The sequence below is a fragment of the Cryptomeria japonica genome, chromosome 9 (genome assembly GCF_030272615.1).
Source record: "Cryptomeria japonica chromosome 9, Sugi_1.0, whole genome shotgun sequence".
NCBI lineage: Eukaryota > Viridiplantae > Streptophyta > Pinopsida > Cupressales > Cupressaceae > Cryptomeria > Cryptomeria japonica.
In genome coordinates, this window is record NC_081413.1 from 393,664,606 (window position 1) to 393,736,694 (window position 72,089).

Sequence of the window (72,089 nt, forward strand, 5' to 3'; positions counted from 1 at the left end):
ATATCAAGAGTAGATAAATCCCAATTCATGTGCAACAATTGCAAGGACATTAGTGGCCACATGAGTAATTGTTGGACATGAGTACTTTATTATACAATGGAAACAAAAGTATTGTACTCCTTAGGAGTAAATAAGGAGTAACGAAGAGAGAGTGTAGTTGAATTATGTTTCACAAATTATATTATAGAACCTTGCTAGATCATCAGACCACGAGTTTCTACAGAGCATAAATGAAAATGGGAAGTATATTCAATATGAATTCAGATCGATTTTGTTTCTATTTCTTGTTGCAACTTGTTATAGGCACCTCAGAATAGATAAAGTAGAAAAGGGATAAATACAATTTCAAATTATATTTCAACTATTTAAGATAAGATCTTACCAGATCAGTTGATCATAGATACTTAATGTTTATTGAACGGGGTTGAATATATTTGATTTGCATTTCAATGGGTCGTCAAATTTAAGTGCTTTGGTTTCCAATTTCCAAGTGCCACTTGCCAAATGAATATTCAGTTTTTTTTTTTTGTCAACTTTAGCTTGAGGATTCATCACACTAGCATTTAGTTAGAATGAGCCAAAGTAACATCAGTGGTTCAAATAACATTTCAAGTGCTTACCTCTTCTAATGTAAATTGTTTTTGTCCTACATGAAATGTAAAGATCCTAAGGCATATTCTATAGTTTCAAAAATTGTCAAATGAAATCATGACAACTGTACATGGTTTGAAGCTTGTTGCTTCCCTTATTTTATAAAAGGGAACCCAAGACTATTTAGGAGGATTCTAAAATTTTGTATTGGACGAATAAATTGAGAAGTGTCTAAGTGTTAGGGTTTCAAGCAAATCCGAAGCAAATATGAACTAACAATTATATACAGATTTAAATACAAAAGATAAAGAAATAAAACAGGACACAGATAACACAAAGATTTAACGTGGTTCACTCAGAATGGGTTACGTCCACCATACATAGTCGTTCAATCTTTCTTATTATCCAACAAAAACAGTACATCAACCTTACAATGCCTTAAGCATCCCAGCCACTTATAACATGCGTTTTTTAGGGCAACGAACAAAGTCGGCCTTTTTAGGGTTTTATTACAATGTCGGTTTTCATCAACGAAAAACGACAAAAAAAAATTTCTCGGGGGCTCCTGCCCTCGAACCCTCGCCTTTCTCGGGGGCTACCGCCCCCAAATCCCTACTCGGGGCCCAGCCCGGCCTCGGACCCCGCGCGAGGATACGTGCTGAGTGTACAGTACTTTGCTGATTAGTCACCACATTTTAACAATCTCCCACTTGGAGACTGATCAGGCTCCACACTGAACAATCTCCCACTTGGAGACTAATACTACACGACACCACTGTACATGCAGCATCCGCTGGATAAAACACTAGGACCCGACTAGTATAAATTCCATAATTATCAATCAAGAAGACCAACAGAAACTGATGAAGAAATCAGCTTCTCTTGTGGAACTGCCTTCGTGAACATATCGGTAGGATTCTCACTTGTGTGAATCTTCTCAAGCCGTAACTGACCCTCCTCCAAAACAGTCTGGATGAAGTGGTACCTGAGCTGAATGTGCTTTGTCCTTGAATGAAAAGCAAAGTTCTTCGCAAGATGAATGACACTCTGGCTATCAGTATACAATGGGCTATCCTCTTGTGTCTGACCCAATTCCTCTAGAAAACATTGCAACCAAATCATCTCCTTGTTGGCTTCTGTAGCAGCAATATACTCAGCTTCAGTGGTTGAAAGTGCAACAACCTTTTGCAGCCTAGAAATCCAACTGACTGTAGTTCCCCCTATAGTAAAAACATACCCTGTAGTACTCCTCTGTGAATCAATATCACCCGCCAGATCAGAGTCAACAAATCTACTCAAAGCAGCATTAGATCCTTTGAAACATAATGTCTTCATAGTAGTTCCTTTCAAATATCAAAGAATCCTTTTCACAGCATTCCAATGTTCCATACCCGGATTACTCATAAACTTGCTCACAACTCCCACTGCATGTGCAATATCTGGCCTTGTGCATACCATTGCATACATCAGACTGCCAACAACTGATGAATATAGGATGTTAGACATTTTATTAACCTCTTCCTGTGCCTTTGGGCACATCTCCTTAGTCAATTTGAAATGACCAGCCAAAGATGTACTAATTGCTTTTGCATCCTGCATGTTAAATCTTTTCAACACCTTCTTTATATATTCACTTTGGGACAAATTCAAGGTTCTATTTTTCCTGTCCCGTGTAATCCTCATACCGAGAATTTGCTTAGTTGCACCCAAATCCTTCATAGCAAATGACCTGGCTAATTTCTGTTTAAGATCATTTATATGCTGCATGTTAGACCCAGCAACAAGCATGTCATCGACATAAAGCAACAGGATAATATAACTACCATTATCAAATCTCTTAAAATATACACAATGATCAGAATGACATCTATGATAACCGTGTTCAGCCATGAAACTATCGAATTTTAAATACCATTGTCGGGGTGCTTGCTTTAGGCCATACAGACTTTTCTTCAACCTGCACACCAAGTTCTCCTTACCTTTGACCTCATATCCCTGTGGTTGCAACATGTAAATTTCCTCCTTCAAATCTCCATGGAGAAAAGCTGTTTTGACATATAATTGTTCAAGATGTAAATCATCTGCAGCCACAAGACTAAGTACAGTTCTAATTGAAGTCATTTTTACAACTCGAGAAAATATTTCATCATAATCTATACCCTTTTTCTGTGCAAAACCTTTTACCACAAGTCTGGCCTTATATCTTTTCTGACCTCCTTCCTCCTCCTTCAACCGATAAACCCATTTGTTAGGCAAGACTCTTTTTTCTGCAGGTAAAGGGACTAAGTCCCAAGTCTTATTTTTCATCAAGGAGTCCATCTCCTCTTTCATGCCTAGCTCCCACTGTTGTTTGGCATCTATCTGCATTGCTTCTTCATATTCTTCTAGTTCACCAAAATCCGTTAATAAAATAGAATACAAAGAAGGAGAAAATCTTTTAGGGGGTCTACTTGTCCTCGTAGAACGTCTAACACTTGCAGGAGTTTGTGGGACAATCTGTTGTTGCTGAGCATCATGTACCTGTGGCATTTCATTTTCAGGAATCTCATCCAACACCACATATTCTTGTTTGTCTTGTTCATGCTTCTTTTCCTGCATCTGTTCTTTATACATAACCTTCTCATTGAATATAACATCTCTACTTCTAATTATTTTCTTATTTTCAAAATCCCATAACCGATAGCCATATTCATCTATCCCATATCCAATGAAGGTACATTTCTGAGATTTAGCATCAAGCTTGGTTTTGTTTTCTTTATCAACATGGACAAAAGCTTCACAACCAAAAGTTTTTAGAAAAGAATAATTTACCTTTTTACCAGTCCATGCCTCCTCTGGAATACCACCATCCAAAGGGGTTGAAGGTCCTCTATTTATCAAATAGACAGCAGTATGTACAACATCTGCCCAAAAATGTAAGGGCAATCCAGCATGCAATCTCATGCTCCTCGCACGTTCCATGATAGTCCTATTCATTCTCTCTAACACACCGTTTTCTTGTGGAGTTCCTGGAACTGTCTTCTACTTTCTAATCCCATTTAAGGAGCAATAATCTTCAAATGCTTTGCTACAATACTCACCTCCATTATCCAATCCGAGACACTTCAATTTTTTTCCTGTCTCATTCTCAACCAAAGCTTTCCATTTTTAAAAGTTTCAAAAACATCTGATTTTTGTTTTAGGAAATATACCCATGTTTTTCTGGTTGAGTCATCAATAAAAATAACATAATAACAAGAGCCACCAAGAGATGATACCTGAGCCGGTCCCCATACATCTGAATGCACAAGCTCTAACTTCTCACTCTTCTTCTCTTTCCCAACCTTGAGAAATCTGACTCTTTTTTGTTTGCCATAAACACAGTTTTCACAGAACTCTAAATCAATCTTCTTTAGTCCTGGCAATAGATTTTTGGAGTGAAGGATTTTCATCCCTTTCTCACTCATGTGCCCAAGCCTATGGTGCCACATTATCGAATCTGTTCTTGCAACATCTATTGTTGTTGTCCCTGCAGTAACTTTATCTGTAGCAGCTAAGGTAGAGTAAGTGTTACCAGTACACAGATATAATGTGCCTACCTTCGCACCTTTAGCTACTACTAATGATCATTTAGTGACCTTCCACATACTGTCTGAGAAGGTAACTATGCAACCTTCACTACCTAGTTGCCCTGTAGAAATTAAATTTCTTCTTAAATTAGGAACATGTCTTACCTCTTGCAGAAACCAGTCATTACCATTCTGCAACTTGATCTTTATCTTTCCTTTTCCAACAATTTGACAGGGCTCATCATCACCCAAATATACCTGTCCAAAATCACCTTGAACATAATCTAGAAAATATTTTCTATGGGGTGTAGCATGAAATGAAGCCCCAGAATCTATTACCCAGGAATCATTAACATTATCCAAACATAAGATTAAAGCATCTTGTAAAGTATTACTTGCAATATTAGCTTCCTTACCGTCATTTTCATTTTTGTCTCCTTCTTTGTTTTTCCGAGACCAACAATCTTTCTTTAGATGACCAGGCTTTCCGTAGTACCAACAATCTTTCTTTCCTCTAGATTGAGAGTGTCCTTTCTTTGACTTCCCTCGTGACTTCTCATTCCCAGGGCCTTTTCCTCTTTCCTTTGATCTTCCTCTGTTCTCCATATTCAAAACACTACCCGATGATGTTGGAGTCTCACCTGTGCTTTTCCTTCACATTTCCTCTCTTAGGATAACACCAACAATATCATCAAATACCAAAGTATTTTTACCAGAGATAGAGTTACTTACAACCATAACCAAGCTATTCCAGCTTTCTGGCAAAGAACATAAAATCAAGAGAGCCCTCTTCTGCAAAGGTAATTTTTACCGAAGACAATTGACTGGTAATTGTATTAAATTCATTTAAGTGCTCCGCTACAGATCCTCCCTCACTCATTTTCAAATTAAACAAACGCTTCATAAGAAATACCTTATTCGAAGCCGAGGGTTTCTCATACAACTTAGCCAATGTCGCCATCAAATCTACAGTCGTTTTTGCTTCTGTTATATTGAATGCTACAGACAACGCAAGACACAATCGAATGGATCCCAGTGCCTTTCTATCTAAAATGTCCCACTCTTCATTTGACATTGTGGTCGGTTTCTTTGCCTTTCCTTCTAATGGCCGCCACAAATCCTTTTGATACAGGTAATCCTCTATTTGCATTTTCCATAACTGATAATTCTGGTCGTTAAACTTTTCGACCTTGAATTTGGAATCCTCCATTACTCCCACTCAAATCTGAAAGTCCCACCAATTTATAGAAAACCTCGCTTTGATACCAATTGGTAGGGTTTCAAGCAGATCCGAAGCAAATATGAACTAACAATTATATGCAGATTTAAATACAAAAGATAAAGAAATAAAACAAGACATAGATAACACAAAGATTTAATGTGGTTCACCCAGAATGGGTTACATCCACCATACACATTCGTCCAATCTTTCTTATTATCCAGCAAAAACAGTACATCAACCTTACAATGCCTTAAGCATCCCAACCACTTATAACATGTGTTTTTTAGGGCAACAAACAAAGTCGGCCCTTTTAGGGTTTTATTACAATGTCGGTTTTCATCAACGAAAAACGACAAATTTTTTTTTCTCTGGGGCTCCCGCCCCCGAACCCCTGCCCAGGGCCCGACCCGGCCCAACCCCGGACCCCGACGAGGATACGTGCTGAGTGTACAGTACTTTGCTGATTAGTCACCACATTTTAACACTAAGTCCAGAGTTATAGGAAGAATAGTTGTAGAGAATGTATACATTCATAAGACAATTTCAGTCATTTTAAATATAATGACCAAATTGGAGAATTGTCTCTATATTGTACTCTTTTCTTATGAATTAATAATATCAAGCATATTATGATTTGCCATTACAAATTCCTTGTAATTGTGTTACATGTGTGTGGGTTATTCTTAATGAGAGGATTAAATTTTATATGCATTAGCTGAGAATTTGAGAGTTACAATATAGCTTTGTACATAAAATTCTTTGATAATTTAAGTGGTTTCATTTTATGTAATGCATAAATGATTAAGTCTAGTGACTTGAGTTAATTTTGTCAAATGGTTCTATGCGTGACTCAATACTAGACTCCATACCCTTGTATTTAGGCATTGATCTGTTTGATGGCTAATACTTGTTCAAAAGCATCCAATTAATCAAAATTCATTTACATTTTTGTTGTAGGAGTAGGATTAGGTTTAGATTTCATTCAAATTGTTGAGTGATGATGAGAAACGAAGGATGCAACCACACTTTGAAGTAAATCATCATTTCCTTGGTATAGTTTCATTGAGGTTTATTTGATTATATGCAATATTTATGAATTTGTTTTAAAACTTTAAATATTGCAAGGTTCACTCACCTAGGTCTAGTAGAGCCTAAAGAGTAGGAGATCTTTCAATCATTTGATTGAAATCTTGTTCGTTGGCCATTGATCCATGATCTATTGATTGAATCTAACTAATTCATAGGAATCCTTGGGCAATTAGTTAGAAACACCAACACTAGATATGTATGCTAAATAGTGGAATTGAAAGTGGATAACTAATAATGAATTAATTATATTGTTACGAGTGAAAAGATATTTGAGTATTCAATATCTTCAAGGTAGAGCCAATTAAATTAGATCTTTTTGGAATAATACTTAATTGTATGATTATTTTAGTTAGCTTCTATTTCAATTTCCTTGCTACATGATTATACACCAATATTTATCAATTGCTATTGATCTAACATTTTTAGATTATATTGATGAACATATTTAGGAAGTGTAAGTTTTTAATATTTGTTTTTCCAAATAGTGCTTAAAAATGCAAAATGAGAACCTAATTTTTTTACATATTCACTGTAAACCCTTTGCCCATTTGAATGTGGATATCTCAATTTATGTAAGTTATTTGGTTGACCATAGAGATTTTAAAAGTACAATTGATCATCCTTACACTTGTTGAATAGTAATTTTTTTTTCTTATACATCAATGAACTGATAATTTTCTTTTGATCTATTATCTTTGTTAGTTTGCTTTAATTTCGTGTTGGTTTAATATATCTTTGGTGAACTTGTATATGCAAGTCAAATTTTAAAAAATATACATATTACTATCAATTGAAAAAAATATACATATTACCATCAATTTCAAGGTCGTGGGTGAATTATAGAGTTGTGAAGGTTTCATATATATATAGATGTATTAACTAGCTATTCATTTGAAGTTACACTCTAACCTATTTGTAATATGATTTATTAAGAGACTTGTGGTTTATAAGTTTAGTTAATCAATAAAAAGACATGAAATGACAACCTACTTTAGTAGAATTTGTTTAAATTATAAAACTAGTCAATTTACTTTCATCTCACAAAGATCTTTAGAAACACTTTCTTAAATTCGATAAGATTCAAACAATAAAAGAATCATTCCACTCTTCGCGTTTAATCTTTAATTATTATAACAATTTAAATATATGTGATTCATCCCCTTAAGAATTGCACTTCTCAAAAAATCATATAGTTTGCATACAAATATTAGGATGCCCTTCCAAATGGAAATTTAAATGAAAGGAAAAAATATGTTAAAAAACACAATCTAAGAACATGGCGAAGCGTCGGATTGCTCTCGGACTATTCCTAAAAGATTTAGATGCTATATTTAGAGGATAGGATATGGAGGTAAAAACCCCAGGAATAAAGACAGAAAATGTGTTACCCTTAAGGAATAGCGTTTCACACAACACACTTTCCAACAGGAGTGTTTTAAGGCTAGACAAATAATGACCGTGCCTCGAAGAAATGGTTTTGCAGAGGAGGATGAAGCGGAGTTAGAATGGGAAGCGGAAGATGAAGAGCTGGAGGAGGGATGGGTTGACCTTGCAGATGAGGGGGTTCCTGTTTCTCCAGATGTGCGGGCACTAATGCAAGCAGCTGAACTTGGCGATCAAAATGCCCTTCGCCTTGCTTTAGGTCAGTTTCTTTCCTAATGGATTCTCCTGTAATTTAGGAAACATGAATTGCTTTCAATTATGCAACAGTTGATTACAACTCAAAAATTAGGAAAGCTGAAATTTCAGTTTTGGTTTCTTACCTTGTGCTGTATTGTGGATGGGTGCTACTGGAGGTTTCTTTTCTAGAAATTTTTAACAGATAGACGTCGCTTGGCGTTTAGATTTCCAGGAACTGTTTTCAAGAGGACTCGAAATGAGTTACTATGAAACTTGAACTGGGTACAGTGCTTGTCATGCATCTCATACTTACAAATGATACAGGTCGCCTTTACGCATATAGTAGTTCCACGGAGTTTCCTGACGGGAAATGGGGGACCGGTTTTGGGGATGGGGTAACCAAAGGTCTAAGTTTGGGGAGAGCAGGGGACGTCAAGGGGACTGTAGAGAAGATGTCGTGATGGGTGGCACAAATACATATAGTATTTGAAAAATCAGTTATAAAAAGATGTGTAAGAAAATAAAAATTTGGCTTGTTATGTAAAGTTTAAACTAAAATATTAAAATCATGACAATGATTGCATTGAAATTTGAATATTAATGATGGGCAGATGATGGGCAGAGTTTTGGGATTTGTGGAGGAATTAAGAATGAGTATAAGAATTGGAAATGAAACTTTGACATACTAAATGAAGTTTAAACTAATAAACATAAAAAACATGACAATAATTGCATTAACAATAACAATGGTAAGTAGAGGTTTGGGATTAAAGGGAAGTGCCCCTTGTGGGGGTTTAGAGGTAGAGTCCCCAATGTGGTCAAGGGGTAGTGCCCCTTTGCAGGGGTTTGGGGGCAGAGGCCCCAGTGATGTGCTCCTTATTGTGATACAGGGCAGGGTTGAGGGGTGGAACTCTTGTAAACAAACACAAATAAGGCCCCCAAAACCTCATATCCTTCATTACGAATGTCTTTTTCATAATTTTTTTTTTGGTTTACACTTGGAGTTTTTGACTGGGGGCTGCAGGAGATGCTTGGACATCCTCAGTACGGTCAAGGGACTTTTGGGAGTCCCTCGAATGTCTTAGGGATGTCTCAGCGTTCTCGGTGTCCCCAACGTCCCAGTGGTGTCCTGATGCAAGTGGTTGTGTGGGGGATGACATTTTCCCCAACTCCTCACATCCCGAAAATGTGGGGATTTTTATTTTTTGGGGAGGGGGAATGCGTCGTTGTGGTTCACTAGAACATATATATGGGTGCATGTGGAAGTTTTTTGGTTTAGAGTTTTGGATTAGTACATTCTATGTATTATTACTGACACCTCTTTTGAACATGTTATACTGAGTGATAGATGCCATGACAAACGATGTGTTTGGTGTTCATTGAAAGTTTATGCAGTAAAGTTGAAAAAGATTGTTTAGTTTGAGAGGTCACTTATAGGTTGTTACACAAATGATTGGGAAAATGACTAGAACTCTAATGGGTTCGAATGCCCAATTCTGGCAAATGACTGGAAGACCTTTATAGGCATGAACATAGCCCCACAAATCTTTTTGGAAAAAAACGGCAAATCAAAAGATTAAGATGTTTATTTTTATTTAAAATTGGGATTTAAGGAGGATTTTTTAAAGAAAATTGTAGAAAAATATAAAAAAGAAAGAAGAACCTATTGTTTATTGAGTTTGAAGGCTTTGTAATAGCATAGAGATATAAAGAGCAGGTGAAAATGGAATTTTAGCCTATGAATTGTGGAATATAGATTTTTCATATGTTCATATTGCTGTTCATATTGCAATACATAGTGTATAAATGATAACCAGGTGCTAATAGTTTTGACAATTTTAACTACAATCTACTTTGTAAAAAATCAGCCTACATATAACTACAAATTTTTAAAAAATCAGATGTAACCAATGACTTCTGTTGCTATGGAGAGATCTACATTAGAGGCTCTAAATCTTGATGATCAAGCTCCTTGGTTAGAGCCTCTTTTGAGTTGTTCATCCACATCAATATCATAGTTGGATTCCTTTAGGAGATCATAATCATCACCATATTCAAAGATATTGCAATTGACTTAGAATCTATATTTGGTAGTTAAAAGTGAAACAAAAACAATGTTTACAATTTTTTCATATAGGAATAAGATTTGGTATCTAAAAGTGGAAAAAAAAACAATGATTACAATTACAAATATTTTAAAACTATAACTTGGGCTTTTTTTATCTTTAGGTGGAAGTTGTGATGAATGAATACTAAGTAATTCATTTGTTGTTGTGTAAAATAGTTGTGTCTCTTGGAATGTATGTGTTAGAAAACAGTCTAAGTACACTCACAAGTGGATTAATTACATGGCTTTTTGGACACAAAAATCTCACTATTGCATTGACAAACACATTATTTCAAGATTTTGAGATGATATCATGTAAGATCTAAAAACTGAACACCTTTAATGTACATGTTTTCAATATAGAGAATTGCCAAAATTTTATGGATTCCGCATAGCTTAAGGGTCTTTTTGCCCTGCATGGCAGCCATACATGGGGAAAATCCCTTGTATATTGGTAGTTTTGCCATAATTGCATCCAACACAATTGGGTAGGGAACATTTTCTTCATGCACATGAGTAGGCGTTGTGGGAGTTCAACATCATCTTTGAATGAGGGTATATAAGAACATTGCTGTATTTAGATAGTATCCAATGGCATGAAGAGTGGAAGGCATCTATCAACCCCATCTCCTATTGGTTGTCCCATAATGGCATGTATGTGTTCTTGTTATTTTCTATTCTACCCTACATCATCTCCTTGGCCTTATCCATGGCCTCATACAAATGATCCATTAGTGATTTCTTCCCATCCATCAGTCTCAAAAACCTTTACTAGAGACTCTAAAGATTTGACCATTTGTTTTGTTGCATTCAAAAATTTTGGAGAAAAAATGTATTGCCACTATTTTGTCATGTCCCTTTTTGTAATGTTCCTACTAGGATGCTGCCAATTTCCCAGTTAACAATACCCATTACCTAATATTATCATGCCTTAAATTAATTTATTAAACTAGATGACCATATTTATCCATAGTACAATTGATAGTGGCTATATTCAAGTCCCAATTCTTACACCCTTCCTAATCCTCAACCTTGGATTGGGATTTACTTGTTTAGGGCACGATGATACCACCTCCATAATTGGGCCCAGATTTCAGGAATATCCATCCAAACCACCCTTGGGGCTCACCTAATTTGGGATGGATTTACTCCGCTTCTCCCTAACAACACCACATTGTAATGTCCCCTACTGGGACACTGCCAATTTCCCAATCAACAATACCCATTACTTAATATTATCATGCCTTAAATTAATTTATTAAACTAGATGACCATATTTATCTATAGTACAATTGATAGTGGCAATATTCAAGCCCCAATTCTTACACCCTTCGTAATATTCAACCCTAGATGGGGATTTACTTGTCTAGGGCACGATGACACCACCTCCATAATTGGGCCCAGGTTTTAGGACCTTTGGGGCTCACCTAATTTGGGATGGATTTACTCCGTCTCTCCCTAACAACACCATGCCTCTCCTTATGTTGGGGCAATATAAATGATTATGTAATTGGGCTATGAGTACACTAACTTCTAATGTATTATGAATAAATATGTAAACAATTGAAATTAATTATGATTGTCATACATATTGCAGTCTATATTAATATTACTATTAAATTCTGTATAAGAACATTATCAGGCTTAATATATTAATATATTAAGCACATCCCCATGCATACCATCAAGAACAAGGATGTTACTGCCTGTAATGTAATAACAGTTCTGATCTAATCTGATTGATGGGGATGTCACTGGATGCTTTGATTCCTTTCCTTTATATCTCTCAATGTGAGGGAGAGGTCACACCTCTTCATCATTTATGCCCTTTGGCAAGAGACACACCCTTTCACCATTCGCACACCCTTTGAAAGAGTGCAACTCTTTCATTATTTCTGTCCTCTGAAAGGGACACGACCTTTCACAATCAGATCTGCACTTTTGATACCTAAATTATCCCCCCTTCAAATGAGCCCTCTTCTCCCTTTTATACCTCATATTTGGGGGAGTCACAATTTATCATTTCATGCCTTTTGACCTTTCATTAACTTTAATCAATTTTTAATTATATTTAATTATATTCCTTTATGTTTTAATTTAATTTTTATTCTTTATTCTTTTGTATTTTAAATTTTATTATTATTAAATTGTATTTCAAAGTGGGGACATTACCGTCCACTCCATCTAAGATTGCTTTTCCTCGAGCAATTATTGTGGAGTGTTCAAAATGACTTCCAATATGAATGGTCTTGGAAACACAAATGGAATAAACATGCTGGAAACATATCAGGCATGAACCAAACATGGAGCATACACACATACATGTATTGTTGGATTCCTTCTTATTGACCAGAATGATTCATTGATTCATGTTTACCTCGCAAGATGGCAGGATTAAAGCTTTGATACCAATTGTAATGTCCCCTACTAGGACGCTGCCAATTTCCTAATTAACAATACCCACTACTTAATATTATCATGCCTTAAATTAATTTATTAAACTAGATGATCATATTTATCCATAGTACAATTGATAGTGGCTATATTCAAGCCCCAATTTTTACATCCTTCCCAATCCTCAACCTTGGATGGGGATTTACTTGTCTAGGGCGCAATGATACCACGTCCATAATTGGGCCCGAGTTTTAGGAACATCAATCTAGACCACCCTTGGGGCTCACCTAATTTGGGATGGATTTACTCTGCCTCTCCCTAACAACACCACATTGTAATGTCCCCTACTAGGATGCTGCCAATTTCCCAATTAACAATACCCATTACTTAATATTATCATAACTTAAATTAATTTAAATTAAACTAGATGACCATATTTATCCATAGTACAATTGATAGTGGCTATATTCAAGCCTCAATTCTTACACCCTTCCTAATTCTCAACCCTGGACGAGGCTTTACTTGTCTAGGGCGTGATGAACACTACCTCCATAGTTGGGCGCAGGTTTCAGGAACATCTGTCTAGACCACCCTTGGTTCTCACCTAATTTGGGATGTATTATGTAATTGGGCTATGAGTACACTAACTTCTAATGTATTACGAATAAATCTGTAAACAATTGAAATTAAGCATGACTGTCATACATATGCCAGTGCATATTAATATTACATTTAATTCTGCATAAGAACTTTATCAGACTTCATATATTAAGCACATCCTCATGCATACCACCACGAACAAGGATGTTATTGCCTGTAACTTAATAACAGTTCTGATCTGATCTGATTGATGGTGATGTCACTGGATGCTTTGGTTCCTTTCCTTTATATCTCTCAATGTGAGGGAGAGGTCCCACCTCTTTATCATGTATGCCCTTTGGCAAGAGACACACCCTTTCACCATTAGCACCCTTTGAAAGAGTGCAACTCTTCATTATTTCTGCCCTTTGAAAGGAACACAACCTTTCACAATCAGATCTGCACTTCTTATTTATATCAGATCTGCACTTCTGATTTCCAAATTATCCTCCCCTTCAAATGAGTTCTCTTCTCCTTTTTATGTTGCACATATGGATGTCTTTGTTGTCATTGATGTCAAACCTTTGTCACTCCTATATGAACTGGTTGTTGCTGGTGATCCGGATATGTATATGTTCAGCTGATGCATGGTGTATTTGGTTATTGGTCCGGATACCTATTTCTATTATACTATGTTACATAATTGATTGCAGATTCACGTTTTGCTGTTGAGATGATATAAGGTGATGATTTAATGTGTTTCCGGAAGTTTGGTATTTCCTACCTGGTCCAAAAGTAATTCTATCCTCGTTTGTGTTTGCTTTGGTGAAACTTATTGTGGTTCGGAATGAGTGTTTGTACTGGATATGTCTCAGATGATCATGTTGTCCATTGGGATTGCTTTGCTCATTGTGACTATGTTGCAAATCAGATGTGGTTCTTTTGGGGTGAACTGCTTTCTTTAGGTCCGAGATAAGACAGTATGTTTTTAACAGATCAAGTGTTGTACCGGTTTGTGCATATTTGTTCGAGTGGTTGTGAGTAAAGACTTTTGATGTTAATTGGAAGGTGAGCCGACTTGGTTCGAACCCTCACACTTATCTTTTACCTTCTGGATGATGTAGTTTTGGGTCAATGCTATAATTTTCATATTCTTTTCGCCGACCTGTTGTGACCTTTTCCACATATCGCCCCATTGCAAGTGGGGACCCTCTCTTTTCTTGCTTTCTAGGATTTTGTTAGTGTCTTGTGACCTTTTGCTGCAGTTTCACCAAGCCTTGTCCAGTTTAGAGCATTTCAGGCCCTGACGATTGAAAGTTATTTTTTGCAAGTTATGTGATTCCGAAGTGCGAACACCACCAGAATGCTTAGAGAGGCCAAAGGACGAAGATCGCAATTGATTTGGACGAATTTGGACAACTTTCTATTTTTAGAAAGTTTGCTTTTTTTACTTTTTCCTATTTTTTAGGAAGTTTCGTTTTTGGCCTTTTTAGCCCAATCCCCGGTAGACAATAGAAAGTTTGCTTTTTTTACTTTTTCCTATTTTTTAGGAAGTTTCGTTTTTGGCCTTTTTAGCCCAATCCCCGGTATGTCTATTTTTAGAAAATTTTTCTTATTTTTTCGGGATGTCTGCTTTTTGCTTTTTCGGGATGCAAACCTAGGGTTTACACTTGCACCACTAACCTGCTTCGATCGGAATTCGAAAATTCCAAGTTTTGACCTAAAAAGCTGAATCCCTTGATTTTAGGCTTTTTGCTTTTTCGGGATGCAAACCTAGGGTTTACACTTGCACCACTGACCTGCTTCGACCGGAATTCGAAAATTCCAAGTTTTGACCTAAAAAGCTGAATCCCTAGATTTTAGGCTTTTTGCTTTTTCGGGATCCAAACCTAGGGTTTACACTTGCACCACTGACCTACTTCGACCGGAATTCGAAAATTCCAAGTTCTGACCTAAAAAGCTAAAATCCCTAGATTTTAGGCTTTTTGCTTTTTTAGATGATCCACCTAAGCACGGATTTCAAATTTCAAGTTAATCCGATTTAATTAGATTAAACTGTGAAATTTTGAAATTTCTTTCAAAAAATTCTTATAAGTTTGGCTAACAAGGGTTTTGATGTGTTTCTGCAGGTTCAAACCCCATCACGAAGGATGAAGAGATCATGTGGGCGCCTTGTCTAAAGTCCGCCATGAGTTTGGAGGTCACATAGGAGGCTACTCCAAAGTCCGCCCCACCTAAAGAGGTCATGGAAGAGCATGGGTTAAAGTCCGTCCACCTTAGGAGACCATGAGGGAGCAACCTCCAAAGTCCGCCCCACCTTAGGAGATCATGTGGGTGCAAGGGTCAAAGTCCGCCCAGCCATGAAGAGACAATGAAGAGCCCTAGGTAAAGTCCACCCAGCCAGAAGGAGACCATGAAGGAGGCAAGTCCAAAGTCCGCCCCACCTTAGGAGATCATGTGGGTGCAAGGGTCAAAGTCCGCCCAGCCATGAAGAGACAATGAAGAGGCCAAGGTAAAGTCCACCCAGCCAGAAGGAGACCATGAAGGAGGCAAGTCCAAAGTCCGCCCCACCTTAGGAGATTATGTGGGGGCTAAGGTAAAGTCCGCCAAAGAAGGAGCTTACTCCAAAGTCCGCCCAGCCATGAAGAAGTCATGAAGGAGGTGAGCTTGAAGTCCGCCCAAGGGAGATGGAGGCTATGTGGGGGCTAAGCTTAAAGTCCGCCCAAGTCTATAGAGGTCACATGGGTGCTAAGGTCAGAGTCCATAGGGAAACCTTGCTAGAAGTCCGCCCAAGATGCTAAGTCAAGGAAGAAGAAGACCATGAAGAGGCCAACCTAAAGTCCGCCCAAGGTTGAGAGGCCACGAAGGAGCACTCAACAAAGTCCGCCCCACCTTGATGGAGACCATGAAGGTGCTAGGGCTAAAGTCCGCCCACCTTAGGAGACCATGGAGGTGCAAGACTTAAAGTCCGCCCAAGGCATAAAAGGGGCCATGAAGGAGGTAACTCCAAAGTCCGCCCAGCCATGAAGGAAGCCATGAAGGAGGTGACAACAAAGTCTGCCCAGCCATGAAGGAAGCCATGAAGAGGCCATAAAGGAGTCAACATCAAAGTCCGCCATACCTTGGAGAGGTTGGCTAAATTCGCCAAAATTTGAAAAAGATGGAAATAAAATTCGAAAAAAAAAATCAACCTACACATGGAAGGTCAAACAAGGTCAAACAAAGTCAACAAAATCCACAGAGATTTCAGATTAAATCCAAAATGAAGAAATATCTAAATAAAAAAAAAAATCCTCAAAATAAATCCAAAATGGAAAGTTTTTTTTTGAGAATATTGAGGGAATATTAAAAATTTATTAAGATATTAATTCAAAATGGAAAGTTTTTTTTGAAAGGGAGTATTGAAGGATTAATGAATATCTTCAAACTTAAATTAAAATGGAAAGTTTTTTTTTAGAATTAGAAGTATGAGTTGGGTGATTTTAGGGGTTTTTCTTAAAACTTGTCTACAAATACTTCATTATCAAATTCATACCAAGAAGTTCAAAATTACTAAGGAGAGCTTAGTAAAATACTTTCAGTTTGGAGTTCATCTGGAAGAAATTCTAGATATTGCTGGAAGTCGGATAAATATTTTGGCAGAAGGCTTACAGATTTTTGGAGAAAGGCATCTTTTTTGAATTTTCTCAATATTTTGGAGAAAAGTCTAGCCAAGTCACAGGTAAAATTAAAATTGTGAATTTTCTGGATATTTTTCTAGAATTTAATAAATGATTTTGGAGAAAGAAAATTCAATTTTTTTGGCTAAGTATGAAATTTTTCGAAAGTTTTAACACTTGATGAGGACTTCAACCAGCTTCAAGGCTGAGGGTCTGGAGGTGAAAATTCAACTTTTTTGGCTAAGTATAATTTTTTTTCGAAAGTTTTAACACTTGATGAGGACTTCAACCAGCTTCAAGGCTGAGGGTCTGGAGGTGAAAATTCAACTTTTTTTGGCTAAGTATAAATTTTTTTCGAAAGTTTTAACACTTGATGAGGACTTCAACTAGCTTCAAGGTTGAGGGTCTGGAGGTGAAAATTCAACTTTTTTGGCTAAGTATAAATTTTTTTCGAAAGTTTTAACACTTGATGAGGACTTCAACCAGCTTCAAGGCTGAGGGTCTGGAGGTGAAAATTCAACTTTGGTGGCTAAGTAATGAGAGTAAAAAAAAAAAAGGAAAATTTTCCAACACTTAGCCATTTCGCGGCCCCGTTATTTTTTTCAAAATTCTGTAGAATTTTTTCTAACTTAAAGTTTTTATCATTCATCTGCAGGTCTTGAGCGCCATGAAGTTCCAGGTAGATAAAGATGCTCCTCCGGAGTCAAGGATGACTTCCAAGTGGAAGAACATTAGCGACACCAACCTCAGACACATCAATCTAAGGGAGTTTAAGAAGCGAATGTTTGGTTTGGACAACCTTGTGCCTACCACCATTGCGCGGAAGATGATGAAGAGTGGTATCGTGCACGCTGCCAGTTTCCTCCCCACCATGTAGTGCAATGAACTAGTAGTTGAGTGTGCCAAACACTACAACCCCATCAGTAAGGATATTGTTGCACTTGATGGAAGAGTGTTGGCAAATGTCAGCGATGAGGCCATTAGAGAGGCCTTTAGGATCCCTGAATACCACAACACAGTATATATGACCAAGGATGAAGCTGACAGTCTGTACCATGGTCACCTGGAAGAATATGATGCCATAGTTAATCATTCTTGGCTAGACAAGCTGAGGAAGGGCGCCTCTAAACTCCAGAGAAAAAGCCTAGTGCGAGCATACTTCAAGGAGGACATTGGGGACATGATTGTCTTACTCAATAGAATAACAAGAAATCCTCAGGGAGCTCCATTCGAACCCTGGATGTATTATTTCATTAATGAAATAATCAATGGAGTAAAAATGATAGACTGGGCCCGTATGATCAGCGACAGTTTAGACAGCCAGCTAAGGAATCTGGAGGCAAACAGGACTTTCTTCATGAGTTCTTACTTGTTCTATTCTTTAGCCAGGACCTACAGGTATAGAGGTCTCACTTGTAGAGGAGAAGTTGGGAACAAGGAGAATCAATTCCCGGTATATGATTGCTATCCCTAGCTCCATATGGAGGAAAAGTTCCATTTCAAAAGGGTGAATGATGCCTTCCCGATGCACATTACTCGGACCCTTCAAGGTGGACTGCACCAGAGGCTCTCTCAAGAGTCAATGGACTTCATCGGTCGGTTTGGGTGTTGGTACATCCAATATCCAAAGTTCACTTACCTCCGAATTTAGGGATTCTCTGGTCCCCCATACAAGCTTCCAGCTTACCCTACCAACTGAGTGGTGTTGCTCGAGGTTGTGAGACAATTGGAGGAGTATATAGTGATTCAAAGGGATAAGCAGAAGAAGGCAGGCACATCCTCACTTACAATTGGTAATGGGCTGGAAACATGTCCATCATCACAAGCTGCAGCTACCGCTGAGAAAGAGCTGGCCTGGTATCCCTTTTACCAATACAAGGCAAGAAAAGATTTCGATCCATTCCAGAGGATAAAGAAGATCGAAGGGACAACGTTTGAGCATAGACTAGATCTGGAAGACTACTGGGCTAATGCAGCCGATAGTTTCGAGGTCCGGAAGAGGTTCTGGTCAAGAATTCCTCTAAGTATGGTGAGAGCAACGGAAGTGTTCAAAGTTGCCGATCAGGTGGAAGAAAGCCTAGAACTTCAGCAGTCGGGTTTTGAGAAGATGAAGAATGAACCTTTGGTCTTGATAGATTGGACAGAGGGAGAAAAATCAGACCTAGCAGACCTCATGAGGTCAGTAGTTGAATACTCAAGGTGGTGGGCATCTGAAAAGACAAAATAGTTGAAGGCCAAAGGTATGGTTCTAACTTATGAATTAATGGGAGTGGATGATACTCTGTCCGTCCACCCTTGTACCTCCGCCAGTGATGCTCGGAATCCGGAAAGTGTTGGATCTCGAAAGAGAAAAGAGTTGGGTGGAAGCTCTACAAAGTGCACAGGGAAAAGGGCTGTGGTTGAGAGAAGAGAATCCAACGAAAGTCACTCCATCCTAAGTGCTGCTTCCATTGCGCCTGATCAGAGTACAATTGGGGAACAAGAGATAAATATCTATGTGAGTGATGATGAAGTAAGAGTGCTTTCTCAGCCAGCTGAGGAGGTGGTGGAGAAGGTCTTCCGAACTCCAGACAGAGGGCAGGATGAAGCCCCTATAATTTTCTTGGACGGCATACCAGTGAACCCAGGAGAAGCAGACGATGAGTTTGATCGGAATACTCTAGAACAATCAACCATTCCTGATTGGCTGAGAGCAAGAATAAAGGCCAAGGTTCCCAAGGAGGTCCACTCAACCGAGGAGGCCACCGCAACATTCCTGGAGAAGGTGAATGAGCCCACTGCAGCTAAACCACCCAAACCAGCCAGGAAGTTCTCCCTGATTCAGAGAGACAGTGCCGGATTCAGGACAGTCCAGATAGCAGTGCCCAAAGAAGGGAAGACTAGGGACAATGTCACCACAGATGACTACAATATCACCACCATAGAGATAGGTAAGCCTACCCAGGACCAGGAGGTCCAATATTTTGACGACTCCTGTAATGTTCTAAAGACAAGGCTGGCTCATGAGAAAGAAAAGAGAAAGAAAGTGGAGGAAGAGAACCAACAGTGGAGGAAGTATGTTCTCCATCTTACCAGCCCGCTCAACCATGAAGTCCCAGCTACTCCACCACAGCCTCTTCAACAGGGATCAATGAAGGACTATGATGAGATGAAGGGATCGTACACTCAAGAAAAGGAGTGGATTTCAGATGCTGTGATACGCGCTGACACCCTGGTAGAAAACTTAGTATCAGCGCATGAGGCAACTTCTTTGTTGATTGATCGCATCCAGGATCTATCATCCAATTGGGAAGAAGTGGATGAAATTTAGAATGAAATACTTCCTCACCTAAAGGTTATCCGAGGCATGTCAAAGAAGAGCTTAGTGGATGCAGGCATCGTACAAACAGGAGACAGGTACGACTTCGGCACGTGGTACTATGCTCTGGACACTCGGATTGAAGTCCTGAAGAAATCCGAGACCAAGTGTTTTGAGACAGAGGCAAGGGTAAAAGAGATCCTGGGCAAGGTATTCCGAGTGGCATCAGAGATCTGGCAGAAGGAAAGCCTAAGGGAGAAGCATTTACAAGCAGAGAACTTGAGAGCCAAGATTCAGACAAGCTTCTTTCGAGATTCAGGGATGATTGACAAAGGCGATCTTTCTAAAATTGCAAACTTCCTCTCCATCGATGACAACTTCCTCACCCAGGCAGTAGAGTGGGAAGGCATCCTTGCTACGTGCGCCAACGATGTGGATCTCGTCGACTTCCAAATTGGCGGTTTGCCAAGTGTCACCATAGAGGAGGTCAAGCTCGTGGTGTCCAGATACGTTGAATCTCTGAAAGAGGAAAGTGGCCGCTCACCTCAGTAAAATTAGCAGCTGCGCCACTTGTCACTCTTTCATTTGCTTGAACTGATAGTATTTCGGGAAACCCTAATTAGGGTTTAGGACTTTCAATCTTGGCCCTTGATCATTGTTTGATCTCGACCATTCAGTTATTTTTGAGAAACTATATAAGGTTGCCTCCCCTCATTTGAAAAGGGTGAGGTTTTTGATGTATTGTTGCTTAAGGTCATTTCCAGATAATATATTGCATGTGCGCTGCTTTGTAATCTCTATTATTTGAATGATTTGCATGGTTTCAACTGCCTCAACACTTAGTTAAAATTAATTTAGATTTGCTTTCATTGTTGTTAATTTGAATGAAGGATTTGATAAGTATCAATTGATGGTGTATTTCCGCTCATACTTTTGGTAAATGGATGATTTCCATTCTACCGTGTAAAGTTAGTCTGAGCCCATCCCCTGTGCATCCCAACATCTCGATTATAAGCACAACCCATTGAAGATTGCACCGGCCTTGTGTAGTTGTCCCTAGTGTGGCGAAGCAAGGTTTGGTTTCTCGAAAGCATCCAGTTGATACTGTCTCCAGAATTCATAGGAATGGGTTAGCCTCCCTAAACCCTATCTCTCTTTTTCCATTTCTTTTGAAAGTCTAAATCCCAGAAAATTCCCCCCAAAAAAAGAAGAAGAGCCTAAAAATTGCTAAATCCATCTAAGTCCAGCAGTTCAAGAATACTTGTTAAACGTAAGTCCCCCTTGAAAATTTCAGCATACACTACCCAAGAAGCTATTCCACTAAAGTTGCTTGTTCGCACATATAGACCTTGGAATCAGTAGTGATTTTTCAGGAGAGGATAGAATACTTTCGGGTATCCTATCCTAATGTTTGGTAGATGATAAAACAGACACCAACACGACCTAGTGAAGTTTATTTTGGATTCGATTGATATATATTGAGTGATTTGGTTGTGTCGGATATAGAGGTAGTTGACAAGAAAGTGGTGTAAGTGATGGATGTGAAAGTAGTGTCATGAAGGAAGTGTGAAGATTCAGAGATGTACAGAGCAGATAGACGAGTATACATTGGGAATTGTTATCTGCATTCTAACAGATGCTATTTTGTATATAGTTCAATCTACTATTCCTATTGTTTTTGTATGAGTAGTTTTGTATCTTGCCCTGAAGAAGTGATCTTTAGTTGAGCAAGTCCTCTTTGCATCTTGCCTGAGGTAGTGCACCTCAATCAACAAGTCCTAAGCAGTGAGCTCATTGGCAAGAAGCCTTGTTCATTGTAAAACAATTATTATATATATTGTGAGTTTGATTCTCACTGTGGTTTTTCCGTGTAAAAAATCTTGGTGTTCTTGTGAGAGTGTTTTGATGATTGAGTTGTTTACTTTCATGCATATGTATTGGGATAAATGGTGTTGTTCAAATAACTTAATATGATTAAGTTTTTGTGAATGTTGATTCACCCCCACAACCCCCTTCCCCCCCTTCTCTTAGCTTTCAGTAGTGTTCAACATCTTATACCTCATATTTAGGGGAGTCACAACTTATCATTTCATGCCTTTCGACCATTCATTAACTTTAATCAATTTTTAATTATATACTTTATATTCTAATTTAATTTTTATTTTTTATTCTTTTGTATTTTAAATTTAATTATTCTTAAATTATATTTCAAAGTGGGGACATTACACTTTTACCAAATTAAAATATATTAATATTATAAAATATATTTATTACAGGGGGAAGGACCGAGTAGCCACCCATATACCAATAACCAGAACGTTCTTGTCCACTTAACCCCTGATTACTATCTTTAGAAAAAACCAATATGTGACAATGAAAAGCCCACTAAAATATTCCACATGTACTAATAATCACCCACTTGTACACCTATTAGTTAAAACTTGAATATTTAATTGGAGTTGTGCAACTATATTGGTACCTAAAGCACATGGTTATTGGTATATTGTACATATGTATTGGTCAAAACATTTATTAGAGTAATATAGTTGTGCAACTATATTGGTACCTAAAGCACATGGTTATTGGTATATTGTACATATGTATTGGTCAAAACATTTATTAGAGGAATATGTATTGAATAAGTTTTGCAATTTTTGGTGGTTGTACACACAATTATTGGGGCGTCTATGAATAGGTATTAGATGTCACTTCGAAATGACCACTATTTGAACTTTTGTGCATATAACGAATCTTCTTGCATTTGTCGTAACTACTAAAAGCTAAAACAATAGCTTTAAGCTCTTAAGTCATATAAACATAATTTTTTTGGAAACTCAATGTACTTGTTATCACAAAAGCTACCCTTGCTGAGCTATCAACTTAGCAACCTTGTGAAACATGGAAACAACCCCGAAGTGTCGGACCTTGCGCAAGGGGGTTGAATCTCCGGAGAAGGCTGACTTCCTTCTCAATCTAGGTGTTGAACCAACTCAACACTTCAAAACTTACTCCTAAGCCCATCCTAACAACTTGTAGAGGTAAAGGGAAGAGAAAATTGCTTGAAATAAAAGGAGGTCATCCACCAAGAAGAGATTGTTCCTCTCCCTACCCGAATTGACACAAAGAATCAATTGAAATACCCAGGAGATGCACAAACTTCAGTTGTATGAGTGACCCCAAGGCATGTATGGAGGTTAGAATTCGCTGAATGCCAAGAGGGGAGAAGGTTTCCCACAAGTCACACTCAGAAATAAGTTAACACAACATATATGAGAGAAGAGCCACAAAACATACACCAATGATGAAGGTAAGGAAACATACACAACATACATAAGTTTGAAGGAAGGCAAGAATGGTGATTTCAATTCATTATAAGGCCAATGGCCAAACTTACAATTGCATAAATGCAAGATAAATACAAGAGAAGTGAAAGAGCATAGAATAGCTCAAGCTTGCGGGGAGAGAACCCTTTACAATGAGGCTTAACAATCTTTATATGGAAAATTGGTTACAAGAGTGATCATGAACCCTGTGTGTGCAAAAAAATGTCAGTCTAGGAGTGTAGGGAAGTGCATGCACTTGACACTTGACTTTCTGTACATGCAAGCAACCTAGCCATACCCTGAAAATGCAACCCTGAGAAGGGTGGATTGATTGACCTTCCAAAGTTAGAGCATGCAGACATGACATAAGTTACCACAACAAGCATGGCCCTGTACCTCTCTTGATGGAAATCCTGCCAAAATCATTAAAATGCACCCCTGTGGCTCCACAAAAGAAGGTGCACAAGTCACAAAAGTTGTCGGAGCATTTAAAGCTTTGAGTGTTGATCACGCCATCCAGAAGTGTTGCAAGCCGGAAAGAAGTCCGAGGAATTCGGAAACTCGGATTCCCGAAGTGGGGAAAACAAGGAAGGAATTTTGGAACCTTGGGGTTTCGGAGTTCTGGGGAATAGAAAAAAGGGGAACGAAGGAACTTTGGAACCTCGGGGTTCCGGAGGTCTAGAGAAGAGGGAAAGGCAGCAAGGAAGGGATTTCGGAACCTTGGGGTTTCGAAGTTCTGGAGATCAGAGAAAAGGCAAGGAGGTAAGGAACTTCGGAACCTCAGGGTTCTGGAGTTCTGGGAAAAGAAAGGGGCTAAGGGAAAGGAACTTCAAAACCTCGAGGTTTTGGAGTTCCAAAGAAGGCAAGGAAAGGGAACTTCAGAACCTCGGGGTTCCGGAGTTCCAGAGAACTGAAGAGGAGGGGGAAGGAAAGGGAGGAACTTTGGAGCCTCGGAGTTCCGGAGTTCTTGGAAGAAAAGAGAGAAGGTTAAATGAAGGAACTTTGGAACCTCGGGGTTCTGGAGTTCCGGGGAAAGAGACAAGGAAAGGAAAAAGCCAAGGGAAGGAACTTCGAAACCTCGGGGTTCTGGAGTTTCGAGGAAAGAGACAAAGAAAGGAAAAAGCCAAGGGTTTGGAACCTCGGGGTTCCGGATTTCCGGGAAGGGAAGAAGGCAAGGGGGGAACTTCGGAACCTCGGGGTTCCGGAGTTCTGGGGAAGGGAAGAAGAAGCTAAGGAAAGAACTTCCTCCAGACAAGACAACACTTCACAATTCCTAATTCCACTGCTTTTCTCCTTGATCAACTGGGGCAGCGTCGGTCCATGGATTGTTTCTCTGATCGGTTCTCATTGATGGACCAAGGGTGCCATAAAATGACAACAATACTGTTTAGGAGCTTAGCGTGCACAAAGTTAGGGTGGGTGGCTAATGTGTCCTTTACATATGTTTATAATAATTTTTTTATTTATTTAAAAGTATTTTTAAATAGTTGGAGGCAAAGTTAGGATCTAAGGGCCCAAATTGAAAAAGGTATATCAAGGAGGTGCCTATTTTCATTTTATGATTATTCAAGCTATCCTTTTTACTTCCAACTTTCAAAATTGAGTAATTTGTTCAATCTAGGGCATCCAAGGATGAAAACTTCTGATTTGTGCAGGGTTTGAGCAAATAAAAACCCTCTTGAATTCCACATTTGAGATCAAGGATTGGAAACCCCTACTTTCCATTTTGGATGATTCCATCTAGGGATTACAATTTTATTGATTTGTTGAGGCTTTGAAGACATTTTTTAGTTTGCTATAGCGGCACTATGGTGTTTGTTGCTAATCATCAGAGATTCCAGTGAGAAGCGATTAGTTTGCAAGCAAATTTGGTTATTGGCACTTGGGAGGTTTTTATTATTTGGTTTTCATTGCTGCAGTTCATCATCATTTCCAGCTAGATCTGAGGCGCCTTATTGAGGAGGAAATTTATTGTGAACATTTATTTCACTTTCAAACCCTAGTTACCAGTTTACAAGTAATTCCTGCATTTTTGGTGGCTGATCATCAACAATTTATGCTGGATATGGGTGCCATATCTAGGAGGAGATTGTTATCATCATATATTATTGATTTTTCCAGGGTTTGCATGCACTATGGTCGCTGTTAGCTCAACATTTATTGCAGATTGGTGGAATACCAGCAGTTGTTTGAATTACATCATCCATACAACCTTTCGATATCATAGCAGCCATTTGTCATCATTCTATATTGTGTACCAATGTCAAGGAGGGTCTGATCAGAATTGGTGGAACTGTACCAACATCAATTTTTTACATCATTTTACCAGCTGCCACAGTCCTAAAATCCCTACCATGAACTAAACAGTCATACTAGGTATTGGAGGTTTTCAAGGAAAAATAAGATTCTTCAAGGATGTCCAGATCTGCATTTTGTGAGTGATTTTTTTTTACTAAAATCCGACAAAAATATTGTTTCAAACATTGTAGTCATTCCCAGCTCAGTGGGCAAACCAAATCAGATCTTTGAGGGTTTTCAAATAGACTGTGTAATGTGGAATGATACTGACATGATTATTTTAATTCATATTTGAGTCTGTGAAGTAATCCAAGGTTTACATCTGCAATTGTAATTGATGGGATTGATCATATGAAGTGTTGTATCAGCAATTTAAGGGTTTGCTAAAGTGTTTCCAATTAATTGTTTTCAATTTTTTTTTTGCTGTTCTGGTTTGGCGTGGTTTTCAAAATTCAGAAAAAAAATACAAAAAATGATAAAGTTGCACAAAATATCGCATGATTTTAGTTGGGGACATTATATACTTTGCCATTTGTTTGATTAGTGAAGTGAGACTCCATCTACTCATTTGAAACTAACATTTGTTTCAAATTCATTTTTTGTTGGCAAAGAGTTTGCGATGCAAAGAAGTGCATAGCAAAGCTTGTCACCTTTGATTCAAGTAGATCATCGCCCTTTGTGAAGGAGACCGTCATACACAACATTCTCATGGAATTCTACATGAACTTGGTAATAATGTGAGCTTTTTGGAATACCTGTTTAACCAATTCAAGTTTTCCAATATCTTGTAGGGTTACATCAATGTAGTGTGATGCTGCATGCAGGCTAAAAAACATAGAGGGATGTTTGTTTGTTAGGTGTTTCCTAGTAGTGTTACAAGGGGCCCAACATTGTTTGTAATAAGTAGAACCACATTTGGTGGCCCTCCATCGATGATCACCTTGTCAAATAATTTGAACAATGCAGTTGTCGATTTGTTCCTATTTGATGCATCTACAATTTGAAAAATATTGTGCTAATATTACAAGAGACAAGGAAGTTGATGAGACTTTTTTTCATTCTATATGTCTACCCATTTGACATAACAGCTCATCCAATCATTTCCCACTTTAATTGATGTTCATTAACAACATCTTTGACACCTTGTATTGCATCATTGAGCTATCCATCCACATTGTCTCATATGATGGGTCTTTGGACTTAGGACTGACAACTACAAAAGCAATCATCATACCTTGCGAGTATGGAGACTTGGCAACATGGAATCATTGGCTAGAGTAGGAACAAAAATGTGCAAGCACCTTCTTCACTTTTATCATTAATGTTCCTCCATCCTGCACTTGCCAAAGTGTTTTGCAACCCTAGTGAAGTAAAGGTTGTAAAGAAACAATTGATATTTCGTCCACCTCATCCAAAGGATTGCCTCTATAATCGACAAAATTAGAAGCTAGTTTTGTCTTAGTTCTTGCCTCATTAGCCCTACCATTTGAAATTGCTTGATGAGCTTATTGTGCTTGATACGTGATATTTATTGTGCTTGATACGTGATATTTGTAGGGTACATTTGGCAAGGTGTGGTGCAATGTCTTGGCTTCTTCTCCGAATTCTATTTCAAACAATATGTGCCTCCATTAATAACTCACAAGGAGATTGACATGCAATATGCCCACACAAAGTCTCTTTCAACGCACGATGACCAAATTTGCAAAACAAATCTGAATTCAGTCTTTTATGTTTTTCAGAGTGATAGCTTCTACCATATTATTTCTAGAAGAAACCAATTTTGCTCCAACCTTATCACTTCTACTATTCAATACACCTAGATTCTGAATGCCAAATTACCCATTATACCTAAGTGATGGTATGGAAGATTAATTTTTTCAAAATACCAAACCTTTTGTTATAGTACATGGAAGGGAGATGTACATGAGAGCAGAGTGGTATTAGAGAGTAAAGTGGCATTGTTAGGAATGGCATGTGAAAGATCTTAGATCTATCTAATGACATATCTACTCACAAGGGGTAGCCTAGAGCATGTAGGAATAGTCCCCCATTTGACATTGCAATTTCTCTTGCATCGGATTTATGGTCAAATGATAGATCATCGCAATAAGAGAGAAAAGAAGAGAAGACAATTGCAAGGAAAATAATTTGCAATCTTCCTATCACTTGAACCTACTTAACCCTCAAATATACTTTTAGGTCATCACTTCCAAGGGCATGAGAAGTTAATCTTGTCAAATGTTTTGTTCAATTCACTATAGAGAGGCATTTGGAAATTTTTTAAAAGTTGAGTGTATGAAATTCCCTACAAATGATTGTATGTTACAATAAGTCTTTGTCAAGCATTTATAAGTTAAGTAAGGATTGTTTTGGCAAAAAGAAACCCTAACCCTCTTAATTATAATCATTGAAAAAAATCAACCATTAGGGTAAGGGGCTAGGTTGTTTTCTACAAAAAAGAAAGGCAAGGCATGTATTTTTAAAGTGTAAATTATTTTTTTATAAATGAAAATAATCAGTTTAGATTCAAACCAAAATTAGTACATTGCACCTTGTAATAATTTTAGATATTGTAGAAATAAGAAACAATAAACTATGTTTTTGGGAAACATTGAATAGTGATTCAGTTTTGTTTAGTTGCCAAAGTGGAATTGAGAATTTTGGCTTTAGTAATGATGCTTGAGATACTGTTGAAAGATGAAACAATCGATCATGATTTTGGGAAAGATTAAATAGTATTCATTTGGGATTCAAGTAATGCTATCATAATATGGCTCCAATTTTGTTGATCCTCTTAATTGGGAAGGAATGTTTCACGAAGACACATGGGTATTATGATAGATCAATAAGAATATTTGATTTACTATCTGTCTGTTTGACATCTCAGCAATGCAGATGCAAAGTAACTTTCATGAAAAGTTGTTTTAGATGTTAACGTTCATACAGTTGGTTGTTAATGTTTAAAGCAGATTTGATTTATAAGGATGCATGCAGTAGCAATGAGTAGTTCTAGAACTAGAAGAATAAATAGGCATGGTGACCTTACATTCTTAGATTGGGTGAGGTATTCGTTAAGGGTGTAGTTAGACTATACCATTCCATGCTAGCCAGTGATACATCACATAAGTTTTGTTTAGTTATGCAAGTCCTTGTGATATGAGTATCAATGGTTTAGAAATCACAAATGGTTTATGTAGTGAATACATTATTGACAATGAATAGTAATATTAGTCAGCTAATAACCTTATGATACTATTATCACATAGCTTCATAATGGAGATACATGGTAAGAGTAGCTTCTATAATTCTATTGAATCTTATAGAAAGGTAACGAAAAAATTCATATTTTCTTTCATATAAATGTATCTTAGCATATCAACCTAATTACTTGCAATCCAACACGCAATATGCACGCAATGTGCATATCCCAATTATTGGGGTTTCATGAGGTATCCATTTGCATCTTCATAGTTATTTTATTGTGGAGGGACCAATTAACTTGCTTATAGTCACGATCACTAAATTTTTTAATGTTGTCTAGATTTCATTCATTGTAATTTTTTTAGAGGCTGCTTTATAGGAGTCTAATACTACTTGCTCTTTCCCATAGTTGCCACATAGTTCAAGTATAAAGTAGTTCACTAAAAATGAAATATCTATAACTAGGGTATTTAGGATCTGCGTGAACACTTTTCAAGGGTTTTGTTTCTTTTGAACACCTTGGTCTCTCCTTTGTCAATTCATGCCCTTGGCATAAAATATATCCCATCCTGCATTTATTGCAGTTCTTTATAGTTTTTTCTTTATATGGCCTCAAATGTATTCAACATGATAGTTCATGTTTGTGTTGATAGTATGGTGGCTCTACAACGTGGCTCCCCCGAGCAAATGTCTCCAAAAATTTGTGTCAAAGGTAATTTACGAGGTATGCATTCTTAAACTCTAGTGGATGTGGTTTTTCCCATCCCTAAATTTGTTAGTGCATGTAACTTGTTAGAGCATTTTACTCTTATATGTTATTTTGTGTGAGAACTCCTTTTGAAAGCATGCTCTGAGAATGGGTTAATAAACACTAGGCTCTACATGGGGTCCGACTTGATGTTGTTTAAAGCCTCACCAAGGGATTTTTTATTTTTTGGAGGCCAACCATTTTGAGGCTATTTTCAAACATGGTCCCTATTATGTTCGCTTGTCCTTGCTAGTTTTTCAATCTTGGACATGAGACCTCATAGTCTCAAACGACAAGAAACTTTGTGCGACTATATGGCTTGAATTTTCAAGTCTTCCTTTGCCTTGCTGGAATTTTATGCACCATATTGCCTCCTCTTTGGGTAAAGTTATTTATGTTGAGCTTGATTATTTTTATCAGGCTCATCTCTCAAAAATGCATTTGTGTTGAGGTTGATTTATCTAAAGGCTTGAAAGAGTTGATAGATATCTAAATTGGTAATCTTTGTCACACCCAACGAGTGCTTTACTTTAATCTGCGTAAACTTGTTTTCCACATCGGTCTTTTGAGCATAAAAGCAAGGGTTATCCTTTGTTCGTTCCTAGAGTTAAGTCTCCTTGGGTGGTTGAGGCTTGCCAACCTACATAGGCTACTATTGATGTGTTTTTATGACACCCTCAAACACAGAATAAAATACTAAGTATCTTATCCTCTCTTGAACAAAGACCTCTCGGATGCTAAACAATGTGATCAACTGAGAGGACTCCAAGGTTCCGATAGTCAAGTCTTGACCTTATACGTAGGTAGACTTGGTGATATAAGATGTGATTTTGCTGGAATCACGAGGGGGGCTTACGTTGAACCTGAATGTTTGAATGCTGCTGGAACGTAGGAATTTACTTAACTTTAAAACAAATAGGGTTTAGAAAACTAGTCTAATCCTAGAAATGTAAGAGAATATGAATGATTTAATGAAATTCTATCAGGCTTTTCTTCGCCATGCAAAGAACAACTCCACAAATCTAGTGCGATCTTCTAAGGTAATCTTATGATGTTCAAATCACCACCAACAACATAGACACCATCAAGGGGATGCATATCAATGGGTAAGTAGCAATCGAAGTTGAGCTTGTAAAGAGTTCAGTTGACCATGCAAAGTATATAGCAATCAGTTAAATACAAGTAGTATGAACATGCGAATTTCACCATTAATCATCCACCATAGCTTCCATCCATCTAATCAACACCATCTAACATGAGGATACAACAAGAAACCTTGCAATATGTAGAAGAAACAACACTTTACAAAGTCCAATAGCTGGATGATGATTCTTTATTCACAATGTTTCCTTTTTTTAGGTTTAAGGCAAAGAATAATATGCATAAGAGAAGACATTACGACTTGTAGGGATCAAGTACATCAAGGAAGTGTTCCAAGTTCAAGGTTAGGATGCAATACATGACCTACTTACTCTCCTTGGTCACCAAAACATTTGTGACGGTCCAACAACCCTCCAAGGTACTTGGAGGAGGGTGAATATGTTTTTGAGGAACAAATAATTTCATCTCCCAACATTTAGTTGGTTCTTTCTCAAAGTTTTTCCAAAATTGCCTTTCCACGCTTGAGGAGTCAGAAAGCGATGATATGCTTGATTCTCGCCTATGAATTTCTTCTCCTAGAATGTTCAAGGTCTCATCGACGTCTCTAGGAAGTATTCCATGGGGGATACTCATCAAAGACAATTAGGTTTGTATGTGCTTTGTTTGCAAGGAGTGAAGATTTTTGCTTTCATGATTTTTGCTGCATGTTGTGTCATTTGGCTTGTTGGTACTACACTTCGTACCAATCATGATGCTGTTTGTGGAGGGCTTTTCACCTTTTTCTCACTTAGGTGGCTTTTTCATGTTGTTGATCATGGTTTTGATACCACTTATTTTATGATTTGGATCCTCCTAAATGTTTATTATCACTTTTGGAAATAAATGTTTATGTTTCTGATGATGTAGTTGAGAGATCTCTTCTTTGGCAATGGATTGTTTATTCAATGCTAACCGCTACCTGGGTTACGTGCAAGGAATTTAGTATGGTTGAGATGGCATATGACAAAGATGGGACTTTGCCTTTTTGTTGGATAGTGGTGAGAGAGTGGCATGGTATTACATGTGTAACATTTGGCCTTTTCAATCCTTATTTGGGCCACCATGACACCCTGCCTTTTTGGCATATGTGGTTGTAACTTCGGGCTAACTCTAATAGTTTATAAATGCTTTAATTGTGTTATGCTTTATGCACAATCTTTTGTCTCCTTTGCTAGTTGCTTTTCTCTTTTGATGGAGCCTTTGCCAAATGTCACATTATCAGACTACATTCTCTCATTAGGTTCAACATTGAATGGCAAGTGGGACTTCCCCAAACTTGTAAGACCTAATTTTTCTAAATACTTCTCTCTTCAGTCATTAGCCTTTGTTGGCTCATATCAAGAAGATTTGGGATTTTGAAAGTCGTCCCACTTAGCCAACAAGCTAGATTCCTTGGTGGATCAAAGCCACCTGATGTACGTCTTGTTTTCTCTACATCTATGGATGTCAACTGGCTATCTTCACAAGGCCACGAAGGGGCTTGAGGCCAACTCCTCCATTGTTTTGTTGGCGCGAGTGTCAAAGCTGAGACAATTGAAGTAGGTTGCAAATAATCATTTTGCGAGATGTAATATCTTAAATTGTATACCCTTTACAATTTCATGCTATGCTTAGCACCTATTTTGAAGGTTGAGTTTGATCTAGTACAAATAGGCACAATACGGGTCTAGATTTGCAATAGTAGTCTCACCCCGTTGTGCCTATACCTTTGTGCAACTAGAAAGGGCTGGACTAGAGCACCTAGTGCCCCCATCCTCCCAAATTGGCTCCAAATTCAAGTATGTGAATGTTGGCTTTGTGCACTTAATGGTTGTATTTTTGGTTGTCAGCCTTTGTGGGTAGTTATTTGTGAAAAGGTGTCAGTTGCATATAAAAGCAACTCACTCTCTCATTTGCAACACCTAAGAATCTCTCTCTCTAATCCTAAGCAATTAAGATCAATCAAGTGAAGAAGTCTGATGGCATTATTGGGCATACAACAATCTAATAAAAAGTATCATTCATTGTTTATGATTTATCATGTTGTACTAATCCTTTTGCAAGACTTCATGAAAGCAAGTCAACATCACGTTACATGAGATTCAAGCAAGGGTTTCATGCCTAAGGTAACTATTTCAGTTTTGTTTCATTCATTTGCATCTACTCCCTTGAGGACATGTGATGATTTCCATTATCATTCATTGTTGTTGTGGAGTTGGTAACACCAACTCGGGGTTTGATTTAGGAAGCCTCTATATGGCACAACCTTTTCCCCTCTTTTCATGTTTGTAGATTCAGCTATGAAGATTGCGATCGAGGCAACGATACTAAGGTGTCGCCCCTATCCTACTAGTTTGACCAAGATTTGTACGGGGAGACGAGTATGCGAAGTTTCCTAATCCCATTTTTGACATCAACTTGGGATGAAACCATCTTTAGGACAAGGGCATCTAACATCTGTGTTTGACACAATCAACACCAGATTTCAGCATCAGGTTTTTCGTAGTATCTCATTTCTAGATCTGTTACTATTGATGTGTTTTTTATGCACTATCGAACACCGAATAAAGTATTGAATACTCTATCCTCTCTTGAACAAAGACTTCTCAAATGTTGAACACGAGGGTCACTTGAGACGACTCCAAGGTTCACAATGTCAGGTCTTGACGTGTTGGATAGCTTCAATGGTTTGATGTGTTTGCTGCTCCTCCAAAGGGACTTATATAATTGTTCTAGGAGATGAAACTTCTTAATCACAAGGAATGCTGTTTCTACAAATGATGTTGCAATGTATCTCTTTCCTACTACTACTAATGATCTTTTGATAAAAAAAGTAAAAAGAAGTAAGGTTTAGGAATGCTAAACTAACACTAAGAATGCAAGAGCAATGGACAAACTTCAAGTGAGCTCAACCAAGCTTTGATTTGACATGCAACGAACATCTCCACAAGGCTAGTGCGATCTTCTAGGATAGCTAATGATTTTCAAATCACAACTACAAACATAGATGCCATCAAGTTGAAGCATATCAATGAGGTAGTAGTAATTGAAGCTAAGCTCGGCTAAAATGAGTTCAGTTGACTATGTATGATACTCCACCATCAATGAAATACTAGTAGTATGAACAATAAGAGCTTCACTATCAATCATACACATTAGTCTTTCATTCATCTAAATACTTAAGCAAATTCTATTCTATCTTTTTTTGTCTTTTAAAAATTAAGTTCTCTCATAAAAGGACGAAGAAACAAGCAAATGCTCCAAAACACAATAATTCACCAACACTTTAATGACTTTATTATTTCTGGCAGCACCAAAGCAACAATTCTTCAAAACTCTTCTAATCGATCCTTTACAAATGAAATGAGTGGGCTTATATAGTGCTCCCAAATATAATGAATGGCCAAGGTTAAATTAGAATCAAGGGCCAAGATCTTGCCACCTAAACCCTGATTAGGGTTTGTTACAACAAAACCTAATCTTATTGCAAATTATTAAATATCAGCCAATGGGAATGTGACATCCATTTGGCACAATCTTCGAGGAAAAATCCTCCAATGAGAAAAAAGACGCCACATGGGATTATAACAAACTTTCTTCTAGAAGCTTGTTTCCCTTATCCTTTTTTTTGTTGCAAATTCAACGAATCTAGACACTATGAACTCAATTTCGGTTATTAGAGCAGCAGGTATGTTTTTCAACTGATCTTCCATGAAGCTCACCTTGTCGATAAGGCAGAGGCAAAGGTTTTCTCCCATCCTGGCCCAAAATCTTTAGTTTTGTTGGCAAGTACCTTGAATGAGTGTATGTCTTCCAGCTGCTTCTCTAAAGGTGACCCGTATTAGAATATTTAATTCTCTGTTAGTCACCTATTTTTAGTTCCTTGGTTAATGGTCATTTACTTTTTTTATGTAATTAGCTTTTAAGCTTAATTTAGCTTTCACGCTTAATTTAGCGTTTAGCTCTTTAATATTTTACTTTAATGTTATGTTCTAATTATAGAGCATCGTCTTGTAACCTCTTTATATACGTGTGTATATCGTTCAATTTAATTATCCGATTATTGAATCATTCATTCAATTTATTTTTCATGGAATCAGAGCATGGAAATTAAAAGTTTCGAAAGTTTTTGTTATTAAATTTTTTTCAGAGTTTTTATTGAAGAGATTTTTTTAAACTGTTTTGTTTTAAAAAAAAAAGCGCAGGTTCTTTTTATCTTCCTGGTCGAATTTTTTTTTTTGCAGGTTGAAAATTTTCCTAGGGTTTTTGCAATTTTCGACTAGGGTTTTTACCCTTTAGTTCAAGTCGAAAGTTTATTCTGGTTGCTAATTCTTGGTGGGTTTTTCGAGACCTCAACTGGGTCATCGCCAGATTTTTCTGGGTGCATTGTTTTTCGTGCCTCAATTTTTGAGCCATCGGATCTACATTCTGTTTTTCAGATTCTTGGTGGGTTTTTCGAGAGCTTTTCTAGGTTGGTCTTAGATTTTTCTGGGTGCCCTGTTTTCCGTGCCTTGAATTTTGTGCGAGCGAATTTGCCTTGGAATTTAAAAACAGTTCGCAATTTCTGCTAATTCTGTGGACGTCGGGAATTTTGCTGTCTTCTGGGCACCGTTTATGCTGTTGTAAGTTTGTAGAAAATTTTAATTTCTGGGTTTCTTCCAAACCTCGAAATTCGCACCTTGGAATTCGTGCCAGAATTCTCCTATAGGGTTTCAGGTTTTTCAGCAGCTGCTTTTATTCTGATTTAAAAAAAAATCAGATTCTTCCATCTCTTGCTTTCACTCAGTTGACCTCAATCAACCTCGATTTCCGTGATGGCATCATTAACCAATATCATGTTGGAACATTGTCAGAAGTTCAACGACTGCAACTACAACACTTGGAAACAGCGTATGCTTACCATCTTTGAGTATCGTTGCCTTGATCAACTTGTTTTGGGCAAGGAATCTCGTCCTACAATAGCAGGTGATGATCAAGACAAACATGATGTGAAGAATCGAGAGACTGTCATGCTTATCAAAGATGATCAACTCCCACAGGTGCCTTCAGGTAAAACAACAAAAGAGATCTGGGATCTTTTGAAAGATCTTCATGAAATGTCCAACAAGAGCCGAGCTTTCTTTCTGAAGAATATGTTGTTTTCTATCATGATGGATGATAAGTCATCTATCCAGGCACATCTTACGAAGATCAAGGACATCCGTGATCAGTTGGAAGCTATAGGCCGAACCATGGTGGAAGAGGATATGGTAGTGATCATGCTGAAAAGCCTTCCGAGATCCTACGAGCATTTCATTGATACACTCAATATCTCCTCTACTAGTGCTGATTTGAAGTTTCCTGATCTCTGCAACAAGCTGCTACAGCAGGATTGATGGAAGCAACAGTTTGGAAGCAGCGCTAGTTCATCTACTGAATAGGTTTTCACAGCCTCAGCTTTGCATAAGTACAAGGGTAAAGCTCCGTCCTTCCAGTAGAAAGGACAAGGTTAAGGTCAACCTCAACAGTCTTCCAAAAAGAAGAGCTTACAGTGTTCGTACTATCATATATATGGCCATTTGTTGAAAGATTGCCGGAAATTGATAGCATCCCAACAATCCAAACAGGGAGGGTCCAAGTAGAAAGCCAATTTTGCCATGCATCCTGATCAGAAGGAATCTGCCTTCTATGCGTTCATGGCCCAAACCTCCTCCTCTGATGTTCAATCATCAGCCTGGTACATTGACTCTGGGGCCTCTCGACATTTCACACATCGTCGGGATTGGTTTACAGAGTACATGCCTTTCACAGATTCAGTGATCTTTGGTGGAGGCGCAGAGTATACTGTTGTCGGCAAGGGCAACGTTCAGATTTCATCTGGTGGTAGGGATTTAATATTCCTCAATGTATACTTTGTACCTGTTATGAAGCTCAATCTACTGCCAGTCAGTCAAATTATGTAGCATTCACCACAGCTGGATGTCGTCTTTGGGTTGCACAAGTGCAACATTGTTGACAGGGAGACTCGCACTACAGCTGCAGTTGGTATTGAGGATCATGGTCTTTATAGACTTGTTGATTCTATTGGTTCTCAGGGGCTCGCCATGGCAGCTAGGAGTACTTCCATCATCACTCTTTGGCATCAGCGATATGGGCATCTCAATGTCCACTATCTCTCTCAGTTGGTTCGAGAGGATCTAGTCGTAGGATTACCTGAGATTCCAACTTAGAATCATGGAGTTTGCAGAGCGTGTCAAGCTGGAAAGCAGCGTAGGACTTCGTTTTCAAATGGAGATGCTTGGAGAGCATCCAAGGTCTTGTAGCTCGTTCATGTGGACATCTGTGGTCCCATGAACACTCCATCAGTCACTGGATGTAGGTATTTTCTATTATTATGATTTCAATAGACGCATGTGGGTTTACTTTCTTAAGCAAAAATCAGAGGTGTTCACCATGTTTCAGACGTTTAAGGCCTTAGTGGAAAAAGAGTCTAGCTGTCAGATAGTCACTCTTTAGTCCGACAATGGAGGGAATTTTGTTCTACAGAGTTCACCAACTTTTGTGCATCACATGGCATTAAGCATCAACTTACCTCACCTTACACCCCACAACAGAACGATGTTGTTGAGCGCAGGAACCGTACAGTCATTGAGATCGCTCGGTCTATGTTGGAGCATAGAAATGTTCCAAAACACTTTTGGGCGGAAGCGATCTTCACTGTAGTCTACCTTGTGAACCTGTCTCCCACAAAGGCCGTTAAGAAGATGACTCCAGAGGATGTTTGGTCTGGTAGGAAGCCCAAAATCAGTCATTTGAAAGTTTTTGGCTCTACAGCTTATGTTTGGATTCCAGATGCCAAGCGCACCAAACTGGCTTCTACTCTCCAGCCTACGTGGTGGGCCAAGACCATTGGTGATCTTCATGATGATGAGCTCATTGAGGGTAGATCAGTTAGAGGTAAGAGCAAGCAATACACAGTTAATTTTGCTCTTATGGCCAACATTCACAGTATTTATGAGCCTCAAACATATACAGAGGCTAAAGGTGTACCTGAATGGGAAAAGGCTATGGCAGCTGAGCAACATAGTCTTCTAAAAAACAAAACTTGGGTATTGTCCGATCTTCCTCCAGGGAAGAAGCCCATTGGCTGCAAATGGGTGTTTAAAGTCAACTATAAAGCTGATGGAAGCCTTGATGAGTACAAGGCTCAGTTGGTGGCAAAAGGGTTTTTATAGAAGGAGGGCATCGACTATGAGGAGACATTTGCTCCCACAGCCAAGATGAGTACCATTAGGCTTGTCCTCGCTCTCTGAGCTCAATTTGGATGGAAAGTCTATCAAATGGACATCAAGAGTGCCTTTCTCAATGGTGATTTGCAGGAAGAAGTCTACATGACGCAACCTCTAGGTTTCAAGGTTGCTGGTAAGGAACACCAGGTATGTAGACTAGTCAAAGCACTCTATGGCCTCAAACAGGCTCCTCGTGCATGGTACATCAAAATTGATAAGTACTTGATTGATCAAGGCTTTCAGAGGAGTCCTTCAGATCCCAATTTGTACGTCAAACATACTAGTGATGATATTTTATTTCCAGTAGTCTATGTTGATGATCTCATCATTACTGGCAATGCAGCACATCTGATCATGCATGTCAAACATAATTTGTGTCAGCATTTTGATATGACAGATTTGGGACTTCTCCATTATTGTCTCGGTGTAGAGGTTTGGCAGACTGATAGCCACATATTCATTTCTCAGTCAAAGTATGCCAAGAGCCTACTGGATAAGTTTCGAATGCAAGATTGTAAACTTGCAACTACACCTATGGAGATAGGGCTCAAATTATCAGCGAAATCAGATTCACTTGTAGTGGATGAGTCTTCATTCAGGCAACTAGTGGGCAGCCTCATCTATTTCACCGCCACTAGACCTGACATCAGTTATGCTGTGAGCTATATTTTTCGCTTCATGTCAGCCCCAAAAGTTGAACATTGGGTTGCAACAAAGCGTGTGCTTAGATATGTGAAGGGTACTCTTGATTTTGGCATTCTGTACAACAGAAGCAAAGATCCTAGGCTGGTTGGTTTCACAAACTCAGATTGGGTAGGTTGTATTGATGACAAAAAGTCAACTTCTGGGTATGTTTTCAGCTTGGGTACAGGTGCAGTCACATGGACCAGCAAGAAGCAACATGCAATAGCTCTTTCCTCAACCAAAGCAGAGTATCGGGGAACTGTTAAGGCAACATGTGAGGCAATTTGGCTACGTAGGATGCTTGCAAACATGCAAATGTCTCAACCAGGACCTACTCCCTTGTTTTGTGATAATCAAGGGGTTCTAAAATTAGCCAAAAATCCAGTCTTCCATGAGCAGACAAAGCATGTGGAGCTTCATTGTCATTTCATCCGCCAACATGTTGAAGATGGATCAGTGATATTGCAGTCCATTCCTACAAAAGATCAGATTGCAGATATCCTCACCAATTCCTTGAGCTCGACAAAGTTTATCAAATTTAGAGGGCAGCTTGGTGTGATAGATAGCATGACCATTAAGGGAGGGTATTAGAATATTTAATTCTATGTTAGTCACCTATTTTTAGTTCCTTCGTTAATGGTCATTTACTTTTTTTTATGTAATTGGCTTTTAAGCTTAATTTAGCTTTCACGCTTAATTTAGCGTTTAGCTCTTTAGTCTTTTATTTTAACGTTATGTTCTAATTATAGAACATCGTCTTGTAACCTCTTTATATACGTGTGTATATCGTTCAATGTAATTATCCGATTATTGAATCATTCATTCAATTTATTTTTCAATCCGGCTGTCCCAAAGAATATGACTTTCACTCTCTCAATCAATTGATCGACATCCATATGAAGTCCTTCATTCATCTCCTTCTCAAGTATGATTTTGGCTACCTCCACAATTTTGTCATGTATCACATTTATTGCATTGTCTACTTGAGTGCAACCACAACTGATATCCTTGAAGATGACCTTCCTCATTCGGAGCAAGTTATACCATTGTTGGAAATCAAGTGATTGTCCTTCTTTCAATTCTCCTCCATTCACCAAAGTTTGCTTAGGTAAATTCTTCATTGCTTGCAGTCTCGACATAGTGTGATATTGGTGAAAGTGAAAACATCATAGGCTGCCATGAGGATTTGGGTTCTTTCAAGAACACTTGAGACTTTATCAAATATCCTTACTAGCTCCTTTATAAATGCATTTTCTCTCTTGAAAGACTTATTTATCCAACTCTCGATTAGATGAGTCGAAGTCTTTATCTTCTCTAAATCATCAACTGAGTCTAGAGGAAGCAGTGGTGGAGGCGTGCTTGAAGGATCATGTTGCCTTAGCGGTTCTTTAAACTGCTGTAGGTAGCTTCTCAACACACTCACTTCTCTTCCTAGTTTCTTGTTCTTCTCTACTTCTAGCTTCAACATACCATGGATTGTTTTCCATTGCTTGCTCAGTGGTGGGAGGACCTAAGTCAATAGTCTCCAAATCTTACTCTTTTGTTGTGATCTCATCTTCATGCTTATCAACTCTTGGAGTGGCAATTTGTATCACTCGAGATCTAGTACTATCTTTCGTTATCTTTGATATCTTAGTGGCCTTTTTCTTTTCAATTGTCTATTGAGCTTTGTGTAGGAATCATTTTAAATAATCCATAGGCTCTTCTTTTACCACTATGACTTCCTTCACCAATCTCTCCTTAAGCCATGCTGGGATAGCAGATCTTTCTTCTCCCACTTGCACCTCCTTGAGTTGTTGATCTTCTCAAGGTGGAGAGGTTACTTCTTCATCTTCATTCTCTATATCCACATACACATTTTCACCTGCTTTGCTATTACCTTGCTCATGTGGAACTGAATTGTCTTGCATTTGGGGTTGTTAACCTTTGTCTGTCTTTTCACATTTGCTATTCTGGATTGTAGAGTCCAAGGACTAAGTCATTCCATGATCTATGCTTCCTCTAGGTGGTTGATTCTCCTTATCATCTACCTGATTTATCTCTATATTATGTATGGAAGTAGTACTAGTAGAAGGACGACTTGAACTTGATTTATGCTTCTTATGTGATGATCCTTATTTATGACTTTCTTTCCTCTTTTAACCTCTGGAGTGAACTAAGTGGGTGGCACTTCCACTCACGCTCATGCTTTTTGTCTCTTCATCGGATGAGTCTGTCTCTCCCATCAAATCAAATGTCTGCTCCGCATTTTGACTCTTCAACTTTTGAGTTTGGATATCTACCCATTGTCGTGTGTATGCTAAGACTAGCTTCATCAAGTCTTTCAAATCGGTGATCTCCACATCAATCCAATTGACTTCTACCTTCTTGTCTTTCTCTTGTTCGTATACCGGTTGGAGGAGTTTTCCACTATCTTGTGCTTGATCTGGAATGTTAAAAACTTTACACATCTTGAAGATGTCAATCAGTAGCCTTGAGTACATCTTTCTTCTTATTTCTAAATCATCTTGGACATTCATCCAGTAGTCTTCCAACTATAGCTTGTTTTTTTTGTCTTCTTCTGTTAGCTCTTCTCATGTTACCGTAAGGATCAAATTTTTTCTAGAGAAGTATGGGATAAGGAAGTGGGATCTCAACTCTTCTTGCGATTTCTCAGTAAGGATGGACACACTTCGATTGATTGCCCAACTGAGATGGGAAAAGCAATCCTTGTCTTATTTCTATTCTTTTGCACTTTACGGTCAACTGTCTTACTAATTCTAGCAATACTATCTTGTTGGTGGGGTAGTGTGGTAGCATATATGGTGGACAAGAGCATCCTTGAATTCTTATGTTTTACTAACTCTTTTGCCTGTGGAGATAGTCTTTGATGGATGCCGCCTTGCAATGTTCTTGTCAAGTGCATTGTGAAAGCTTCGTTCACCCTCCTGTAATTGTGCTTTACTGGGGTAGTGTAGCTGTGTGTAGGATTCACATGCTCCCATCTTTCCAGCTCCCATTCCAATTGGACCTCTATACATTAATCCCGCATATTTATGAGCTCTGACTAGTGAATATATGAGCTATGAAGTCATGTAAAACGTCTTAGTGCCTTGAAGCCTCTTCAATTGTATGTCAAGGTTGTTGCTTATGATTCTTGCCCATTTGATATTTTTTCTTCCAGTTGATACTGTTTCCATGATAGAACATCCAGTTCTCAAAGTGAAACGCTTGAGGACTTCCTGTAACTCAGTTGAGTAGAGTGATTAAATCACCAAACTCTTCCTTGAAATCAATTTTATGCAACCTATTGGGTACCTTTGATATGCCAAGTCTGCTTTTCAATATGCAATACTTGTTGATTATGCCTAGGCATCTGTCGGGATCATCATCATAGATTGCTTGCACTCCTTTGCTTTTGTAGACCATGCCTTTGTGATCCTAAATGTGGAAGGCTTCATTGATGGTTGTCTCAGATAGGTAGGCAAGTATTCTACTATCAGGTGCCACTACTGTTCTAGTGTTGGCATCATAGTGTCTGGCACATTCAACTATCAGTTTATTGCATTGGATGGCTGGAAGGCAACCTGCTGCATTTACTATCCCACTATCGATTATCTTCTTTGAGAATCTGAATGGCCTGCTTGTGTATAAGGGACCTTGAAACTTCTTCATGTCAATTTGACCAATATTGGTGTCTACTACATTGCTCCAAAATGATGTGATCTTTGATTTGGGCATCACTCCTTTTGAGTCCTCCTTGACGAGGGTTTGCCTTGAGATTGCTCCTGTCTTCAATGCTGCCATGTTCTACTTGAAAGAGGCATCTAAGTTAGGGTTTTGATATAACCTTAATGTCTGCGACGTCTAAAGATGCATCTAGGCTAGCAATCCCTCAAAAACTTATGGAATCATTAAAATCTTGATGAATTACTAAAACCCTAGGCGTAAATATAAACCCTAGACTTGTCAAAATCGAAAATGATCATCTAATCATAATGAATTTTGCATTAAAGCATGCTAGATGATCAAAACATGATGCAAGAAGTATTCCATGACTGAGACCTCTTTAAAAATCATAAACCTGAAGCTGCACCAGCATTATTCTAAGGTCTGATTTCAATAAAAGTGATCAAAATAACCTGATTCAGACCTGCAAATAAGTCTTATACCGACTGGTAACTTCAAATTAGCCTTCAATTTGGCAAAATTGCCCTTGTTTGAATGCACTATTGCTGTGATTGATGCTGGTAAACACTGATGTTGAGCCTTGAATTTGCTGATTATTGATGGTGATCGCTTCCTTTAACAATGTAGGATCAATGGTCTGCAACAATGAATTCGCTAACCCTTGAAGGTGAATTCACCTCTCTTGAATGGATACAAGGTTGCTGTTTGTAATGACAAATTCACTGCCTTTAGATAACAATTCGTTTGGCAAATGGTGAGTTCGCTGAAACTTGAATGGAATCGCCATCTTTTGATCAAAATAACTTGGCCGATGGAGAATAATATCGCATGATTGATCAAATGAAATGTCAATCCCATCTTTATAGAGATCGGGAGATGCATCTATTCAATTCAAGGCTAACATGTGCCTTTTCATTTAATGCTTTACAATTTATGTTTCCAATGCATAAGGTCGACCTGCCTTAATCCAATTTGAATCAAAATGTCTACTTCCTAGGCGGGCCCTTCCCAAAATCATAAGGGCTCTAACATATCTCCCCTTCATTGTGAATTTTGACAAGCATGAGAAGTTCAGGTTTTCGCATGGTCATCGACCAAAAGTGGTCGGACTTTTTAAGGGGCATTGATTGGGAATGATTGGACTTCTTGGGAGGCATTGACAATGTAAGAGAAAGATCGGACGTTGGAGGTGGCATCAACTGTGAATGATCGGACTTCTTGGGAGGCATTGACGATGCCTTCAAACTTCTTTGATGATCTGTCTTGATCCTTCATCATACTTGACACGTTGAATTGATCTTTCCTTCACCTTTAACATGATCATTCACTTAGACACCTTCCTCTATCCTTGGGCGGAGATTTTACCAAGCACTGACAATCATCCAAGGAGGTCGTGGTTTTGAGAGGGCACTGACTGAGAAAGGTCGTGGTTTTGAGGGGTCATTGGCTGAAAGTGACTGATGTTTTCATCCTTCACTAATAGTAAGCCAAAAGGTGCTACTTTGCTAGGTCAATCACTTCAATCTCTTCAAACATCAAGCATTTATCCCTAGAGATGCCTATCTTGCTAAGTAAAGGGCTTCCTCATTTAGATTGGACTTTTAGGGGGTCATTGACTGTGCAAGAAGGAGATTGGACTTTTCCTACCCCACTGATTGAAAGAGGTCGGACTTTTGAGGGGGCACTGACTATGAGCTAAGGCAAGGCAGGGTTTTGGGGGGGTCACTAACAGCGACTCAAACTTGCTTAATTTTGTGAGTAGTAGCACTCACCTCGCCAACTCAAAGAGTCCCTCATCGTTATCAAAGCCATTTCTACGTGGTTGAAGCCTTCATCTTGCATATATCATCTCAATTCTCATGATTGATCTTCATACTTACATTCATTGTCTCCATCTCTGATGATGATGATCAAATGAAATGATCATCATATATCGTTCATAGCCAAGGTGTTGAGGAGCAAATCAACTCAACCTCACTCAATCTAAAAGATCTGACTGCTGCCAAACCTATCTAAAACCTAAAATTGAAAGCAAAAGAGGGGGTCGCCATTTGCGATGGGGCAATGTGTGAAATGGTCACAACAGTTTCTCTTGTGGATTTTTATTATGTACTTTTTGTATTCCATCAATCGTGTTCAATTTAGCCTTCTTTAACCTAGTTTACTACACACATAATCAATCACAATCACATGCAATCAGCAAGAGTGTGAGTCCAAGACAATGTGGCTCTTACTTGTGGACAACAAGCCAAGCCCACTCACATCTCTAATGTTGTATGGGAGAAGGATTGACCTAGGTTTATGCACATGTTAGTCTAGAGTCACTCTTCCTTGTGGACAACAAGCCAAGCCCACTCACATCTCTAATGTTGCTCAAATTAAGGCCAAATTTCATTGGCTTAAGTGATTGATAGGGCCTCCAAGGTCTTTTTCCAAGCCCTTCAAGCTTGCCACATTTTTCATGGCACAAACAAATCAAGGATGGTCAAAATGTGCTTATAGAATTACCGGATATTCTCCAAGCTTTTGTGAAGCATTATGAGCAAGCTTTCATTGCCCATTAAAATTTGCTTAAACTAGATCATTCCTTCAAGAATGTCTATAGGTTGTTCCTTACTGGTTTCTTCCTCACAACAAGCCTTTTGCGATCAATTATTCTCTATTGCTGATCTCAAGGAGGCTGTTCACATCATGGCTGATAATAAGGCTCTTGGGTATGATGGTTTTCCTAGTGAATTTTACGAGGTGCTTTGGGATTGCCTTGGGGAGGACCTGCATAAAGTTCATTTGGAAGCTTTTCATTCCAAATCTTTAGGGTAAAATTATTAATAAAGGAAATATCAAGTTCATAGCTAAAGCTGGTGACGGCGAGGACATTTGGAATTGGAGGCCTATCACTTTGCTTGATGTTTCCTGCAAAATCATTGCCCAAGCTCTAGTATTGAAGGTATGTCAACTTCTTTCATAGATAATTCATCACAAGAAAACTAGCTTCATCAAATCCAGATATGTTCTCGATAACACCATTGCTGTTTGGGAAGGTATGGAATGGGCTTGGTGCTCCCAATAGAAGGCTTTCTTCCTAAAGATTGATTTTGCCAAGTCTTATGATCGTATTGAATGGCCGTTTATTCTTGCCATACTTCAAACTCTAAGATTTGGACCCCACTTCATTCTATTAGTCAACATGCTTTTTGCTGATGACTTTGGTTGCATAACCATTAATGGCTGTTAGTCCATTTCCTTTACACTCTTTTGCTCTATTTTCGAGGGTTGTCTTCTAGCCCCTACGCTCTATGTGTTTGTTGCTGAAGGGTTTGGTTATCTTTTAGCCTATTTGGTTTTCTAGGCGTTAGTAATAGCTATCGTCTTTCTTAATTCATTAGTTTAGCTGCTTGATGTCCATTTTGCAGATGACTCATTACTCAATCTTATTGAAGAGGAGCAAAATATCAAGAATGCCCTCAAATGCTTGAACATTTTTTGTTAGGCTTTCGGCTTGGCCATTTAATGGCACACAACTCAGTGCTATAGACAATCCTTTCTTAACCACCTTGGCTTCGTGCCTTAAGCAACTTAATGGCAAGTGGTTCTTTCCAAAATTGAGAATAAAGTTGCCTATCAAATTATGAAGCCTCTTTCTTTGGTGAGGAAATTTCAAGTTTGCTAAAACATTCTTGTGGCCACTCGTGTATTATACTATTATTCTTCATGTTGGGGCTCCCTTCAAAGCTATTTGCATGAAATTGGAGATGCTCCTCTGAGATTTTATTTTGGCCTCTTTTGACAACCATAAGGGTTTTCATTAGGCCACCTAGAAATTTTGCTCTCTCACACAAGTTTGGAGGTTGGGGTTATTGTCCACCTAGAGACAAGGGTTGGCTTCTTTATGTCAAATGGATCATTAGTGCCTTCATCAAAATTGAATCTTGGAAATTTTGCTTCAACATTGCATCTCCTCTAGCTATCCAATTAATCGACATGCCTAGAAGGGGATTGGCTTTCAAACCCTTCTCATCATGAAGGTTGCTCATTGTGGAACTGAGAAGAAATCTTTGGCAGCTTCATGGTGGAAAGGTTCGTTAATTCAACACTATATAGTCGAGAGATTTTCTGAGCAACCTGTGGTTTCTCAGGAGGCTGTGCTGGATTCTCAGCATGAGATTTCTGGGCTGGATTCTCAGCGTGTTATTGCTTCTCCTCGGGCTGCTGTGGAGACTGATGTTGGGGCTGCTGGTACTATTGTGCGTTGCATGCCTCAGAAGGAGACTCAGGTTGAGTCCCCTTTTGATAGAGGGAATGGGCTTCAGGCACCCATTCTCGGTGAATTGGGTGATAATGGCTTGTCTGCTGGGAGAGATTTTGATAATGGTGATGCTAGTTTTCCCTCTCCGACTGAGGGCGGTTCTGTAGATTGGCAAAGTAAGGCTGCACAAGTGGAGGAGGGCTGGATCACTGTTCAGGGAAAGAAATCTAAGCGTTCTTCGTCCTCTTTTGATATGACTCTTCGTTCCCACAAGAGAAAAGTTAAAGGTAAATCCTAATGGGCTGGTTTTTGGTTGGCTGTTGGTTGTTCTTGTTACAACTCTTGTTCTAGGTTTTGGCTCTGGGAGCCTCTTGTCTTTTGGTTGTCTATTTTCTCAATGTTTCAATTTTATGACAACTTCTCTTCCGTGTTTTGCTTTGTGGATTTTAAATCTCTTAGAATCTCTTTTGTAAAGCGTTTCGAGGCCCCTTCAAAACCTGTTTTTTCCTTAATCCAAAACATTAAGGGAACTTTTGTGGGCAAAAGCATATGGAGAGCTTGGGAGGCAGTCAAACAATGGCTTTTTTGGAATGGTTTCAGCTTCTGTGATGGCATTTCCATCAATCAACAAAATATCTAGTGCTCTCCTCTTTTGCAAGAATGAGGTTGCCCTTTGGCTTGCTTGCCTTAGTTGCAAGCCTTGTGGTTTCACAAGAATGGCATTCAATGTTCTCGGTATTTATTCTCCAAAACTTCTATGAGTCTCATGCCATGGAATGGAATAAAGACCATGTTTCGCCTCTCTAACCAAGTTTTTGTGACATTTGGCACTGATGAGCTTATAGATTGTCCTATTTATTCCATGATTTATTACACTTTATCCATGTTTATAATGTCAATCCAATACATTTCCAAACGTTACCTTGATCATATGAAGCATTAACTATGATTAATAATTATTGATTTGCATTTGTATATTTAGCTAGTTAATGCTAAATTTTGATAATATATTATGATGAATTGTTGTTATTAAATGTTGAGTATTTGTAGAAGTATTAACATGTCATTTTTGGAAGGATTAATTTGTTCATGCAGTTGGAAAGAAGAAGAGACAAGAAGAGCAAGTGCAAAAAAAATCAAAACCTAGTTTTAGTAAAACAGACATCTCCCTCGTTTCTTAATGAGTTTAAGATCTTCAAAATGATTTGGAAAGCTTAAAAAGAGGATCAAGAAACTCAAAAATTGTTTTAAGAGATTCACAATAATAACGGAGCGCATTCACTAGAAGTTGACTAAGACAAAAAGTGGCGAGATTGGAGGCAGCAGTTAAGGAATGAGTCGTAGTTCAGCTTGGAATCTTGTACCTCTTTTTGATCTCGTGGATTGGGAGTAATTGAAGTTAGAGAACAATAGAGAAACTTGTGGAAACAATAGATCATTACTCATAAATGATTATGACATGTTTTGTACACATTTTCAGCCATGACTGTATTTTGATGATGTAAGAGTTTGAAGAGGATTATAACACTCTCAACTCCTTTGGTTTGGTTTTTATTATTTGTTATGGATAGAATAAGTCATCTCTCATTGTTATGGGAGAATCGACATTTGTTAGATAGTTGTTTCGAGTATGCAATTAGTTCATCTCCAGGATTCAATCTATAAATGTTAGATCTTGTTTGAGTTGAAAAATGAGAGTAACCGGTTAGTGCTAGATTTTGTTAGTAGTGTATTTGTTCATAGCAAGTCTAATATCAGTCCATGTAATATCTTTGATTTGCATCAAGAAGATGATTTTGACAGTGAAGCTTGTATATTGAAGATTGAATGCTAATAACTAAGATTGCAGCTACTCAAGCAAGGGCCACTTGGGGTATTGTGACTCTGTAGTATTTTAGATTGTTATTCAGATGCATAGTTATTAGTAATGAGTTGTTTAGAGTAGGTTGTGTTGTAGCATAGTTAATTTTAGTAGTTCTGCACCATCCGCAGCCATTGTTGTGTCAATTAACTAGTCAACCCAAAACAATTGTTGTGTAGTTAAATCTATTTCCAGCATTGTTATCTTTTCAATTTAGTTTAATTGCTTTCAGTTAATTTTCTATACACATCGATAGAACAACCTAGAATTCTTTTGTAGTGCACATATTCTTTTGTAGTGCACATATAGTGCCGACATCATCCAAGAAGACACGTCCCTGTTGATAATTAAATGAACCTCTTTAGGACAATAGGTTACTCCATGGGGGATTACTTGCCCAATCGTGCGTGTGCATTGAGTTTATTGCACCAATTCATTGCACTTAGTAGAGATGAGTTAGACATTGCTACTGGGGCAATTCTGGCTGATATGGCTCACAAAATTGATATTTAGTCTTCTAGACCTTTCTGCAAAGATTGGAAGTGGTGTCCAAACACCGCTCTTTATAATCATAAGCCTCGTCTTGGATATCGTTGGTTTTCACCCCAGTTACCCATGGTGACAATTTTAAATTAGAGATTGCATTTGTAGTTGTGGTCTTGGTTTGGCAATGCAAATTTCTCACAATCTGGTTTGTTGGTTTGGAACCCAAGTTGGTCCACTTTGCCTGGTCTATTCTTTTCCAAGTCATACCAATGGGATCTCGATTAGTTCATATAAGCATTTGAGACCCTCATTGCTCCTATGTGGGGAGATGGTGTCTTTTAAGCGCCTTTTCTTTTTTTTTTTCCTAAAGCCCAAAAAACTTTGGAGCTGAATTCATGACTATTTTTGTTCTTTTTGACTATACCCTTTTTCTTGGAGATTGGTCTCGTATCTTGCACAAATTTAACTAGATATGGCATGCTTTTAGGGTGGAGATTCTCTTCAGCTTATGGAAAGATAGAAATGTTGCAATTTTTGCTTATTGCTCCGTTGATCAGCATGTTTCGCTTTTTTCTAAAGCAATTATTTATTCCAATGAGTATTTATAGATCCAGGTGCAAGCTAACAAATTTGCCTTGGATTTGGCTTACCTTCAAGTTTTTCTTGACCACTTGGGAATCCCTCGTGTGTTGTGGCCAGAGTTCCCTCATCTCCCTCCTCTTGGCGCCACTTGACTCATCCCGAGCGTTGTCCAGCTCGGAGTGTTTTTGCTTGTGGTAACCATGTTGCTTGATCATCGTAGGCTTCTCCCTCGACTGGTAGAGGAGATCTTGGACATTGGAGTGTGTTGTGACTTGTTTGGCAACTCTCTACCTCTACTTCGCACAGGTGGAACTCTTGGGTGGCCTTCTGATGGAGCTTCTGGTTGGTTTGACTTCAACAAGTTTCCTGGACTGGCTTTGGCTATATATGTGGCCCGTGATGATAAAGATGATGACAGATAGGACACTTCCGTAGACACTTCAGACCTTGTTGACGTATGGGGCAAGTAAGATGACTGGACCTTCTCCCTTTCCCTCCTAGAAGCTTAATCGAGGATCTGATCTTACAAACACTATTTTCATTCTCAATCAAATGTTGGAGACAATTTAATCAGAGAGTCAATGGTCAACCAGTGGGGAATTTTTACAAAATTCTCAGAACCAAATACTCAGAAAATCAAGATCTTAATTAATATTCGTTTGACATATAAGCTTACCAACATGAATTTTGTATGGTAGTTCCACTCTAAGGCTGTTATGGGATTTTCCCAGACAAGTAAGGTTGGATAGGACTAGATGTGTTAATAAGTTAGAGTAGTGCTTACCCTTGTTCTCTTTTGGAATGTAGGCCCTACTACTGTATTCTAATCCCCTGTTCAAAATGACCGCTGGAGAAACTTATCCAGTGGCTATTATAGGTATACTACTAGAAAAAAATGAGGAGGAAAATAAAAATGTATTTTTGAAGTTGTGAAAACACTTGAGAGCTCCATCCCATCATTGGGAAGGCAGGCACACAGAAAATTGCAGCAAAAGACAAACATAATTGTAGGTTTTCTTCCAACTATTTCTGAAGTGGGAAAAATGCAGGTTTGATATTTCAAGTGAAGTTTGTTGGCATATTTGAGCCATAATTCCATTCGAATATATTATTAGCTTTTCATTTTTAATTTTTTAGTTTAGTTTTCAAAACTAGTTCTAGAATATGATTATTTGTTGGACACTCAGTCCTGTACTCGAAGTTTTTAGTATTCATTGTGATAATGCTAAATTGTGTATTGCTGTCATCAAATGTCTATGACATGGCATGGTTTTTGATTAGGTAGAGGTATTTTTAATTGTTGTAAGGCAGGTAATTATACCATAGGATCTTGTATAAGTGTATTCTGAACATGATTGATTACAGTGTAGGTCAATGTTTGGGACTATGGACAGCCAGCTATTTGTAAATAGTTCATCTGATTGTATGTATCTAATGAATACACGTAAAACAATACATTATCCCTCCGGATGACTTTTTAAATATGAAGGAAGAAGCTTATCAATTGAAAGTCTACTGTGTTTAATGGTTGTTTTTCTCCAGTATCAGTTTCTCAGTTAATTGCACCTGCTTTTGTTATGTTTATGAAAGAAAGCTCAACTGCAAATATGAACCACTGGTGTTAGTTGAATACCTTGAACCATTTGTAGACTGCTGAGGGTTGTTTAATGGAGTCTCTGTTCCTAGCATAACATCCGTGGTCATTCATGAACAAATTTTCATTCACATCACTAATTCAGGCCTTTCTGTTTACCTCCTTCCAAATCTGTTTCCAGATTGATTCTATGAATGTTTTTCTCAAGTTATTTGATATTTTACAGATAACTTGAATGGTAGCGTTGATCAATCAGCAGAAGATGGCGACACTGCCCTTCATTTGGCTTGTCTTTATGGTTACTTGCCTTGTGTGCAGGTTGGGCTCTTATAGATCTTGCTTCCATGTTATTTCTATTTATTTTTTTGTAATATTATTCTTAGTTTAATAATAATTAATTACATACTGAATTTGCTAAACATCCACACCTCTACATATCCTGCATAGCTCCTCTTGCAGAGGGGAGCAAGCCTGGATTCCAAGGATGAGGATGGAGCCATTCCTCTTCATGATGCATGTGCAGGAGGTATGCAAACTTGCTTCTCTGCTGGCTTTTATTTTGAAGTTACATAAAATGTTTTATATGAACTTCCAAATGGTGCCTGTTTCTTAATACTAATAGCCATCATCAATTTGGGATTTTGGCATTTTCCAGGGTTTGTTGATATTGTTCAAGCACTGTTAGATTCTGCCAAAAATAAAGATAAAGTCAAGAGGCTTCTTGATACAGCTGATGTTGATGGTGACACGGTGAGATACAATCTTAAGTTAATGTTCCTAATAACCAATTTTATTAAGCAAACTCTAGTATAATAGATGTATTTCCCAAGATGAAGTTGGGTTTTTTCTAACGACTTTTTAATGTTCATTCAAAGAAAAACATAGCCATTAGTGACCTTATATGCAATTTCTAACTTATATTTAATGTCTACTAGCCACTGCATCATGCGGCTAGAGGGACTCACTTGGAAGTTGTGCAGCTCTTGCTTGGAGCTGGAGCTTCTCCAAATATAGCCAATGTTTTGGGGAAGGTTGGTTCATTGATTATGAGACTGTCATTAGTTATAGTTAATGGATAACTGTAGCGTGATATGCCATTTTACTTCTCTAAATGGTGAACTTGTGTATCCAGACTCCTGGTGATCTTTCAGAGCCAGACACTGAAGTGTGGCGTGCCTTAGACTCTGCAGTACGAGAGAATATTACTTCTTAGTTCTTGACCGTGATTATAGAAATCATATAAACAAGGGAAGGGGGATATAGAATGACCTTTTGCCTCCTTTTAATGGACATGACAGAAGGATACAACGATTTTGAAATATGAGGTTTTTAAGTTTTTTACCAAATACGTTGGAAAAAGAACAGTAGGAAATATCAATCTGAGTTTTTGATTCATGCATTGTTATTCAAATAAAATCCACTACTGTTGATTAGTTATTTTACAGTTTTGGATTTTTTAGATATCAAGTGAATGAGTCGGGCATGCATGTCTTCCAATTTCCTTCCATTTTTGCTTATTCATTGAAATATTATGTAATTTTATTTTACATTTACACCCTTGCACAATATTCCCTGTGCTAAGTGTGAGATCTTCTTTTCCCTAACACTTTTTAGCCAACAGAGTAAGTTGCAACTTCATCTTTTTACTATATTGATGGAGATCATTAATATTATTAGAGCATTGTATTAGCGAATAGAAATAATAATAAGAGTTAAAGATTTGGTTCTTAGTTAGGTTTTTGTGATTCTTGTTACGAGTGCCAACCCTATGAAGTGAAAAGTAGACATGCTTATGATTCTACTGTCATCTAGAATCATGACTTGCTTTGAAGGCTTGTAAGGCCATTTATATTGAAAGTAAAGGGAACTGGTTGAAGCATGCCTTATGCAAGATGCAAGTTTTTGGCTTTTGAAAAACCTTTCTCATGTTACTGGTTAGTTTGACATTAATATGACTTAATATCATTCGGATTGCAATGCTTATATAACAAACCTAATTGTTGTATATATATATATCCACTAACTCTAGTAAGTAGATGTAATCTCACAAATTAGAAACTAGCATTTTGGATGAATGGTATGTCAATTTCAATTATATACCCAGAAAAGGAAACATGGATGAAAAAGTAGATGGAAGGCAAATTTATGCTTTCTTACTGTTAAAAGGTTTGACAGACCGAAGTGAGAGACCTAAGGAGAAATACTTGCTCACCTATTTGTTGTACATGCATTCGACCAAATCTGCTTTGTTGAAATGGATGATGCTTGCAATTTTTGTTATAGTTTTAGGATTTTATCACAAATTAAAGGAACTCATGTTGAAACCAATTATTCCAGGCAGTCTCACATAATTTAAGTTCATTTTCATTGTTGAGTTTGATGATTTGTTTTACAGGAGATTCAATCCATTTGTTGAAAATGAGGTCTTTGGATATATTATCATGTTCATATTACCCATAGAAAAAAGGTTTTAATAGAGTTGGTATGGCAAGGTTTGTGCCCTCACTGAATTTGTGCATTGAATTTTCCATTAATACAGTAGTATCATTATCTATATCTTCTTAAAATGGGCACTTTATTTGAAGTGGCTTCTACTAGTTTATCTGCTTCACTATAAGTTGCTCCTTAAAAGTAATCCCATTTTTCATTCCTAACAACAATTGTCGAAAGTGGATGTGGCAAGCTTGTTCTCAATAGGTAATTTATTTTCATCACCTAGAAACCTGTCCTGATTTGCGTATCTCCCCTCTCTATGAAAACATAGCGCAAGACATATTTCTGCTGTTTAAGATGTTTTCCATGCCAAAAATGTTAGAAGGCTCTAAACAAGCTTATGTCCCCCAAAAGCTTTCGTGCTGATGTCTACTGGGACATCTTAATAACGTGTCTCATCTTCAATAAGATCCCACTGAAACAAACAAGGAAGTTGTTGGTAAGGTATATTAATCCAATAAAATGTTTTCAAGGATGTCGAATAGCGTGGTAAAAATCCTACATATTGACAAACATTGTAGAATGTTTTTTATATAGTAGTTAACCTCTTATTCTTTGTTGTGGCTGTGGATCAACTCTTGGTCAAACTAAATAGCCTAATGGCTGATGCGGGCTGATTTTATGTACCTACTTATTAGTTCGTCCTTTCTCAATTCTACTTTCGTTTGCTCTTGGAATTGGATGAATAGGAATGTAATTGGTTAAATAGACGATGATATGGACGAGGGGTGGTTCTGTTGATGTGTAGCTTCGGTCGGACACTTCAGGACCGACTTAACCATTCAACGTTTGAGTGGCCTATCGGCTTTCCAGTCAATAAATGATATTGATTAATTACTGGCCTTGTAACACGTAAGTGCAAACCCGCCACTCCTTGTCATAAAGACTTACTAGTTATATTGTCACCAAAGGATATTAATCAACTATAACTAATAGTTAATGAGAAGACCTAATTATTAAGGAAACATGATTGTTGATAAGGAACCGATCTTGGAAGAGACGTGTTGATTGGCTTCCTCCATCCACGTATATGATTCGATTTCCCCTCTTCTAAAGGTAATCAAATCATTTAACTATCAAGCAGATCGTATACATTCACTTCAGCAGATAGTGCATTACTTGACAAATCGTGTTCTTTGTTCATCTTCAACAATTCAAATTGATCACACAAGTAGTTCGAATCCTCAGCAGACTAGTATATCTTCTTCAACGATTCATAGCAAGTGTGTAGACCTTCATCTTCAGCAGTAAGGAGGTTTTACAGCAGTCAGTGTGCATTCATCCACAACAGATAGAAGACTATCTACAGCAAGTGGAGAATCAACTATATTAAGCAGTTCATAGATCCTTAATTGTGAAAATATTGTCTAAATAATCTGATCGCCTAAAATTAAAATGGTATCTGAGCAGGCTTAAGGAAAGATTAGATCAGATTTATAGAAGTAAGATAAGACTCGGACATCGGACAAGCTGTTCCAAGGTGTAACAATGGGATGGGTTTCATCGAGAAGTAAAACGGCAAAAGCTCCCATCAGAGTTAACCACTCGGGATAAGGAGGAGTGGGACCCATTTCGATGAAAGACAATGTTTCGATGGTCGCCTAAAGCACAAGGGCGAAAGCAATGTCTCATCGGAACAAAAGTGAGTTCGATGAAAGAAGACCTTTCGATGAGAAAGAAATGAACGCTGCCGAAAAACAAGGTTTCATCGAAGTAAACGGTAGCATCTTGCTTGCTACTAAACATCGAAGAAAGGGACATAACAGATGGATGTAACCGATGAAACTATTGCAAAATCATAGTAAAACAACAGAGAGATGTACGATATACTCTGGTAGTTTTTGTAACTTTCGAAACTATATCAATATAATCAGTCGTTTTTTCCTTTACATATGTGCTGTGAGTTGTTTATTTCAATTGGTAGTTGTTCTGTGATATTGTCTCATAGAAGATAAGGTTGCTTGTATCTTCCTAGCGAAGTTTATTTTCCTGTTGCTATTAATTTGAATAAAAGGCCTACTTGTAGATTGTAACTGTTCCTTGTAAGTCTTCCTTGAATGCTCTCTTAAAGTAAGGGTTAAACTAATTCGAACAAATTATAGCATAAGACTATTAAAACAAATCTTTTTGAGGAAAAGTAAGTGATAGATCTAGCTGGGGGGTGATTTAAAAATTGTCTCATAGAAGCATACATTAAGTCTTGCTGAAGTAATAGACTCTGTGGCCCAAACAAGAGGGAAGGCACTGATCATTCATAAACAACCACCTTTTACCATGTCAATTGCCTCTACTTTAAAGCAATAGGAATAGTTGAGTAGGATATATATATAGAATCAATTAGCAATAGTGTATACATACAAATTTCAAGCACAAAGATCGAATAGCTTTTACAACAACAATTTTGAACTCATCTAGAAGCCACCTATCTTAGGAAACTATGCCATTCTGAGATAGGGAGAAATTTAGATCAAGATACTCAATCTGCTATAAAAAGCATTAGTCATTAAAAGTGACTAGTGAGTAGGTATACCCGCCTAGGTCTTGCAGAGCCTAAAGTGAGGGAGTTAGTAACCAAATAGGTTCACTCTATAAGTTGACCAAGTCAATTGGAGGTTTTGATCATAGGAGTTGACATTTCTTTAGGAACTATCCAATTTGTTGATTTGAGATCCGACAACATGTTCAAAGCATTAGAGGAAATGTATGAGATCAACAACACAAGACGAGCCCTTGCATTAAAGCAACAACTTCACCACATCAAAATGACGAAAGAAGAATCCATCACCTCATACTTCATGAGGATTACTGAATTGAGATCAAATCTCTACCATTGGACACACTATAGAGGGCCAAGAGTTAACCATGTTGGCATTCAATGGTCTCCCTTCATCTTGGGAGTCATTTATTCAAGGGATAAGCACAAGATCAAAACTTCCTAAGTTTGATCGATTGAAGATAGACTGCATTCAAAAAGAGTCAAAATTGGTCACAAGAGACATTGGTCAAAGTTCTACAAATGAAGATATTCATGTTCTTTCCTCTCACTCCTCAAAGAAGAAAGGTAAGAAAGGACACTTCAAAAGAAGGAATGATATTTCAGAAATCCAATGCTTTAGATGTGACAAATATGGTCACTACGCAATGAAATGTCCAACCGGGACTATGCCTCAAGCTTCCATTGTGGATGTTGGTGAGACTCTTCCACAAAAGGATTCAGATGGATTTATATTTTGATTTGAAAGAGATAAGTTTTATGCTTGAATAATGTTCATGAATTTCATATGTAGTTATTAATTCGTGCAATTACATTATGCGTGTTATTTGTGAAACAACATTGTCAACAGATGTCCGCTTATGACAAGCTACATTTGGATATCTTGTTTTTTAAATTTCTTCAATTTACTATGAGAAACTTGTCCCTTACATACATGACATAATTAGAATCACAGCCTGTTGCTTTTCAAGTTATAGAGTTTTGAAGTTCTATTTATGATGAAGAGATTGAAATTCAGGAAGAATATGCAGAGGACTTTAGTGGAGATTTTGAGATTTTGCATTTCCAAATTTTTTATAAAACAAATATTTACTTGCAGAAGTGCAATAGTTCACTTGTGAAAGCCATAGAGGCATTTGTGCAGGTGATGATAGCATCTAGGGTTACGAAGCAAGTTGAGACAAGAAGGCTCATCCAGTGAGAGGAAGTGTACTGCAAGGAGATTTTGTTCTAAATCTCAGCATGGTCATATCCCTGCCTAGGGCTCAATCTTATGACAGTAGATCCATGGTGGTTTTGGATCTAGCACTTCTAGCCATATGAGGATTATACCGGATGATGAGAGTCTCCCGAAGCAAGATATCTTCCATGATTTGGACCATGTGAGCAGGGGATGCTTCCTGTGGCAGAGGGAGCAAGTAAGAGGATGTGCTTCGATTGATATCCGAGGATCTTGGTCATATTGGTTCAGAGGGAGTGGACCATGTCAAGATGGTTTCTCTAGTTAGAGACATGGTGGAAAGGAATGCTATTTAGTTAAGATATATTAGTACTGATGAGCAATCAACAAATGTTCTTACCAAGCCTTTCTCCAGAGTAAAGTTTGTGTACTTTTGAGGTAAGCTTGGTATGGTGGAGAATGAAGCCCTAGCTGAGATTGAGTCTCAACTTCATTGATTTGTTTATATATATACTAATGTATTCTTATCTTAAAAAATGTTTAAAGTGTAAACTCTTGTTAATGCATTTCTCCATGAGAGAGACTTGAGGTGTAAGCCCTTATCTCCACCCTTTGATATGGTTCATGGTGGATGTCGTGTGTGTCGCCATGACACCACCACGTGAGAGAGTCCGTGGTGATCTTCTTGTACTTGTGTGTTTACCCTCTGGATGAGCCATGATGAATATCATTGTGAGGTGACAATCTCACAATGATGAACACTTGTGCATCTTACCATCATTGTGAGATGACGATCTCACAATAGTGGTTGATATCTCATGAGGTGATATCTATAGATATGCCATAATGGTGGATATCACGTGAGGTAATATCTATATATAAGCCATAATGGTGGATATCTATATATAAGCCATAATGGTGGATATCACGTGAGGTGATATATATGGATAAGCCATGATGGTTGATATCACAAAGAGGTGATATCTTTCCCTTCCATATATGGGTGTAGCCATTGTGGTCAACGTCACGATGAGGTGATGTGTCTTGTAGACATCTTGAAGGATTCCTCCCTAGCTAAGAGGGAGTGTTGATGTGCAGCTTCGGTCAAACACTTCAGGACTGACTTAACCATTCAACGTTTGAGTGGCCTATTGGCCTTTCACAGTCAACAAATGATATTGATTAATTATTGGCCTTGCAACATGTAATTGCAAACCCGCCACTCCTTGTCATAAAGACTTATTAGCTATATTGTCACCAAAGGATATTAATTAAATACAACTAATAGTTAATGAGAAGACGTAATTATTAAGGAGATGTGATTGTTGATGAGGAACATATCTTGGAAGAGACGTGTTGATTGGCTTCCTCCATCCACGTATATGATTCAATTTCTCCTCTCTTCCAAAGGTAATCGAATCATTTAACTATCAAGCAGATCGTATACATTCACTTCAACAGATCGTGCATTATCTGACAGATCGTGTTCTTTGTTCATCTTCAACAATTCAAATTGATCACAAAAGTAGTTCAAATCCTCAGCATACTGGTATTTCTTCTTCAACGATTCATAGCAAGTGTGTAGACCTTCATCTTCAACAGTAAGGAGGTTTTACAACAGTCAGTGTGCATTCATCCACAACAAATAGAAGACTATCTACAACAAGTGGAGAATCAACTATATTAAGCAGTTTGTAGATCCTCAATTGTGAAATTATTGTCTACATAATTTGATCACCTAAAATTAACAGGTTCTTGTGGGAAAACAATTACAATTTATCTGATTTTATTATGGTATGATTTTACCTACCTAACTATTAAAATATATTTTTCTCAATTGTAATTTCCTTTGCACTTGGAATTGGATGAATAAGAATTTATTTGGATAAATAGGTGACTATATGGACATAAGAGGTGGCTCTTGTGGGAAAATCATTAAAATCTATCTTAATTTATGTTGTCATCTATACTCATTCTCAAAAGTGTGGGAGAGATGGAATTAGATGAATGGATATATTGGTGAAGTCTTATTCACTAATGTGATTTTTTAATCCTTTCGTATATTGTACATTCATTTGCATTTGGAATTGGATTAATGGGTGTATTGCTGAATTAGAGTGTAATTGGATAAATGGATGATGATATGGCAGTGAGTGGTGGTGATTTTAGGAAAATAATTATGATCTACCTTCCTTTTTCCTCACTCATATGCATCCTCAAAGGTGTATAATACTCGAGTATGAAAAGTATATATACTATTTTTATTGCTAGATTAAAAATTTGGAGTTGAAAGATTTGAAATGCATGACGAGGTTCATTGAATGTGCTATGATTCTAAAATGCCAACTTGTGATTATATCTCAATATAAAGACTCGTCACACAAAGAATGACTTATGGAAGATGAATGTGCGTTGTAATGAGAGTGTTTCACATCTTTCTATGTTTGCTTTTGTAACCTTCCAATCTTAGTGTTGAAGCAATGACGATGGACACATGCTTGAATTGCTTTTTAGAGGTTGTTAGACTTACTTTTCCAGCATATGATCGACCTATCTAAAGATTTAATAGATTAATGTACTTGATGGTATCAAATGGTTTATTTGTTGATTCTCTATTGCCATATCTAGAGAAGAGTCTAGTAAGTCAAGAGTCATGAAATGATGCAACTATTTTTCCGGAAGTGCATGATGTTTTTGATTAAGGTAAAACCAGGTTTTGAAGGGACCCAAAACCCTTTACAAACAGATTTTGAGAGGATTTGGAACCCTCAACCAGAAAGTTGTCTTGACAAAAGGAACATGAAAGCACCAGACAACCATGGGTAAAAAGGACACCCATAACAAAAAAACATGGGTTTTTAAAAAATAGGTCCCCACAACCTAAAACAAAACTGCAAAAAGAACAACTAGCAACCAACCTAAAACCATCCCCCACCCAAGAACCATCAAGATTTACATTTAGAATTTCTCTTATGGGATCAGAGAGTCGTGTCAAAAGAAGGCTTAGAGAACTTAGCTTTCTTGCCCTTAACATAAATCCATCTCTCTTCCACTTGCGCTGCCTTAACATACCAATCCAACGCACCAAAATCCGGAGAATGAATGTCAACAACCACTGTCTTAGCCGCACCAGAACTAGCGGATGACAAAGGCAAAATCCCTGCATCACCAGTCCGCCTCAACCCGACAGACACAATCGTACTAGAACCAACAGGCAACAAAACCCTAACATCGACAAGTGACGAAGCAGGCAAGGCCTTATCAGAAGAGTCAACAGATTTAGTAATTGGAACGCAATCACCCGAAAATGCAGCCTAAGACTCACGCACATTAGGGGTTTCAACATGATATTCTTGCATAGCTTCAGCAACCCCACCATCAATGACATCTAGAGAAGATGCCCCGTGACCTTGTGCCACCTCAGAAAACCTCCTATTTTGCTCAGATTTCTTCTCAACCATATAATGTTGTTGAGAAGCACCTTTCCACCATGTAGTTGTCAATGTTTTTTTCTCAAATCCGCATTGTGCAACCACATGACTTGTTTTAAAACATCTTTTACAATGGAAGGGAATCCCTTCATAGTCCAAAGATTGAACCCAAGAGCCCTTAGAAGATTTGAGAAAAATCTTAGTAGGCAACTCTTTTGAAACATCCATTTCCACCAAAATTCGGGCAAAGGTGGAGTGAAGACTATTATAAGATTCAACATCCACCATCAAAAAATCTCCAAGGGCCTCACCCACTTCCTCTAAAAGAGAACCAGTCCATAAATGAAGGGCAAGATTAGGAAGCCTAACCCAAATGGGGATCTTGTTAAACGTTTCTGAAGAAGGGTTGAAATCAGAGTGCTAAGGCTTAATCATCAACAAAAATCTATCCTCCCAACTAAAGAAATGATCGCATAAGATTTTGTTTCTATCCAGGGCATTATCAAATTTAGCAATAAAAAACCCCTTAGCCAAGGGGAAAATATGAACTTTACCAGTTTTAAGAGTCTCCCACTGTTCTGAGATCCAGGAGTGCAATTGAGGGAGGCTAGGCCCAAAACCCCTAAAATGACAAATCACACCATGTGAAGAAAGAACATAAGCATTATGATCAATTTAGTTTTCCGTATCTTCTGTCAGATTAATAGAAATGGCATTAGCAACATGAAATAACCCACCATCAAACAAAATTTTCCCTTGCCATGACCTCGAAGCCTCACCAATCCGCCTCAGCCCAACAAAACCAGTGGACGACAACATACCCTTATCACAACAGACGACCGCACCATATCCAGCGGGCGGCAAAACACCAGTATCACCATTCCGCCTTTTCTCGATAGACACAACAACACCAGAACCAGTGGGTGGCAAAACCCCAACATCGACAAGCGACAAAATCTTCTCCATTTTTCCCAAACCTTCATCGGAAGTGCACGATGTTACAACTATTCAAGGAGTTGTTTCAATCTCTCTCAATATACAACACAATGTTGTGTAGAAAGAAGACAATTTCTTGTGAACTTTGTAATATGACTACTACCCTTACTAACAAAGCATATTATCTATAACATAAACACAATGAAAGGGATTATAAAACATCATGAAAGATGTCCAATGTGAAGTTGGAAGGTCATCGCTTGCACCAAAACATGATTGGTGATTATAGAGGAGAAAATTGCACACCTTGCTTTTTTATTCTCTTGTTTTACACCTACATTTGGTCTAGTAAAAAATTGTATTGTCTTAACTCTCACTTTGCCTATTCTTTTGTGCATAGTTTGACACACAATCTAATTCCTATTCACCATTAGCCTATCCTAGTTCCAAATGGTTCGAGTCAATTTTCTTTGTAGCTTTTCTTATGCCTTTGATCGTGGGTATAGATGTCCACTAGATATGATCATCACCACGAGATTGTCCTCCTAATTCAAATTTCTTTTCCTTTTGAATGAATAGAGCATGTCCTATTAAGTGCTAAATATTTCAAGTTAAATGCAAGGATCTTGTATTTAAGAACAAGCCCTATGACATTAGTTCACCATTGAATTGTCTCATTAGATTTCATTTAAATTATGCCATATATTACTACTAGCATAAGCAAATGCTAAACAATTGACATAGCTTCTAGGCATCTGGTATTTCTTTGTGGTGTGTAGTCAAACTTGTTGAGCAAACAATGGTGATTCATAGGAGTAGAGTGAATGCATGCAAATTTAATAAATGGAATATGCATTTAAAATTAGCCTATTCAAGCAAGAACATGCAAACCTCAAAATGATAAGTATATTGATATGTTGATGATGAGTTGGATGTGGTTGCTCATTGATTCAACAACATTATGGCGTGATAAGATGATTGAGTGGTGAAATGGACATTATAAGGATAACATTTGAAGAGATGGTTAAGATGAGAGAAGAGGCCTCAATTTATAGATTTTCAAATTTGGAATGGACGGTAGAGATCAAAAGATGATGAAGGGTCATGATTGAATGTGAGAGGAGAGGACAAGTGGGAGATCCAAGAGATTTAGCCATAAAAGGCATTCCTTGACTCCACACTTCTCAAAGACATGCGGGAGAGGGAAAAAGGACTTTTAGAAGATGAACATGGAATTAAAAATTTCTTGGGAAGGAAAAAGAGAATTAAAAATCCCTTGGAAAGAGGGGGCATGTGGAGGTTCAAAGAATTAATTTTTTTTTGGATAGACAAAAGTGGGTGGTATTTAAAGTTGGGAGATGAGATGGGAAAACCATTTATGGCATGTTGTTGACTCATTCCTAATCTTGGAGATTAAGAATGTGCAAATGGTTAGTGAGGGGATCAGATGAGCCAATGGAAGATTAGCATGCAAGTGGGCAAGTTAGGAGGATGTGACATGAGGAGAGATAATAAGTAGATGAATTTAATAATAGGGAAAATGGTAAGAGGGTTAATTAGCTTAAATCAATTAATTAAGTAGCTATTAAATAATTGATTTAATAGGGGGATTTGTAGGACAAGGTTAAACATAATTAAATAAATGGAAATTTACTTAATTAATGGTGAAGATTAAATTAAAAAATGTAAATTTATTTAATTAAAGGTGGTGGGTTAAGATAAAGGATGGTTAAAATGGGATAAGGTCAAGTGTGGTTGGGTATGGACAAATTTAAGTGTCTACATTTTGCCCCTCTTTGATATAGCATCGTGAAGTGATGTTATATCAAAGAAGAATAAAACATAGTGGATAGAAAAGGATAAGGACTAGTAGCATGATGCCCCAATCATAGGTGGGTTAGGAAGGATGACGAGGAGGTAGTGGTATGCCCCATCGAGAGGACATGCGGGTTCCAAGAACATGGGTGTGATCTCAAAATGGATAGGAGGAATAGAGGATGAAAGGATAAGGATGATGAAGGGGTGGATAAGTGGAAGAATAGAAGATAATCATGCTGCAGTGGTGTGAGCAACATATATTTGATATTATACTTGACAATATGCACCGAGGTGTGAGGAACCAGGATGACAATGTGCCAAGTACGTGATAAAAAAGGTCAAGTGCAAACATATGCCTTATGACACCATGATATGGAAGACCATGATTCCTTTGTGGCAATGGGATGCAAAGACCATGATAAATGAAAACAATGAGAACACACATAAGCAACGAGAAAGCATGCACAACAAACCAAAAGCAAACCAAAATTTTGCCCCTAGTCAAGTTGAAAACCAAGTGATTGATTGATTGATTGATGAAGAGGATAGCAAAGTTAACGATAAGACAATGCATACCCCAAGGATTGGGAAGGATACATACCATGATGATGATTAGATTAAAGGTTGATCAATAGATTATCAACAAATTTGGATCAAGATGATGGTTTGATTAAGGATGATGTGCTAGATTGCAAGATTGGATTGCATGGATTAGGATTGATTGCATTTGGTTGGATTGATTTGGGATATTTGGATTATAGGGATGAAAGGTTAATAAATGGATTTGATAAGATGGGAGGATGATAAATGGATGGAATAGGATGGGAGGAGGATAGATGATTGGTCATGATAGACGAATGAACGGGAACCAATGACAAGGGAGGACAAAGGCTTGGTAAAAGGATGGAATGGATGGAGAGATTTCTTGTATAGGATATGGGGGGATTAAGTGGATTGATAGTGATAGGAGTTGGAAGACTAGAGGAGGAAGGATAGGTGGATGAGGCTCCAAGGACTATGTTGCAAAGGATGGTGGAAGAATTAAGGCTTGTAGTTTCCAAAGCATGCATGGAGATTATGTTTCTTCTAGATTGATTAATATCAAAGGTAGGAATGGAGGATGTAGTTAGATAGATTGGGGAATATGAGATGGAGGATATGAACAAGACAATCAAGATCAAAGATAGGAAAGGAGGATGGAATTAGATAGGATGTGGAATATGAGGTGGAGGATATGGATAGGATAGTCAAGATCGAAGATGGGTAATGAGGATGGAATTGGATAGGATTATGGATAGTGGATGGAGGATAAATGGATTATGTGGATGGTAAGATAACTTGCCCCCAAGTGTAGAGTGCAAGAGGATGAGGGGATTACACATGACACTTGTTTACCAAGTTTTCATCATGCTACTTACCCAAGGTGCCACAAGAAGTGGTTTTCACCATTGGATGGATATTTTCTCTTTACATTTTTTTTTGGGAATAGTTTTGATGGATAGGGATGATGATAAGTGGATTTGGAAGATAGGGGATGTGTGATAGGATAGATGAATGACTCAAGCATCTAGTTCCATTGATGGTATCCCTTGAAAATGTGCTATAATAGACCAATACAATTAGAGACATGCTCACAGATGTTGGTAGAAATGAATGAGGATATGGAATGGATGGAAGACGGAGGGGGAATAAGTATTTATGCTAAAGTTTGAATTAAAGGGATGGGATTATAGAAAATGGATGTTGGATAATGGATGGGATTTTGAAAGACTTGTGGAAAAATAGATGGGGATGTGGGGAAGATAAACATTTGCACACACCTTGAAGGGGAGTGAAGTTGTGGAGGAGAGGATTTTAAATTAGATGGAGGATCAAATGTGGTTTTTGGGACATGAGGACCCAAAATAGATGAAGGGGATGATGGAATTAAGATAGTGAATTTTGGGACATAAGGACCCAAAATGGATTTTGAAGATGGAGGACTGTTCGATAGAGGATTGGGGGACTTATGAGTGGAGGGAGATTTTGGATTAACAAGTTTGGATTCCAATTTGTATTTCTCTTTGAGATGCATTTCTTCTATGAGTTGTTTGGGAATCCATATGGTTTTTGATTTTTTCTTTTTGGGCTTTTGTGGCCTTATGGATTTTTCTTTCTTTTGGATCTTTTTTTCTTTTCTTGAGCATGCCTTTTTGAGGGAACATGTTGATACTTGGATTTTTGTGGATTTCTGGCTTTATGTATTTTAGATTTGACATCCAAATTGCTTCCCATAGCAATGATATGGGTGCATGAGGATGGATGACTTAGAGATTTTATGGATGGTATGATGAAAGGCAAGCGTGGGAAGGGATTGAAGGATTGTACCTTTGTTGATCTTGCTAAGGGATCATTTGAGGTGATGGAGTGGTGGTTGGAGGGAGTTAAAGACCCAAGATGGATGGAAGTGATGAAGGGTTTAGCTTTGTAACATAAGAACCCAAAAAGGATGTGGATGATGAAGGGATGGGATTTTGGACGTAAGGGCCCAAAATGGATGTGGAAGATGGGGGATGGCGTGATTTTGATTTATACGAAGGTATTTTGGATTTAGGAGAGATGGAAGATATACCAACATCTTGATCATGATCTTTGTAGCCAAGGCCATATGAATTTTCATTTTCTTTGACTTGAAGAGTTTCCAATATACCTTGTTCATGGAGGCCTAATCTTTGCCTTGATAATTCACTTTTTCATAAATTCTTTTTCCAATAGGATACTTATTATTTTGGAAAGAAGATGCGAGTGGACATTTTGAGGGGGATGGGATGTGGAAGGGATTGTAATATCTTGGAGGAGACTAGAGTAGATGAAGGTGGAAGAGGCAAGTTGATAGGTATGGGATATGTGGATGACTTGGATAGGATAATGGGATCTTGTAGAGGACTGGGATCATGTGGAGGATTAGGATCATGTGTGGGATTAGGATGAATATTAGGATCATGAGATGGATTGGTATCATGACATGGAGAGGAAGGAATAATTTGATCTTGACTTGGGATGAGATCATGTGGTGGAGTGGAAGGGATTATTGGACCTTGAGATGGAAGGGGAGCATTGGATGGAGGGATTATTTTTTCTTGAGATGGAGTGGAGGGTAGACATGGATTTTGAGATGGAGAGGTATCATGAGATGGAGGGATGTTTGGATCTTGAGATGGGGAGGGATCTATGCTAACATTATTTGGAACAAGGTGTTGGCATGTTTGGGGTTGTGGGGATTGTGTGATGGAGGAGGATATGGAAGCTTCAACTTGGGTAGATGGACCTAGATGGTAGTATCATGAAGCTTAGGGAATTGAGGGTTGTCTTGATTGGGAGGGGGCGAAGGTTAAACTTGGGTAGATAGAGGGATGGGAATATCATGAAGCTTAGAGGATTGATGTTTGTCTTGATTTGGAGGAGATGGAGGTGGATGTAGGACTTGAGGAGATTGGGCAACTTTGTTTGGAGGTGGGGATTTTTTCTCCTTTTCTTGTAAGTCTTTGATTATTTGTTGGAAAAAAGCCTGGAGGGGTGGGGGTACTGTGGATTTTGAAGGATTAGGATTATGAGGAGGTTTAGCATTAGATGGAAGATTGGGATTATGGATCAAGGGATCAAGATAAAGGCTTGGAGAACTATGGTGTAAAGGATTTGGATGGTGAGTGCATATGATGGAGGTGTTGTAAAAATATGGGGATTGGGATATGGATGGGGGGGGGAGATGGAGGTATACATATTGGATGGGAGGGGTATGTGGATGAGGGATAATAACGAGACATGGATGGGGAATAAGATGGATTTACCTTGTCAAAGGTAGGGCAAGAATAAGAGATGTAAGGTGAAATGGATGGGGATATGGGATTGACTTGGTAAGTGTGTTGGGGTGGGAGATATGAATAGGTGGAAGTTGGATGACTTTGAGGCATGCATGAGTTGGATGGGCATGATTGATAGGTTGGTTGAGTTGGAGGCATGGTTTGGGGAATGGTGCTTGACATAGATTCTTGAACTTCCATTACCATTTTTTCAAACCAGCTCATGATGTTTGGATATGAGTTTTGGATTTGGATTATATGAGGCCTTTGATGAGGATTGGGATCAAGTATGGATGAACTTTAGAAGATGGATGATGGATGTTTATGAATGATTTTAGATGGGGTTTAGATTAGAAGAATATGATGATGGAGAAAATATTGGTTGAGATAATGAGATCTTGAATTGGAGGAAGGAGGAGGTTTAGAATGCAAAGGATGTTGGAGCTCCAAGTCAGCTTTCCAACGCTTTTTGAAGATAAAAAATCTGACCCGTGAATAAAAAGTTACTCAAATTAGTAAAACTATCTATTTAAGCAATACATACAAGAGGGGGTCTAGTTAAGCCCCAAAGGGCTAGCACCTAGTCACCAAGGTGACCAAGGGCTGGCCGCCAAGTGCTAAATGATCTGTTTAGCAAAGCCATTGATCCTCCATATGACCCGAGCTTGCAATTTTGGAAAAAAAGAATAAATAAAGAATAATTAAGGAAATCAAGTTAAAATATATAAAAATAAAACATAACTATTAAATAAAGTTTTTATTTTTAAAACCAAGTTAAAGTCTAACCAAGATTCATGGTAGATTTAGTGTTTAGACAAATGATATGGAATTTTTTTTAAAGGCATTTAAACAGAAAGATCTCATGGGCCTTTGCTTTTTTATTTCTTTTTAAAATTTGTTAATGCACAAAACAAATGAAAATACATACATAGAAAATAACCTTAATAACACATATACAAGAAAACCAGAGATGTACAGAGAGCAAAAACAAATTCTAACAACAATTTTTTTTTTTTGAGATTAGTGAGTATATATTTATAAAATGAAGAATATAGCTATGTTTTTATATGTATATATCTTTCTCTTTTTTTTTCAAGATGGATTTTTATGTATATATATTTGCAGGCACATATATATATCTTTTTTGTAGAAATATATATACTCAATGTATATTCACTAACAAAATATAGACAAAAGAAAATTACAAAATTGTCACTAATGGAAATATGAAAATTTATATGTCAAAAGTTTTCTCTTGGCCCTCCTAAACACAACCATGATGTTATTTTCATGATTTGAGACTCCTACAAAATGTTGACCTCCAAGACCCCTTTAGAAAAGGCATTTTAACCTGCAATATTAGACTCACAAAAACTCAAAAGTACACATGTTAGTAAGATCTATTCACGTTGGGTTCACCAAAATGAATGCATGCAAATGTAATAAATGGAATATGAATATAAAATTAGCCTATTCAAACAAGAACATGCTAACCTCAAAATGATAAGTATGTTGATATGTTGATGATGGGTTGGACGTGGCCGCTCATTGATCCAACAACATGACAGTGTGATGAGGTTGATTGCGTGATGAAATGGACATTATAAGGATATCATATGAAGATATTAGGAATGTGCAAATGGTTAGTGAGGGGATTAGGTGAGCTAATGGAGGATTAGGATGCAAGAGCGCAAGTTAGGAGGATGTGACATGAGGATAGAGAATGAGTAGATGAATTTAATAATAGGAGGGTTAATTAGCTTAAATCAACTAATTAAGTATGTATTAAATAATTGATTTAATAGGAGGATTTGTAGGACAAAGTTAAATATAATTAAATAAATATAAATTTATTTAATTAATGGTGAACGTTAAATTGAATAAATGTAAATTTACTTACTTAAATGTGGTAGGTTAAGATAAAGGATTAATTAAATAAATAATAAATATTTATTTAATTGGCTAGAATGGGATAAGGTCAAGTGTGGTTGGGTATGGGAAAATTTAAGTGTTTACATAGAGGACATCTCGTCACCAAGGTCAATTGTGCCAAAAGGACTAGATTGTGGGTGTGACACCATCTAGGAGAAAGTAGAAATTTCTAGGCATATATGTAATTATTTAGACATGTTGATTGCAGGATTCTAATGATTTATTTCATTCTTTGGTTAATCATCCTTCATGGATTACCAAAATTTTTCAAGAATGGAGCTAAGCTATTCCAACCCTTTCATTTTACTTATATTTACATAGCTATCTCTCAATTTAGGTCTAGTTATTATTTACTATTTTATAACAATTTATTAGACTTGAAATCAAGGTTGCATTTAAATTCCTTGCATTTTGGTGAACCTGAACTTTATAAACCTTGTAGTTTTTCTCTCTAGGTATTCTTTCATTTTTAGCTTTAGAGCTCATGTCACTCTAATGTTTCTATCCATTTTTCAAATCTCATTTGTTTGTGTATCTATTGCTTTATCTAGGGTTTATGCCCTTATTGATTTTGCTTTGCCATATGTACTTTTTACCACCAAATCTTAGTCATGTATTACCATTAACCCTTCTCACTATCTTAAATCACTCTTCTATTAAGGATATTAATGTTTTCCATAATTTATTATATTTGATCCTTCAATCCTTGATGCTCTCATATTCTTTTACAACAAAGATTGTAGTACATTATCGGTGGATGCATTGTTCAAAAATTTATTAGGTTTTTTAGTCTTTTGGGGTTAATTTCCATCCATTTTCCAATATTATTAAATACTTTCGTTCATTGTTTCATGAGCTTCATGAATACTATATTCCTTTAATGACCTATGGTAGTGATTAAGCTCTTAGTGCATCCCTCTACTCTCTTGATATATTTAGGGATGATGATGATTCATGCAACTTTGTTTCATCGAGCTCTTGGTTCCTCATGATATTATCATACCTAATGATGATATCCTTCATACATCCCATAATAATTCTTCCTCGACAACCTTAGACATGTATGCATACACCTAGTGATTCATTGTTTCATGGCAATTTATCTAAGACCTCAATGATGTTTGCTTGATTAATAAAATAAAACTTGCAGATTCAAAACACAGAAGAAAAGAACATAGCAGCTAAGAAATGGAACTGTAATAACCATTGTATTAAATTACATTATGCAAATGCATAATTTATACAATAGGTAACCACCGCTTTCAAGGAAGAAAATACGAATGAAACAAAGGCAGATATGAGGAAGCGTAAGAGATAAAAATAGTACTCTTTAGTTAGCTTAATACAATCAACATGCATAGGCATCGTCCCGTAATCATAGGTAGAACTGAACAATAGGTAGTCAAACAAAAAGTTGCATGTGCTAACAAAATGCATTTAAGCATTTGACTATACAAACAATTTGCAACAAACATTGAAGAATACAAATATTAATAGTATGTTTATTGTTTCACTATTTACTATTTAACTTGTGTAGGTGATTTTGTTTTGGGTATGTGTAGGATCATGGTGTGCCAAAACAGGGCCTTAAGTGGCAATGAAATTTCAAAAATCAGAGTTATGCAACTTGACATGAAAAATTGAATAAGTTATGCACATTATTTTTAAAATATATAAGAAGAGAATCTATAGAAAATTGAATGTAGTTTCTAAGCTACTAGTTGTTTTTTGAAAAAAAAGAATCCTATTTGATAAAAATTTCAAATTTCAATGCAGTGGTACAAAAATTTCAGGAAAAAGCTAAGAAGTAGGTGTATGTCTGACCACCCTAATCACAATCAAATCATAATATTTTTTTATAAGATTTATAATATAAGTATTAGATTCATGTCCGGATGTGAAACATCTTTTTTTATAATTTTTTATAAAGTGAATAATTATTTATGAATTTTTTACTACAACTTTTCAGAAATTTAGAAACTCCTACGTCTGACCACCTTAACTTGGTCAGAACCTTATGAAATTCATTTAAATTTTTTTTTTTGGCTATAGTAGATGAAGAATAGGATGTGATGCATGTTTCAAATTCAAAAAATGTTATGCGGTTTGAAAGTTATGAGTGTTTTTCAATCAGTTTATCAATCAGGACTTTTGTCAGAGTTCAATTAGAAAATAAATATAATTATTAAAGGCGAAATAAGACAAGCCTTATATTGTTGGAAAGCTGAGAATGCCCTTAAAAAACCTTTTTTGTTTTATCAATTTTGGCTATTAAAAAGTTGTCAGCCACCAGTGTAAAGTCTGGAAAATCAAGGAATATTGAAAAACACGTTTTTTTCAGTTGACTTTCTAGGCTTGTCACTTACAAGACAAATCCCAAAGAAAACCCAAACGAAAATATGGAGGGAAAAATTTATGTTTTAAAATCGGATATCCATTTATATATATATATATATATATAAGTAAATTGGGCATAACTTTTGCGATTTATATCAAAATTTTGATTTTTTATAGGCATTGGAAAGGTAATTAAGAGCTCTATGATATGGAATAGGCATATTTTCAATTATTTGTTTTAAAAATAATTATAATTCATTTAAATTCATCCTTCATTTTTAAAACATAAAAAACTCACTTTTTCATATGATTAACCTATTGCATGAATTTTTGTAACAATCATCTCAAAATAAACTAAATAAGTAATTAATTAATAATAGAAAATTTATGAATTTTATTGAGTTCGATAAATTTTGATAAACCATGTTATCTATGTTTGT

General features: G+C 37.5%; 1 protein-coding gene across 1 annotated transcript; it reads left to right on the forward strand.

Annotated features, from left to right (window-relative positions):
- Positions 1-7,795: 7,795 nt before the first annotated feature.
- On the forward strand, positions 7,796-52,626 carry LOC131072986 (uncharacterized). Its single transcript, XM_058009313.2, has 6 exons — positions 7,796-8,092; positions 51,416-51,507; positions 51,637-51,715; positions 51,845-51,939; positions 52,125-52,220; positions 52,322-52,626. The coding sequence occupies exons 1-6, from the start codon at positions 7,903-7,905 to the stop codon at positions 52,400-52,402; spliced, it is 633 nt and encodes a 210-aa protein (XP_057865296.1). The 5' UTR covers positions 7,796-7,902; the 3' UTR covers positions 52,403-52,626.
- The last annotated feature ends 19,463 nt before the right edge of the window (positions 52,627-72,089 follow it).

Excerpts from the sequence above, each read along its gene's own strand:
- LOC131072986 (XM_058009313.2), top strand. The coding sequence starts at position 7,903 with ATGACCGTGCCTCGAAGAAATGGTTTTGCAGAGGAGGATGAAGCGGAG. Across the intron at positions 8,093-51,415 it reads TGCCCTTCGCCTTGCTTTAG|ATAACTTGAATGGTAGCGTT; the intron begins GTCAGTTTCTTT and ends GATATTTTACAG. Across the intron at positions 52,221-52,321 it reads TAGCCAATGTTTTGGGGAAG|ACTCCTGGTGATCTTTCAGA; the intron begins GTTGGTTCATTG and ends TTGTGTATCCAG.